We start from the raw sequence: 63,949 nt of genomic DNA, 5'->3' as shown, positions 1-63,949 counted from the left end.
CCCCTACGAACGACCTCTCCTTTGAAACCGAAGAACCCAAACCCACTATATCAACGAAACCAACCCCCAAAACCAGAAAAACAAAGGCTTTACCTTCAGATAGGGGCTAGCTGGGATCAAGGAAGGTCACACGAGATTCACAGCGAGATTCACGTGGTGGTTAGAGAAGGTAAAACTTTCTTTTTTCTCTCTTTTTTTTTTTCTGTTTCGATTTTTCGTCCCTCTTTATTTTTTGTTTCCTTTTTGCTTTCTTTATATTCATTCTGGTGAGATGATGATATCTAGAAAAAATAGGAGGGGTCTTAACTGTCTTTGCATGATTACCTCCCGATTTTTCGGGATTCAATCTGTTTTTTTAAAATGGATTCTAGGATTTAGGCTACTGTTTTTTGACCGGTTACTGTTCAGCAGGAGAACAGTCGGCGACGGGACATCGGCTGGTGGCTCGGTGATTGGCTGGCTCACGCGGCTCAGGCATGACTGGTGAAGATCAACGTGCGGCTGAGGATTGGACTCTGGCTTGAGCGGCGGCTGTGAGTTGGGGATTTAGGGTTTGAAACCCTAAACTGATTAGGGTTTGAAACCCTAGATTTAGGGTTTGAAACCCTAAACTGATTTAGGGTTTGAAACCCTAAACTGATTTTAGGGTTGAAACCCTAAACTGATTTAGGGTTTGAAACCCTAAACTGATTTAGGGTTTTGAAACCCTAATCTGGGTTGTTGGGCTCCGTATTGGGCCAATTGTAATCTGAATTGGGCTTAGGGATTAGGCCTGCAAAAATTGTAATAATAAATAATAATAATATAATATAATGAAAATAATAAAATAATAATAACGGAAAAAAAAATCCCGGACAAAAACGGGTGTTTACAGCTGCCCCTCTTTGCACATTCTTGTGTTAACAAGAATAGGCAAAGACGACAAGAAACACTTTTTTGTCTGGTTCTCTTTTTGGGTTGAAAAGATGGATAATTTTGTTGGTGGGGACGACACTGCTCATACGCAATGAAGAGGTCTGGTCGTCTAAGGGTGACATGGCTCCTACGTGATGAGAATCTGGATTTTTAGGAAGGATAACTCGGTTCCTACGTGATGAGGACGCTGGTTATCCTAATTGACATCTTTGATGAAGAGATCTGGAAGGTGATAACACGGTTCCTACGTGATGAGGACGGCTGGTATCTATGGTTGACACGGCTCTACGTGATGAAGAGATCTGGTCTGGGATGACACGGTTCATACATGATGAAAAACTCTGGCCACCTTTAGGAAGGGTGATAACTCGGTTCCTACGTGATGAGGACGGCTGGTTATCCTAATGTTGACACGGCTCCTACGTAATGAGGAAGTCTGGTCAGTTGATGTTGACTGACTCATTGCTTCAATAAGTCTTGAAGATCCTGTAAAAATGGTCATATGCCATGATTTCATGTTATCAATATGCTCTAAGAATGATCTAAATGCATGTTTAAAGGGTTATGCTCAGTTCGTTCCTGGCATTGAGACTCCCTCATACTCTTTGATCGAAACATGCGAAATTTATGCGTTCATCCGTGCCTGGTTACTTTCTTGACCTCTCATTAAATATTCTTTGACTTGGTCCTTCTGATCTACCCCGAGAGAGTTTATCTTGCATCTTTGATTCATTGATTGATTTTTGACGATTCATTCTACATGCCTTTAAATTGGGACTTCTTTGCTTGGGAAAAGTATGATTATGTTGAAACTGATTTCTTTAATTTACCCTCTTTTCCCTCAATGATTTGTTTAATGACTGATGGGAGCGTGCCTTTGCATGTGTTCTCTGGTGAACACCTGTTTCAAAATCCCCATAATCTGACACTTTTCAGAGTAAAGCATAGTAACTGATGTTGTTATTGATTAGTATTTGGTGAATATATGCGAGGACATTGAATCAAATTCAAAAATTTTACTGAAGACAGATAATGAGAAAGTACAATCTTTTGGGACAAGAAAGCAAGTATATACAAAGAAAAACAATGGACAAATATAGTGAATATCAAATGCTGAGTCCTTCTATTCTTCACCCCAAATCTTTCTCGAAAGTTGACATGTGTTTCGAAGATTCAGATCGTACAAAAGATGTGTGAGCATGAGAGTCTTTCCCTAAACCGTTAGGCTTCCGAGGGAATTTACCCTTTCAATTTCTGATTATTCGAGCCGTCCATTACGGATTTTCAACTCGAATCCTCCTTTGGTTTCAAGATGCCCATTTTAGGTTTTCACCTTGAACCCTCCTTTATTTATTTTCTTCTTTTTCATTTTCTCATTTTTTTTTTTTAGGTGTAATATCGTTTGACCGAATCTGAATTCACGGGATTAGGCAAATCTTCCCCATCCATTTCTGTTAACACCAAAGCTCCTCCTGAGAATGCCTTTTTACAACATAGGGACCTTCCCAGTTCGGCATCCACTTCCCTCGAAAGTCTTTTTGCATAGGTAAGATCTTTTTTAGTACCAAATCGCCTTCACGAAATTCTCGAGGTCTGACTTTCTTGTCATATGCTCGTATCATCCTTCTCTGGTACATTTGGCCATGGCAGATAGCTCTCAGCCTTTTCTCCTCAATCAAATTTAATTGATCAAACCTACTTTGTACCCAATCAGCCTCGTCTAGTTTCAACTCCATCAATACTCTCAAAGAAGGTATTTCCACCTCAATAGGCAAAACTGCTTCCATCCCATATACCAAAGAGAATGGTGTTGCCCCAGTAGATGTACGAACGGACGTGCGATAAGCAAGCAATGCAAAAGGTAATTTCTCATGCCAGTCTCTATATGTTTCAGTTGCTTTTGTGATGATCTTCTTGATGTTTTATTCGCTGCCTCTACTGCCCCATTCATTTTTGGGCGATAAGGAGCCGAATTGTGATGTTTGATCTTTAACTTTGTGCAAACTTCCTTCATTAAATCGTTGTTCAAATTCAATGCATTATCTGTGATGATCCTTTCAGGTGCTCCATATCTACAAATGATTTCTCTTTTTAGAAATCTGCACACTGCTCCTTTTGTGACATTAGCATAAGAGGCAGCTTCAACCCATTTGGTGAAGTAATCTATAGCCACTAAGATAAAACGATGTCCATTTGAGGCCTTCGGTGAAATTGCCCCAATGACATCGATGCCCCACATTGAAAATGGCCAAGGTGCGTTCATTACATGGAGTGGTGAAGGAGGAACATGTATTTGGTTATCATGAATCTGGCATTTATGACATCTTCGAGCAAATCTAATACAATCTCCTTCCATAGTGGACCAATAGTACCCAAACCTCATGATTTTTCTAACCATTGTGAATCCATTAGCATGTGTTCCACAAACTCCTTCATGGACTTCCTCAAGTATTTTCTTGGCCTCAATTCTATCCACACATCTCAAAAGCACCTGATCCTTGCCCTTTTTATACAATATATCTCCATCAAGGACATACCCCATTGCTAATCTTCTTAAGGTCCGTTTATCATTCTCAGCTGCCTCCGCCGGGTAAGCCCGATACTTCACATATTGGAGAATATCATAATACCATGGGAGATTATCATCCTCTTCTTCCTCTATGTTGCAACAATGAGCTGGCATTTCTCTTATACTCATCCGAATAGGCATCATTCGAGATTGATCATCGGCCTTGAACATAGCTGCCAACGTAGCCAAGGCATCTGCCATTTGATTTTCTTCACGAGGAAGATAAGCAAAAGAAATTTCTTCAAACTCTTTGATCAACTCCATCACTAAGTTCTTGTATTCTATCAACTTGGAGTCTCGAGTCATCCATTCCCCGCGAAGCTGATAAATAACCAGAGCAGAATCGCCGAATACTTCCAGGCTTTTAACTTTGCGCTCAATTGCAGCTTGAATACCCAAGATACATGCTTCATACTCTGCCATATTGTTAGTGCATTCAAAGGCGAGCCTACTAGTACAAGGATAATGATCTCCCTCAGGTGAAACTAATATTGCCCCAATTCCATGTCCCACAGCATTAGAAGCGCCATCGAAGTTCATTTTCCATGCTTCATTTTTCGGAGTATCTTCTTCAGTAACAAATATACTCATCAAGTCTTCATTCGGAAAATCAAATTTTACTGGCTCATAGTCTTCTAATGCTCTGCTTGCCAGGAAATCTGCAATAGCACTTCCTTTAACTGATTTCTGGTTCATGTAGACTATATCAAATTCGGACAACAACATTTGCCATCTCGCCATCCTTCCAGTTAGAGCCGTTGATTCCATCAGGTACTTTAACGGATCCAGTCTTGATATCAACCAGGTAGTATGATACAACAAATATTGTCTCAGCCTCTGAGTAGTCCATACTAAAGCACAACACAGCTTTTCAATAGAGGAATATCGAGTCTCACAGTCAGTGAATTTCTTACTGAGATAGTAAATAGCTCGTTCTCTTCTTCCAGTTTCGTCATGTTGGGCCAACACACATCCCATCGACTTCTCAAAGACAGTCAAATATAAAATCAATGGTTTGTTTGGGATTGGTGGCATCAAGACAGGAGCATTAATTAAGTAACTCTTAATTCTATCGAAGCATTCTTGGCAACTATCATCCCATTCTCCTGGGTTTTGCTTTCTCAATAATCGGAATATTGGATCACATTTCTCGGTCAACTGAGAGATGAATCTGGCAATATAATTTAACCTTCCCAGAAAACCTCGTACTTCCTTTTGCGTTCCAGGGGGAGGTAATTCCAAAATTGCTTTGACTTTATCAGGGTCTATTTCTATCCCATTCTCACTGACTACAAATCCCAATAACTTCCCTGAAGTAGCTCCAAATGTGCACTTGGCCGGGTTAAGCTTGAGCTGGTATTTTCTTAATCTTAAAAATAGTTTCCTTAAGACTTTTACATGTTCTTCTCCAGTTTGTGATTTGGCAATCATATCATCCACGTACACTTCTATATCCCTGTGCATCATATCGTGGAACAACGTAACCATGGCTCTTTGATATGTTGCCCCGGCGTTCTTAAGTCCAAAGGGCATCACCTTGTAGCAAAACGTACCCCACATTGTCACAAAAGTTGTCTTTTCCATGTCTTCTGGGTCCATCTTAATTTGATTGTAACCTGAGAAACCATCCATGAAAGAGAAAAGAGCATGACCAGCCGTATTGTCAACCAAAGTATCGATATGTGGGAGTGGAAAATTATCTTTGGGGCTCGCTCGATTGAGATCCCGGTAGTCAACACACATCCGAACCTTGCCATCTTTCTTTGGAACTGGCACTATGTTTGCTACCCATTCAGGGTACTTGGCCACTTGTAAAAATCCAGCATCGAATTGTTTCTTCACTTCTTCCTTGATTTTTAATAGCATATCTGGTCTCATTCTTCGAAGTTTTTGCTGAACAGGCTTGTATTCCGGCTTTATTGGTAGCTTGTGCATCACAATGTCGGTTTCCAACCCCGGCATATCTTGATAAGACCAAGCAAACACATCCCTATATTCCCGAAGAAGGCTTATAAGACCATCTCTTACTTTTGGTGAGAGTGAAGTGCCAATTTTAACTTCCTTTATATCCTCTTCTGTTCCCAAATTTATTGTTTCAGTTGTCTCTTTGTGGGGCAATATTTGTCTATCTTCCTGCTCCATCATTCTAACAAGCTCAGAGTTTAACTCACATTCCTCTTCATCTTTATAACCCTCAGATTCTTCGAGACACATGTCATTTTCAAAATCAATTTGTGGTTCAAAAATATCATTACTCGAACAGTTGATATCTGAAGACCTGCGAATCAAAAGGAGTATATTTGGCTGTGGACAAAAATTTTATATAATATTTATCAAGAGAATAATTATCAATAAAGAATAAAGAATACTCAAGAGATGAATAAAATACTTGCTAAGATTAGAATGAAAGAAGAACACTGTTTCATTAAAGCAATGACAAATAACAATTTGTCCTTTTACAAAAGCCCTATTATATTTGGGTCAAAAGGAGACAGATTTGTTATTATGCATTACTTTGAAAAGTGCTTATAGAACACAGGGAGTTCTTCAACAGTGTAATTGTTCAAAACATAGCCAGGAGGACACGGACGAATTGATGCCAATGAACACTCTCCAGTAGAATCTTCTGTGATAACGTTGATGCTCAGGCTTCCCCATAAATTTTCAACAAATTCTGTATCTTCAATATCTCCTGACTGTTTCAGCGTGCCAATCACAAATCCTCCAGACACAAAAGATTTGGAGAGTGGTGGAATGACCATGGGTCCCCAAACAAGATCTTCTCCCTTTACTCTTGCCTTCCTTCTTTCTTTAAACTTTTGTGCATCCTTGACTTTATCATGGTACGTTGGTTTGTATCCGAGACCAAAATAATTTCTTTTAGGAACTGGAGCCGATCCTTCAGTGATTCCTTGCAATTTCTTTCCCAAGCCTTTCCCTACCTTTGCTCCTCTAGCTAAGGTCTCCTTTAATTGCATCTTTGTATTTTTGAAAGATGAGGAATGGGAATTCTTTTGCCCTCAGAGATAAAAGTAGCATTAACAAATTCCAAGGACTGGAAGGAGGACTCTAGTGCATTTTCATCTACCCCTACATATGGTGCATCTGTAGTGATAGAGGCAATGATGTCTTCTTCCGCTTTGATGGTCACTAGAGTCCCATCAACAATGAATCGGAGCTTTTGGTGAAGGGAGGAAGGAACTGCCCCAGCCATGTGAATCCAGGGTCTCCCTAGCAAGCAACTATAACTCGGATGAATATCCATGACAACAAATCTACTTCAAATGTTGTAGGGCCAATTCTGAGAGGAATAATCATCTTCCCCATTATCTTGCGTTCTGTCCCATCAAATGCCCTTACAGCATTGCCACAAACCCTCATTTGTGATACATCCACAGGAAGTCTATTTAGAGTGGCGAATGGCATAACATTCAAGGCCGATCCGTTGTCAATTAACACTCCTGAGACGATGACTCCTTTGCAATGAGCCGTAATGTGTAAAGCCTTGCCCCTGCCTTTTCCTTCTTCAGGTATTTCGTCATCATAAAAATAAATAAAATTATCTGCATTAATATGATTTACCATCCTGTCCACACGTTCCACTGGTATATCCTTCCCTACAAAAGTTTCATTCAGCACTTTGATCAGAGTATTTCGATGTACTTCCGAATGCAACAGTAGAGACAACATTGAAATCCGCGCTGGGGTCTTATGAAGCTGTTCCACAATATTATACTCGCTGTGTTTCAGAAACTTTAAAAATTCCTGAGCCTCCTCAATCTTAACAGGCTCATTCAATTTATCATCAGGATCTTTAATAACCACATCTCTTGCTTTATCAGCCTTTCCAGGAGCATAGCATCTTCCACTCCTGGTGAAAAATCCAACTTCAGCAACCTCTTCCTCCTTACTCTTAGGAGTATTAATTTGGCATGTATAGTCCCAGGGAACACTCTTGTTACTCTTGTAGGCAAAAGGCGCAGGGGTTTTGATCACCACCCTAGATGTTATACTTCCACTGCTGGCCTCATAATTTGGCTTTGATATGACCAGGACAGGCTTTTTTAAATTCTTTTCAGCTTCCCTTGAATTTTCTTCAGAAGCGCAGATATATCTTTCATTTCCACTCATTCTTTCTTCATAGAACTGCAACTCCTGCTTGTTCATTAATTCTTGGACTATCTGCCTGAATTCTTGACAATCCTGAATCTGATGACCATTTTCACCATGGTATTCACAAAAGTTCTCTGTCTTTCCCGTTGAGCATTCATTTCTAGGGCTTAACAACCCTCTCTCCTTTATTTGAGCATATACCCATTTCAGTGGTGTTCTTATTTCTTCAATTCTCCTCTTAATTCTTTGATTTTCCTCAATAGCGTTCACTCCCTGATTCTGATGATTTGGGAGCGGGTTTGCAGCAACACAGGGTGCTTCAGAATCATTAAAGGACACCACCTTTCTCTTGATCAGATCTTCAACCACTCTTTTAAAAGCGAGACACTTTTCAATGTTATGTCCTCTGAGATTTGCATGATACTCGCATGTCTCATTTTCATTGAACCATTTTGGATAAGGTGGTTTAATTGGATCAATGAATTTTGGTGATACTACGTGAGCTTGGACTAATCCATGGAAGAGCTCACTGTAAGTCATTGGTATGGGAGTGAACGTCATCCTTTCATTGTTATGCTCACGCTTAGTCTCTCCTTGAGATGAAGAAGAGTTTCCCGTCTTCGGCTTACTCACAGAGAAATTTACATTATTCACCTCTCCTTCTTTCCTTTTCACATAGGGTTTCTTTGCAGGAACTTGGCTACCGGCAATCTGCCCCTTCTTTAATGCTCTCTCGATCATCTCTCCACACATCACGATATCAGAGAAGCTCTTAGTTGCCACTCCTAACATATGATCAATATAAGGAGATTTTAACGTATCTATAAACATGGTTATAAACTCCCTCTCAATAAGTGGTGGGTGCACTTGAGCAGCAATATCCCTCCAGCGCTGAGCGTACTGTCGGAAGGTCTCATTATGCTTCATCTCCATATTTTGGAGAGTAACACGATCAGGCATCATATCGGTAACGTGTTGGTATTGTTCTTTAAACGCATTGGCCAAATCCTTCCAAGACCCTATTTTAGCTCGGGTTAATTGGTTATACCATCTGACAGCTGACCCCGTCAAGCTGGCCTGGAAACAGTGAATTAATAGCCCATCATCCTTCACGAATCCTGTCATTCTTCGACAAAACATGGTCAAGTGAGCAACAGGACAAGTTTTTCCATCATACTTTTCAAATTCCGGCATTTTGAACTTAGGTGGTAATACTAGGTCTGGCACAAGACTCAATTCCTCTGCATTCATTCCGTCTTGAGAACCCTGCTTTCCCATTTCTTTAAAAAACCCTTTGCACCAGTCCTTTAAATGCTCCGGTACTTCCGTTTTAGGTTTCTCCATTTCCTCAGGATCTACATCAATATACTCATAAGGACTGTTTTGAGGGTTAGTCGTGGCCATTTGAACCTTTACAGCTGAAGACCCTGCAGGATGTTCCACTAGCTTTTCAGGTGAGATAACTAGTCTCGGAGTAGACTCCTGCCTAGAAACTTCACCAGGGGCAGCGCTTGGTTCTTTAACTGTTTCAGTACGTAACCCAGACATCTTGGTCATCATCTCATTCATCATATTAGCCTGGCTTTGCAGTATTTGATCTATAATTGACTTCTGTGACTGATCCATCTTTGCCTGCCATTCTTGTTGTATTCTTAGTAAATCTTCTTACATTTCTTTCTTTAATTGATCAAGCTTGGCCTCCATGGCTCTACTTCGCGTGTGATAAGGATTGGAGTTCTTACTTGCCAAAATCGTCTGTCACATAACCCTTCGGAAATTAATTTTATTGTTCTTTTAAATTCGAATGCATATTATTGGTAATGTGCTATAAATGATACATTTTATTGGTGATGCATTATAAATGATGAATTTACTTATGCATAATGAATGATGCAAGTATGAAATGCAAATAAAAGGCGTTGACCCAAGCAGTAACCATTCGGAAATACTTTCATTGGATAAAAAGTTTCACTCATTACAAAGGAGTTCTATTACATATAAGGCCTAGCCCTCAGACTCAGCTCTACAATTTCGTTCATAATGGCGATGATCTCCCTTGTATATTCAGAAACCGGATTTGTGCGCAGTTGGATGATCTCCGCTCTATTGGCTAATTCATTCATGTACCGAGCCACTTCACCCATTTGAGCAATAGCTTCCCCCATCATGCGCTCGCGTTCTTCTACTAAGGATCGATAATGCTCGTATGTATTTTCCCATCCCTTATTGATGCGTTTGATCTCTTTTTCTAGATTGGTAATATGAATTCGACATTTCTGGAGTTCACCCTTTAATTCTCTGATTTCCTTCTGGAAGGATTTGTTTTCTTCGAGAGCAACTCTTAGGTCCACTGAAGCGGGAGGAACTTGCACTTGCAGAAGGGATTGCTCAAGGCTCGATACATGACTTTTGAGCTCATCATTCATAGCTCGAGATTGGTTCATCTCATGTTCGAATCTTATCTGTAATTCTCCCATTTCTCCCGTGAGCTCATCTACTTGCTGACTTTTTGTCGAGAATCTCTGCATCCAGGATCCAATCTCTGCCTACTTTCTATCGAGGAATCGATTCCATCCCTGTCTCTCAGACCACATCTCTTCTTTCTTTTGCTTTCTTTCTTCTTCGAGCTCTAAAATTTTTCGATCTTTGTCCTCAAAGTCCTCAATTATACTGTTCATCTCAGTTTTTAACCCTTGGACTTGATTCTTTTCTTCTTCTAATTCTTTCAGGCTGACTTCTTTTTCTTCATGGAGTTTTTGAGCTCTACGAGCCTCAGCTTTATACTGCTTGATCAATTCCTTTTTATCGGCCTCTAGCTCGCATACTTTTGCTTTTCCAGCTTCTATCTTCTTGATCTGACACTTGTTCTCAATTTCCAGACTTTTGATTCGCCGTCTTGCAGCCGCTAATTCTCTGGATCCAAGTTTCTTTCTCATTTGCTGCACCCTTTGATAATCTTTTTTAAGTCTTCTAAATCAGCTTCCACCTCCTCTTTCCGTTCTCTCATCATTATAAACTGTCTGGCATGAAATTCAGCCTCGATAGTCGACATGAAGTTTTCTCTCTCCATCTCTTCTATTTTCTTGGAATCTTTAGCCTTTTCCATTTCAAACTCAATTCTTTGGATTTCCAAATTCGAAGGGATATTTCTGATTTGTTCTTCTATCGACCTTGATCCCTCTCCAGATGTTAAAGGTATCTTATCATTTACCCTCCTGATTCTCCAGGCTTCATAATCAGGCGTCAAGATCACATCCGCTCCAACCACTTTAGTCCTAAAAGTCATCCTCCAGGAATCAGCCGCATCTTTGATTTTCTTTCTATAATTGCCTTCTTTATAATCAAATTCAGCACCAGTCAACCCCTGAGTCACGGGAACAAACTGTCGGGCACCGTACTGTCTCAATATCAACAAAGGAGCATATCCCACTCCTCCCCACAGTCCCAATAATATGATCCAGTCCAAATCTCCGCACTTGAACAAGATTTGTGTATGCATCAGCCACGGTGTTCGCCATGCTATGTTTTGACTTTGTAGATTCCGGAAGAAATCAATCCATTGATCTTTCTGAGATACTTCAGGCCACTCCTTCGTAAGGTACTCAGCAATAGGAGAATAATCTTTCAAAAAACGGTTATAGTTGACCTTTTCTTCCTTCCAGAAATGGCTTCTGATCCACACAGTAAGCAATTGAGCACAACCCATAAAACGACCTCCCCCCAACCTTCTACATATATTCAAAGATCGGAAAGTTTCAGCAAGAATTGCATGGACTGGATTCACCTCTCTTCCTAACTTCTCAACCAAATCGACTACTGCCAGCTCGATCAATCCCAAACATTTTGGAAAGATTACCAAACCATATATACCCAAAGCAAATACATCTCTACGCACGTTTTCATCTACATGTGCTTCAGCTATCTTTTGTAAGTGAGACCACGGCACTCCCTCACTTTCTCCCTTGCGTTGCAAACGATCATTCACCCATTTGTCGCTTGTGCCGGAGATCTTTGCAAGCTTTGATTTAAAAGAAGGCCCTTTTATCGACCGGGAGTAAACTTTGTCCACTTTAACGCTTGTCAAATTCAACAGAAATTGGTATTCCTCGAGGGTTGGAGTCATGTCCTCTCGGTTGAATGTGAAACAACTATAGGCCGGATTCCAAAACTGTATTATGCTTCGTATGAGAACCGGGTCTACCTTCACGTATATCAGATGAAATATATCCCCATAAGTCTGCTGAAAAGCTTGCCTCTCAATAAGATTCCAACTTTCCCAAATGGTTTTCAATCCCTGAAGCTCATTCTGTTTTAAAGAAGCTGGTGTATAATCAGACAGATCCGACACGTAGTCCCCTGATAGACTATCTCCCTGCTCTTTCTGCTTGGCTTCGGACCAGTTCCTTACATCTGCTGGATTCACTTCTCTGTTTAGGAAACTCCTTTCCATCGTGAAAGTCTTTCCACTTTATCGCTACTCACAGATCAATCGCCTTTTCTAATGATATGTCTATGCAGTATGAAAAAAAATAAACAAAACAAACAAAACAGTTAGTCAAAACAATTGCATAAATTTAACATAAAAAGATAAGTAAAACGGGAAATAAATCTATTATATTTATGTATTATCTACCCGAATAATATTCCTCAAAAAGGGTCCTACCCAAACATGCTCTCTACCCTCCTAAATTAATTAAATTCTAACTGCACCTAAATTCTTCACATGCTTTAACAGAATAAATCTATTCTACACACTCAAAATAAATAAATAAAATAAAATAAAGAGGTTAGAGAGTTTCTCCATTGTGTACGCCTATTTTGGGTACCTATTGACGGACAGAGGTTCAGTATGACTCTACCTAGTGTGACCGTGCTATGGTTCACTATATGCATGGTTTCAGCTCTAACAGGAAAAAAGGAACTCGAATTGTCCTTGATGTCGGTGCCCCCTTGGGCTACCAAACCCTCAATCCTCACCCATTACAGGTTTCAAACGGATCGAGTTCAATTCGAGGGGATTCACTGCCTTATACCCATACGAGGAATAAATTCCTACGAAGGTATAAGGTATGTATCCCATGGGTTATTTGCTAAAACTCATACGAAGAATAAATTCTTACGAGAGTAAAGCAATCACCCTAATTAATTTGGATCGAAACTCATGTCTAGAGCTCATGTTATGCTAATGAAAGTGATGTGTGTGAGGAGAAACAAACAAACCTTTGACTCAAAAACAGGGAAAATAAAAATAAATAAAAAAACCCAACGAGAACTAAGAAATATCTGGAAAAAAATGAAAACAATTAAAATGTTAGTATATAAAAATAAAGAAATAAAAATAATACATAAAAATTCAATAAATAGATCATAGCTTTACTAAAGATTCGAACTTATAATTTCCACCATAACGACCATATATAAGCGACCGACAGCCTGACTCTCTAGCCGTCCCCAGCAGAGTCGCCAAGCTGTCATAACCATTTTTTTTGTAAAACAATTCTGTATTATTTTAAAAACGATTACGACTTTATTTTGGAAAAATTGGTGATTTGTAATTAATTTGAATTAAATTGAATAGAGTCGCCATCGACCTTTGGGTTAGGTAGGCCGAATACCTAAAAACGTCTTTTAAAACAATTTTAAGAAAGATCATTTTTAAGACAAAAATAGTCTGCGTTTACCAAAGATTCAATTAAAATGGATTCGGGAGTCGGTTACGTGTGGGGAAGGATAAACACCCCCACAACGCCCAAAATTGGTACTGTGTCGCTTACACATCGTCGTAAATGGTGGAAATTACAATTTGAATATGAAGTAAAAAAAATATGATCTATTTATTGAATATTTGTTAAAATTAAAATAATAGAAATACTTCACTTGGTAAGAAATCTCAAGATTTGCAATCCTCCAACGGGAAAGCTATCTCATCTATTTCTTATCTATAAAGTATGTCCTATCTTTTAATTACCCCTAAATAATATCGTCATAAGTAGAAGATACAATATGCTTAATTTATGTATCGTTAATATTAACATAACAACCATTAATACAATAAAAAATATGAAAATAGAATAATAAATAAATTATGATTTATTTATTGAATATTAGTTATAAATAAATAAAAAAAATCCTTTTCTCGATAAGAAATCCCGAGATTTGCAATCCTCCGCCGGGAAAGCTACCTCGTCTATTTCTTACTTGTAAAGAATATTTCTCTTTAAATAAAAAATGACGAAAATTGACATAATGCATCACACTATACTTTTCCAAAGCATATATCACTCATATTAAGATTCAATGAAGAAATAATAATAAAGATTAAAATTTAAATATTAAACAATATGAACATCAAATAAATTAACAAAAAATAAAATAACAATAAAAATAATTTCTATAAGCTTGTAAAAGGAAGAATTTGCGTTTTTTATTCCGTTTGAACGTCGTATCGGATTGTACCCCTTCGATCAAGCGATACTTTCCACGCCCGTTCTATAAATTCATGTTCTTGAAAAATATTTGAATGAAATTAACAACTAAGGAAATAAAATAGAAACAAATATGATTGCCAATGACAAATAAAATATTTACAATATTAAATAAGAACACTTACTATACATGTATTAAGGATTGAAAAGCAAACGATTAAATATTACAAACCAAACTAAAATACCAAAATACATCATTTAAGGCAATAAAATGTAATTAATGGAAATTAAAAAGAGCTAAAATGACAAAAAATATTAGGGACTAAACTGCAAAAATACAGGAAATTAAAGAACCAAAATAAATATACTCGAAACTTTAGAAACCAAAGTAAATAAAAATGAATTTTGGGAACTAAAACGGTAAAAACAGAATCTTCAAGGGCTAAACAGCAAAAACAGGAATTTAAAATACCAAAATCAATAACAGAAAATTAAAGGACCAAAACGCCAAAAACAGAATCTAAAGGACTAAACACCAATTACAAAACAAACAGAATCCAAATATAAAACATTAAAAATACAAATACTAGAAGCCAAAATAACTCAACAATATTATTAAGGACTAAAATAAAATGAAAGTAAAACAAGCAAGCCATATTCAGCATTTAACCCAATATATAAAAGTAGTGATCAAAATGCATTCAGAATCAAAATACATGGATTATAAACATGAATAAAACATGTATTTCTTTTACATGGTAAATAGTGACTAAAACAGAAGATGCATAAATCTGAGGGCCAAATTCGAACATCAGCTAAAATCCTACAACACATGCAAATAAGGACTAAAACGAATATTATATGAAACAAGCAACCAAAAATCTAAACACTTAGAAAATATAATACTTATCATATAGGATTAAAACGGAACAAGAAATAAATAAAGAGCTCAAAATAGAAAGATGAAATTTCATTTAGGATCATATTACAACCATTACAAAGCTAAAGGGATTTAAAATGTAGTTCACCCATAAATGCTAAGGACACGCGTGCAAGATTACAGAGATAAGAGGACCAAATGGGCTATTAGCCCTTAATCCCAACACTCGGCCTCAAAACGACGCCGTTCGACGTCTGAAAAATAACCCTCTTAAGGGTTATTATGAAACCCTAAAATCATTCCCTCTCCCCTCTCATTCCCTCAGCCGCAGACCCAACCCGTGGGAGAGAACTCTCCCTCGGCCCACCGCCATGGGAGGCGACCAAGCCTCCTGCCACCGTTAATCAGTGGCCACTAAACCGATCAACCCACCCCCTACGAACGACCTCTCCTTTGAAACCCGACCTCTAGAACCCAAACCCACAACTTATATCAATCGAAACCAACCCCCCAAAACCAGAAAAACAAAGGCTTTACCTTCAGATATGGGGCTAGCTGGGATCAAGGAAGGTCACAGCGAGATTCACGGTGGTGGTTAGAGAAGGTAAAACTTTCTTTTTTTCTCTCTTTTTTTTTTCTGTTTCGATTTTTCTCTTCGTCCCATCTGGTATTTTTTTGTTTCCTTTTTGCTTTCTTTATATTCAGTATCTGGTGAGATGATGATATCTAGAAAAAATAGGATATGGGTCTTACTGTCTTTGCATGATTACCTCCCGATTTTTCGGGATTCAATCTGTTTTTTAAATGGATTCTAGGATTTAGGCTACTGTTTTTACAAGAACCGGTTACTGTTCATGCAGGAGAACAGTCGGCGGCGACGGGACACCTCGGCTTGGTGGCTCGGTGATTGGCTCACGGTTGCTCACGCGGCTCAGGCATGACTGGTGAAGATCAACGTGCGGCTGAGGGATTGGACTCTGGCTTGAGCGGCGGCTGTGCAGTTGGGGATTTAGGGTTTGAAACCCTAAACTGATTTAGGGTTTGAAACCCTAAACTGATTTAGGGTTTGAAACCCTAAACTGATTTAGGGTTTGAAACCCTAAACTGATTTAGGGTTTGAAACCCTAAACTGATTTTAGGGTTTGAACCCCTAAACTGATTTTAGGGTTTGAAACCCTAAACTGATTTAGGGTTTGAAACCCTAATCTGGTGGGTTGTTGGGCTCCGGGATTGGGCCAATTGTAATCTGAATTGGGCTTAGGGATTAGGCCTGCAAAAATTGTAATAATAAATAATAATAAAATAATAATATAATGATAATAATAATAATAATAATAAAATAACGGAAAAAAAAAATCCCGGACAAAAACGGGTGTTTACATAAAGATTATGCAAAAGTTATATGGTGATAGAGATAATAATGTGAAATATTGGATATATAGAAAAATTATAAAATATTTGTTATTTAAAAAATACAACAAATTTCTCAATAATCAAAATTAAATTAAATTAAACTTTGAGATCCAAGTTTCCGAAATCAGGTATACTATTTGAGATTTTACTATATTACACACTTTAGCTTTGGGTTCCCCCACTGGAATCCCCGGAAGTTTTGTGCCTACTCGAACTGCCTAGCCGAGACCGCTTGTAAGCATTGGCTCTATTTACTTCTTCAAGCATCTTCCGATCCACGACTATTTCGGAATTAATCACAGTCTCGCCTTCCTCGGTTTTCTTGCCTTTAGGGTCGGGATCCGGAATGTCTATCTGGCTCGCAGTCTGCATGCTGATGTCGGACATGCTCGCCGAGGTTGAATGATGTTGTTTCTTGAAGAACAAGCACACCACGGCACAGTCGTCGACCTTGGAGCCCGGGTACTTCGTTCTCCATGCTTGAACCGCGTAATAAACCAATACCTTTGCTGCTATGGACAGTCTCTTTACAGAGGCAACAATTTGTATCACTTCATTGTTTGAAAGCACATCCCACACCTGCATCAAAATTACATAAAGACATTGCATATATGCCGAATTGGTTAAATTTTGTTATTGATCCCTCTACTATACCCGAATTTGGAATTCAATTCTTATTCTTTTGATGTAAAAACAATTTAGTCCCTCCCAATGTTTGATCCTAATTCTGACCATCAAGATTTGCATTCTTACCCCATCTGTTGCCATCACTACAAATTCATCTTTGGATGCTAGCCTTCTATGAAAAACTTGAGGGGTTGAGATAAGTCCATGATCCTTGAGGCAGAAATCCCCCAAAGCCCTCGACATGGCTAGACCAGGGCAATCTTGGTCTTGCATCCATACTCGAGGTACATTTGGTTCTTCTTCCATCGCAAACACCCTGCCGCCGTTCTTTTGGATTCTTTCGGCTTCACCCGGTATGCTTGGTTTCAAGTCGACCGTGAGTTGGACCGGAAAGAGTTGGTTGTTGTTGTCTCTAGTGCCGAGAATCGCTCGAGAATCCCCTAAATTGGCAATGATCAAGTGATGGTCCTGAAAAGATTTGTCAAGATCATGGTACCAAAAGCTACAACTACAATGAATACATTGCATATATATATATATATATATATATATATATATATTAGTTGGTAAATGCATTAACATACCTGCTTAACAAGGGTTACAGCCGTGGTACCACTGCAGTAACTATCAAGGGAATCGTCCATGCTAAGATCTTGGTCCAGTTCTTTGAAAGATCTCATGAAATCCGCCTCCCATTGTTTGTGACGGTCTTCATTGTCGCTTTCCTTTTTAGTACCGTGTCGAGGCTGAGGTCTGTGCACGGTGGAAAGCTTCAAGGGCAAGGCCTCGCATACGTGGTGTGCAACCTTGTGACCCGAGGGACCGTGGCCGTCAAATACACCGCAGAAGAACACATTTTTCTCGCCCGTGAAGTTCTGGATCATTTAAGGAGATCAACATCAATTTGTGTGCCAAGGCTGGTCTAGGAAAATCATGTGTAGGTGAACTCCAAATTGATATATTAATTCAGCTCCCACCACCAAAGAAGCTGATACTGAAAATATCTAAAAGATCATGACATGATGAAGAACTGAATTCCCTTTGTTGATAGGAAAATATTAGAACAATGTATGATTCATCTTTTAATTTGGACGGAAAATTCCCTTTATATAACGACTTATATATCCATCATATCGATAATAAGTATTGATGTCATAATTAGGATCATTATGATTATTTGTAGAGTAATATGACTTGTAGATACTGTTGCCGTACACACCAAAGGATCCAGAAATATTTTTCAAGAGAATGATAATGACTTGTAGATATTCTAATAGAATGGAGAAACTCAGAATAAAACAAGGTAATGGTGAAGGGGAAGTGACCTCCCAAACGGTCATGGCGTCCTGATTGATACCCTTCTTGCCCTTGCGGGAGTACATAGAGGTGTGGGAAGAGGAGCCCTGCAGCCTGATAATGGCGCCATTATGTCCGATGGAGGTGATATTATTATCATCATCGTGACGACCATGACCATGACCATCCTTTTCGTCCCTCTCCTCCGACTCGTGTTTCCCATGCCGTCTACCTTTGTATGTGCATTCCGTAGAGCAGCACGCACCCATATTCGTGCGGGTGGGTGCGTGGGTGGGTTCGAGGGAAATCTACCTTTTTCCCTTAAGAAAAATCCCCCAATTTTTTTAAAAAAAATTAAAAAAAATATATTCGAGAAACCGATTTGCAGCCCCCACAAAAGAGGCTATGGAAGCGGGGAATTCGAGCCCAAGTTGGGGGGTGGGGGGACGAAAGGGTGGTGGTGGACTGGTGGGTAATACCTTGGCAATGGTAATACAATAACTGAAGTTTACAAATTAATATACATTAATTTTGGATAATCACATAAATTAAATTTACTAAATATATATTATAGTTTGTTATAACGTCGGGATAAAGAAACAGCTAATTTTATTTTATTAGGCACCAGTAGAAAATGACTCGTTCTTGTCTTTCTTTCTTCTATTTTCACATTTTTACGGTTAGAAAATTTTAAAATAGTTAATCTTGATAAGTTTTCAAAAGGATAGATTTAGAGAATTGATTTTTATCTATTTGAACTTGATTCGAGTATTATATCCTTCCAGTTATCATTCGACCCATTTGAACTCGAGTATTCTATCATTCTAAGTTATCATTCAACCCAAAAGGAATAATCATAATGGACTCATATATGGGTCGGGATTCAATTACACAATGTAAAACTCGTTAGTTTTACACAGATTTAAAACTATTGGATGAATAAAAATAGACGACCGAGATTGACTCCTTATTTTTTTTCTAGTGAATATCACATTTCCTATTTTTAATTTCATTCATCTATTTTCACTCATCCAAAGTTCATAAATCTATATAAAACTAAAAAAGATTAACTTTTACCTTGTGTAACATGATCCGATCCATATATATATATATATATTAGATAAAGTAGATATCTAACTAAAGAAAAAATTCTGACCAAGCGTCATCCTTAAAAATTTTGACACAAGCTTAAATTTTCAAAAGTAATTTTAACTTCAGTAATATTATATCTCCGAGTAAATTAGATAATATTAAAATATTTATAATATAACAATGGTTAATATGGAGTAGATCCACCACACCCTACGCCAACACCAACGGGGCAATTAAAACTTTAAATGCATCCCAGGGACTGAACTCAATCTCTAGGAGTGCAGATAGATGCACAAATGTCAGAAATCTAAAAATTAAATCATAAAATATCCAAATCAGCAATTCAAATTCCCATAAACATCTAAATCCCCAATCCAAATTCCCATGAATATGTTGTGAAGTAGATGTATGAATTCCATGATTAATATTTGTATATATAGTTTGCCCTTTACAGGCCTAAATGTGAAACTATGAATACAAGCATGAACGGTGATGCAACCAAGTAAATGGTAAATTTTGATGGACAACAACAACAATAACCCAGAAATGAAAGAAAAAACCACTACGGATGTGAGATTTCATATCATATAAGCCATTACAGAAACAAGGGAAAAGGCTTACTTTCACTTGCCAGTCACCACCATTGATGGACAAGAACTCCGCTGTCTCGGAGCGAAGTGAACAGTTGCAAGCATTGGCCGTAATTCTTCTCGTATTTGGTACTTCTCTGACCGGTACAACACCTTTGCCACCTATTATAATGGCATTCGAGGAAGATCTCGTCGATCAAACAGATTGCACCTGTTTCAAATAGCCGAGGAATCAAGTCGAATTCGGTTCCTTCAACGTCCATTTTCATCACCACGAAGTCACTTTCGGTCACTGTATTCTTCAACCACTCCGCAAAATCAAACCCTTGAATCTCGTCCACCTCGCCTCCGCTCGATCTCACCGGTTGTATTCTGCCCATCCCTCTGCCTTTATCCTTTAGTTCACTCACTTCTTCCTGGCCAGGATCACGATTGATCTCGAACCGCAACGTCTCATTCCTTACCCATGCGGCGTAAGGCAACAATGTAACCATTTTCTTCTTCGAATCATATTGTTGATGAAAATGCTTATCGGCTTCGATTGCATATACATGAAAGGTCTTGTTCTGTTTGGGGTATTGTTTCCGGAACCAGCTTCCGATGCTCGAACCGTAACTCCTAGCACCAACATCGACATATACATATCTACTCTTGAAGCTGATATCAACCATTGATGGCAAATACTTCACATTGTTTATATTTCTTTTCAAGGTGATCCATGGCTTTAAGGGCTCCTCCTCTATAAGTGGCTCTGCCTTCTCGACTAGTTCTCGCTTATGCCCCGGAACGGAGCACTTATTACCAGAATTACCATCTGGAATCTTCTTGCCGCCATGGTTAAGAACTCCAGCTTCTTTTCTCAATACAATTTCTCTAACGAAAGGCATTGATGAATCGAAACCTTTCATATCAAGCATTTTAACTAATTTGAAAGAACTGAACAAATCAAGTAAAGAATTCATGCTATAAGTATCATTAGCCTTGATGTGGACCACTGCAAACCCTTCAGGTTTGAGTGTCCGAGTGATTTCCGACTCAAAATCAGACAGACGCGCAGATACATCAAGGCGGCCACCACCTGTAAATATGAAGTCAAAAGAATCATCATTGAACGGTATCTGATGTCCCTCACCTTTAATCACCAAAGGCTTGGCCGCTTTCTTTGAAATGCCGATGGAATCTTCCACGCCTATATCTTTCAAGGCGAAAACTTCTTGTCCCAGGGGAGTCTCCACGCAGAGAGACTTGGAGTGAGGCGAGAGGTAACCGTCAGAGATCAGATCTTGGAAAACCGAGGAGTAGAAATGGACAGCCCTGATCCACTCCTTGCTGGTGTAGAGTTCACGGCGGGGATCGGACCGTGAGACGGCGTCGTTTCCGACGATGGCGGAGACTCCAGCACCAGGTATGACAAAGTTGAGACTCTGCGGCATGGAGAAGAAGCAAAAGTCACCGCGATTGCAAGACTCGCCCGTGATTGTAACCACGTAAGCGAATCGGACGACCAGGACGAAAACACCGAAAAGAAGAGCTCGGGCCAGAATATTCTTGAAAAGGCTATGCTTCCCTGTAGCAGGTTCCATGACAACAGTAACTATATACAGAAAAAAACAAAAATAAAGCTGTTTTTCGTCGTTTGAGTTATATCCGTTGGACTGTGGATTTTAGTCAACAAAAAATGGAAAAAAATCGTTGAAAATGGAGAACATATTAACGGGAGCAGAAACGAGCAGAGGTATGGTTGGCTCCGACGAGAGATCTGGAAAGTAAAGGAGAAGGAATCGGGAAATAGAAACGGAAAGGAAGGGCAAAACGGGAATGCATGTTTTTTTCTCTCGCTGTTTACGGAGTGAGGGAGACCATAACTATCTGTTAGCTATCGCCGCGGCGGCGAACGTGGACGCTGGCGTTGCGAAATAAAGCGGAAATTGGAAGAGTTGGAGAGAGAGAAATTGAAATGAATGTTCGGATGGAAGAATAGGTGTGGGATAAAGTGAGTTGGTTTTGGTGACCCACCGTTATGTAGAAGGTGGTTTCAACACGGATAAGCCAACTCAGCAGCTGGTTGGAAAAGGGGAAAGTGAATTTACTCGGGTTATAATTCCCGGCCCACTATTACTTACTTCCATATTTGGTGCCGTTGATTCGTCTATTTTCCATTGAAATCCAAAAAAGGGTACAAAATTAATTTCTAACTTTAATTTTTACGAAATAATCGACTTCGGTGATAAGTAAATTATTATTTTTTAAGATTTTAGATTTGAGTATTAGGAATGTCAAAAGTATGAGCGTTCAATATTAAATGATTAAGAGTTATCTTTAAGCATAAACAATCTTGTATTTAACCCAAATTAATAAAAAAAATTATTTAATTCGATCGATTTTATTATTTCAATAATTGATTAATCCGCATGAACCAAATGACCTCCGTGGTAAAGGAAATGTTGCTATTTCTTGATGATATGGGTTCGAATACCATAGATGTCAAGGGTGTGAGTGTTTAATGTCAAAAGATTAAGGATTTATCTTTGAACAGGTGATGTCTTGTAATTACCTCAAATTAATCAAAAAAAAAATTGATTAATCCAAATTTCAATCTATAAGTAAAATGTTATATCAAATTAAAAATTTACAATATTTTTATAAATTAATAGACTATATTTAAAGCACGTGTTATCTTATTATATGTTGTCTTGTAGATATTTCGGTATAATTTTTTTAATTATCATTAGAAATAAATTTATTAATAAAAGTATTTAAAGAATTAATTTGTTAATATTTTATATTATTATAAATTTATTTCGAAGTATTTTTTGATAAAATAAATACTATATTCACGTTTAAGAGGACAAATAAGATAAATGACGATAGTGGACGAAAATGATGATAGTGGACGAAAATGATGATACATGATGACTAATAAGGGAGCCTTTGACGAAATTATTGATTTAGATTGATATTTTATCTAAAATTTAAAATTAAATTAATATTTTATTTAAAATTTATAGTCGAATGATATATTCATTAATTTTTAACATAATATATCATCAAAGAAAAAAATTGACTATATATTTTAATTTCATTTCATTTCGTATTTTATAAAATTTTATATAGTTTTTAAAAAAGTTTATCCTAAGGTAAAAATTCTGCTTTCATTATTAGGTTCATATTACACGTTAGCTCTTCATTTTTCTATTTATTCGGTTGACATTATAATAATTGACATGCCAGTATGTATTTGTTTGGCTTTATTTTGTCTGTAATCAACCACCCATAATATTTATGTAATATAATACATTTTTAAAAATAATTATCAATTTAGTATTAAAAAATAAAACAATATACCAACAACCAATTGGTCTAGTGAGATGAGACATTGATCCCTTAAGCAATGTCAGGGGTTCGAATTCTAGCCTTTGCGAAAGGAGCAAACTGGGTTAGGAGATTCGCCCTCACCTCTGCAGTATCCGATATGGATTAGTCGATTAATAGAAAAATTTATTTTATAATATTTAATTACTTAATATTGACTATTATAAAAAAATAATTTGACACCAAAAGATATATTTTAGTTAAATTTAAACAAAGATGCTTTGCTTTCCTACATACGGATGAATTGCCGCATGTGCAAGGAATTAATGAGTCAGTGAGATGCATGAATACATATTTACTTCTATTTAGGTTAACACAGTTTCTATCAGTAAACGATTACTACTGTGCTTTAAATTTGACTTGTATCGTTTGCGTTACACTTATATTCATTATAATCCAAGTCTTATCATATATAAAATTTGGGTAAACTACATAAATGACCACCCAACTATGGGGCTTGGTCTCGAAATGACCACTATTTTTAAATTTGTGTCAATATGACCACTGAACTATTTAAATAGTTTCAAATAGCCACCTGTCGTTAACACTTAATAGAAGTGTTTACGCGGCAGTTAACAAAACTGGTATAATTAAGGCACGGTTCTTTGTAAAATTAAGTATTAAAGTTAATCTTGATGATCAAATTGATTAATTCTAAAATCTTTGGGATTTAATCTATAAATTTAATACATGATTAGAATAAAAGATTTTAAAGCTAATGCCTAAATTAAGGCAATAGACAAATTAAAAACATAATCAGGATCAAATTACATTAAATGAAAATCCAAGGAAACAAATCATATACAAGTAGTAGCCAAAAATAGAAGAAAAATAACATTTTCACTTTTTTTTATTTAATTTGATGTGAATGAATATAAGGTATTATTCTATAAAAAATCTTCAATTATTTTGTAATGTCCCGAATCCCGGGTTAGTAGTTCGGATTAACCCGAGACCTATAAATAGAGCCCAAAAGACCTATAGAAATAGTGGACTTAGTTAAGTTGGATGTGGGCTTAAGTTGGGCCCAAGTGGTGAAAATTTTGGGATGAGTTTTGGAGAAATATAAAGGAAGAGGATTGAAAGTGTAATTTACCCATTTTTGTAATCTAGAGCTTAAAACCCCTTGTTTTTCTATGATTTTCATGTAACCACTCCCCAAACTCCCAAACCCTCTTCCTCTCCCAAGTGAAGTAAATATTAAAGCTTTAAGGATTTCAAACCTAGTTGGAACTAGATAAGGTAAGAATATTAATCTCCTTTTCAAGAGCTTCATTTCAAGCCCCAAATCTCAAATTTTAACTATAGTCTCAAAAATAGGTTTAGTGGAGGGTTTAAGAATCTAGGGGGGTTCTAGCTCGTTTTGGGAGTAAGATGAAATTTAGAAAGTGTTTTTGGACTCATAAATGTTCCATAAACAAGTTAGTAACACCATTTCCTTGTTATGTCAATGAGAGAAGTTGGAGAAGGTTCCAAAGTTAGAGAAAAAGAGAAGTTAATTATTGGGTGAATTGAAACACTTTTTAGCTACCAAGAATTTAAGGTAACACATTCTAACATTTCTATACCATTTGTAGGCCTTTTAGTACATTGGCTTAATATACATTTAGCTTTTAAAAGGTAAGAGCGTGATTATGATAAATCTTAGCATTATGTGTTTTTATGTTGTATGTTGATTCTTTATGACCCTAATAATCTCAAATAAGACTTTAATAACATTTGGGGATCCGGACCTCATTAGAGCTTTTAAACTAGTTTGGAAGGGTTTTAATATGCCCAAACAAGGCATTTTCGGATATCAATATCAGTACCAGAAGAACAATACTGATATTGTTCTTATGCAGGGCAAAAATATAGGGGATTTTGGGTAGAAGTATCAATGCTAATGCTTTGAGTATCGATACCAAGGGTTCGGTTTGGATACCTAAAGGAGGGGTATCGAAACTGATATTTCAAAATGCAATTTTGACACCGATACTCATGAGAGTATCGATACCAAGGGTTGAGTATCGATACTACCCCTTCTCTCTTAGTTGATATTTTAGTTTTCGGTATCGATACTTAAAGCGAGTATTAATACTCCTGGGCCAGTATCGATACCAATACACTTTTCTAACTAAGAAACTATGGGAATCTGGAGGTAACTTTTTAATATTTTTAATCAATAAACTCTTATCTATGAAATGTTATCTTTAGACAATTAAATTTTGAACAATCGGGTAGTTCTGTTGTGCGATAATTTAACTTAAGATTAAAGAACGAAAAGGAATAAACACAACATAAAATATTAGTTCTTTTCTAACATTTTTATTGAACTGAAAATATTATGAAGAAAATAACACTTTTTATTCAATTGAAAATATTGAAAATTTTAACATTTTGGATTTGCATGTAATTAAAAATGTTAAAAATTAATATTTTCGATTCCAACCATTTTATGCCGTTTCTTAACTTTGAAGAATCATATCTCATTCTATTGAAAAGTCGTCATCGGAAAGCAGTGAAGGGCAGGGTACCTTAGGGTGGGGTCGTGAAAAATGTGAAGAAAGAGATGTACAATTCACAGACCTTGGGTATCCGTGGGCGTAGGGTGTTAGTTCCAACTAAGGACAGGGACAGCCACAGAATAACATAAAACGGTTGAGGATCCACCTGTGCTTAACGCCAATAGCGGCTAAAGCTAAGGCCCTGCTTCATTTTTCCTCTTTCTTTAGATCACGCGGTCACTTTCACCATAATTTGGATGGTGAATTTAGATATTTATAGGTTTTCGATTTATTTTTATGAATTTAAATAATTTATATATTAAAATTATTATTTAGTACGGATTTGAAGTAATTAGAAATATTAGTTTCAAAATATTTATCATTTTAATTAATGAATGATATCTGGTCTATTGATCTATTAATTTAGATTGAACACTGTAAAAGTGAGGACGATCCTCCAATATAGTTTGTTTCGTTCGCAAACAATAAGATTCAAACCCCTGACATTACTTAAAAATATAGTGTCTCATTCCACAAACGATTAAATTATTTTACAGGAATTAAATTTGATTTATTATTTTTTCTAATATATTATTTATTACTATATTCATATATAATTTACTTATAAATTAGGGTTAACTACATGGATGACCACTTATATTCGTTTTTATTTAATTAAGATGTAGTCACCCGAGTTAAATTCTATTAACATCAGTTAAATATTTTGATATAATCACACATTTAGTCTCTGTTATTTACATATTCTCTCAATTTAGTCATATTTTTAATATATTTACATAAAAATTTAATCCTCCAATCAGATGATGCCACATGTCATTCCATGTGTCACCATTCGGTTGGAGAACTAATTTTATTTTAATTTAATATATTTATTTCCAACAATCAAAGAGTGACATGTGTCACCCTCTGGTTGAAAGAAAACAAAGAAAAGCAAATTGTGACAAAAAAAGATTCAAACCTTGATCACTTAATAAATTAAACATATATCTAACAATTGAGCCAAGATCATTGCTTGTTTTAAAGTATACAACATGGTGTATATATTTTGTATCTTAGTGTATAAATACTTAAATTCATAATATTTTATATATATTAACTTAAAAATATTTTTTCTATTAAATTATTAAATATGTTTTATTATTAACTTAATTTTAAAATATTTTATTTTATTTTCATTTAAAAATATATTTTATGTTAAAATTTATTTAAAATATGAATGAATTTAGAGAATATGTAAATCATAAGGACTAAATGTGTTATTATACCAATTATCATGTCACATTTTCTGTTAATGGTTAGAAGCAGTTAATCCATGATGACCATACCTTAATTAAAAAAAATGAATAAGTGACTATATCTTATGTTTTTTTAAAATCTATAATTAAAAGTGGACAAAACACAAACATAAGTGATTATACGTGTAGTTAACCGTATAAATTATATTTAATAATAGACGATACAATTGTGTGTTTGCTGCTTAAAGCAACAACTTAAAGGAAAAGAATAAATTCGAAATTATTCAAATAAATGCATTTTTTTTATAGATCCAGATTGTATATAAAATAATATTTATTTAAAAATTTCAATTATTTGATAATAAATATTCATACTCTTAATACATACAACATTTAAACTTAAGAGTTTAAAAAAAATCCCTTAACTATTATTATCGGTTATTTCATACTTTAAACAATAAAGCCGCACGACCCGTCAAACTTTAACTTTGATATTCCGACAGTTTAAGTTTGAAGATTATGAAAGTATGACACTATGATAGAATGTACTCTAAAAACTATGCACTAACAAAAATTATAAAAAAAAACAGAAAAGGATAACAAATAAAACTCGACGATGATGTCGAGTGAGTAAATATCACAACGTCCAACATTCCATCGGTTTCTCCACCAATACCATTACGGTGTTCTTATAAAATGATAAATACAAAGTTGAATCGCCTGCTGCAACTTACATTCCGTATCATGTGAAACTTCGATCCAGGTGGCACCAATTCGACAAGTCGTTTCTCTCCCCCCCATTATTATTTAAAGGATAAACTATAGATTTTGTCACTTTTGTTTCATTTTTTTTTTAATTTATGGTCACTGATCTAGAAACGTCAATACATGGTCACTTTTGTTTCATTTTAATTAAGACGTAGTCACTGAGACGTTAACTTCCGTGAGTTGAATGATGTGACACGTTAGTAAAAAGGTATAATTTTTATTTTAACCCTTAAACTTGAGATAAATGACTAATTATGGGTCTTTTTGTAAACCCAAAATAATTCAGGGATAAAATATCAATTTACCCATTCTTCTCATATGTTTATCAACAAACCCGAAACCTCCATGCTTCAACCCTTCCACGACGACGCCGGGATGTTCATACCAGTTGGATTTGGTTAGTAAGACGTCAGGAAGTATATGGATTGTCACACTCTAAATTAAGACCTAAAATTTGAAAATGAAAATAAGATTTTTATAGATCTAAATAAGAAATATAAAAAAGAAAAAGAAAAATAACACTAATTCATCACTTAAAACGATGCTTTAAAAATTTTGAAAATCTCATTAAAAAAGAAAATTAGGACAACCCTATGTATCTTTTTAGGTCTTTGTATATATATTATCTTGAATAAATTTTTAATCTAATTTTAATTTTACTCAGAAGAGACGTGAATGAAAATTCTAGAAAAAATTAAAAAAAATACTTTTAATAGGTTTAAAATTTAAGACCTAAAAAATGTTAAAACAAAGATGAATAGCTTGACTAATTCATCAAATATTCTTATAATCCATAAATTTTTCTTTAAAATTTTAAATTTAAATATGTTTTGATATTGTTTATTAATTTGATATAATATAAGTTTAAATGAACATACTTTAATATAATTATATCTTATTTAATATTTTTACATGTTTATTAATATTTAATTAACTAGATAGATATTTTAATTAAAATTAGATCGAATTTTAAAAGATTATAGAGAAGTACAAAATATTTTTTAATTTTATATAAATTTAAGATGAACAAAAATAGATGACTAAGATTAATTTTTTATTTTTTAATAAATATATTTTCATTTAATAAAATGTATTACGTGTAACAGGATCCTATATAACATGTCACAACATGGCGCGACTTCATAAATAATATCAAAAGACGGGCAAAATGAAGGCTGAGTTGTCAGTTTGAGGAACCAACCACCGTTTCTTCTTTTGATTTCCCAGTTTATTCAGGTAACAATAATTCAAAATCTCATTCTCAGATCATATACTAAACTGCGTTCGCATATGTCGAATTCCCACGATACTGAAGCGGCATCGCCGGCGAAGGCGCCCAAAGCCCCAGCTGACGAGGAGAGCACCACTCCGGGGGTTGGATTCAGCGTCTCCTCCATTACCAGGCGTTGGAAGAGGGAGGATTTGTTGAAGAAAGGGTCCTTGATCGCCAGAGGATTCGCTTTCTTCCTCTCTTTGCTCTCTTTCATAATCACGGCTAGCAACAAGCACGGCGACTGGGAAAATTTTGACAATTACGAAGAATACAGGTTGCACTAAACCCCGATCACAGTGAATTCGATCCAAATTAAATATAAAAAAAAGTTTAACTTGATTTCGGGATTGATATACTTGATATTTTTTTCGTCCTTTTTGCAGGTACTTGTTGGCAATTGCAATTCTATCGGCTTTGTACACGGGGGTACAGGCGTTCAGGCATGTGAGCGCGAAGCTGATATTGGATCAACGTCTCTCTGCCATGCTTGACTTTGTTGGGGATCAGGTTGCTTTTTCCAATGCTTTCATCATCTTATATATTGCTTTCGAACTCTTCTGTTTGGTTGCTAAAATAAAAAATTAGCATACGATAACATAGTATGATCATCCATCGTATTATTTTTAAGGTTATCACGATACCGCAATTGCATCTACAATTTAAAGATGTAATTATTTTTAGAAAACAAATCACGGCTCGAACCTCACCGCAATCGCAATTTAATATTATGATATACATTCATTCTCGTTATACTACAAACTCGAGTGTTTCCTTGATCGAAATTTGATGATTAAAAACAGTAATCCATGGAGTTGATTGCATGTGGGACTAGTTTAGGATTGCATTTACAGTTGAAAATTTCTTTTTGGTAAGTATATGTTTCTTGGTTAATGGCAAACAACCCTTTATTTAGTGATACTTTTGCTATCAGAATGTGTTTTTGGATAGTCAAAAGCATGCTAAGCATGCCCTAAAGTCGATTTCCGGTGTTTGTTTCTCTGCCTAACTGTATGTAGGTAGTGTCGTACTTGTTGATATCGTCCGTATCTGCCGCGATTCCGATGACGAACCTGATGAGAGAAGGTCAAGACGACATTTTTACCGATTCCTCGGCTTCGGCTATCAGCTTGTCTTTCTTTGCGTTTATATTGCTGGCAATCTCAGCCATGATTTCTGGGTATAAATTGTCTACTCAAACATACATATGATCAATTGGTTTAGACTTGTTCCCAATACATTTATTTATCGATTTTATTGAATAAATACATTGTCATTATTATTTCAGTTATATATCTGTGTTTAAAATAAACTGAAATATAATAAAGTTCATATAATAATAATAATAATAATAATATTATTATTATTATTATTAAAAGATTCATAGTCAAGTATTATTATGGGCATGAGCAATAATAATACACTTAAGACTAACATGTTTTTGATTGATGACAACGCGTTGTCATTGACATAAAGATGTCAGAATTGATACATGATTATATTATTAGAGAACAATGTATTGGATTGACCCACCATGAGCATATGTCTTGGATTATTATGTAAGGGTCATAACATTACTCATGGTGATGACTATATGTATGATTCTAAGACTTGAGATCAATGTTATCCAAACATATATTGTTGTATGTTTTGATATAGTTAAACATGCTCCGTAACTGGTTGTATTATAAAGACTGTTATTGAATATATTTCGATATATGCAGTGGGTGCGTATGACTAAGATATGATTTGTCCTTTCTACATAATAGGAAATATATCACAAGCTACTTGATTGAGTGAGATTAGAAATGCATAGCCATGCTCGAATAAGTTGATATGAGATATCACAAATTATTCGTTTATTATAGTTTACTCTAGATATCAAGAAACAATAGATGAGCTATACAAGTGTGACTATTTCAAGACTTGTGCCTATTATAGATATAAATGACAAAAGATGTAATACATAAAGAGTTAATCACGAAGATGATATGTCGAATCATAATATTTTGCAACTTATGTGACAATGATATATTACTAGATGTCACTTATTGTATGCAATATTAGAATTGTTCTAATAATTACTACTAACGTTACAAGAACCTACATAGTCACACCCTAGGATTGAAATGAGCAAATATGTACAATTTGTTGTATGTTACTAAAATATATCTAGAGTTAATATATGTATATTTGATATACATATGATTTTAATTATCCCGAATATAACAAGTAAAGATTAAAAAAAATATAATTTTAATTACAACTCTTTTAATAAATATTTAATTCAGAATAAATAAATAAAAATTTAAATAAACGTTAAAGATTATAATTCAGATTATAAGTCTTTAATGAATATTTAATTTGAATGAATTAAATAAGATTTTTTATTAATTCGAAATAACTTAAAATCCTTAAGAGGTTAGGGTAACTGAGATATTTAAAAGTGAGGTAAGGTCTAACAACACTTTTTTCTTCAGCCATTTTTCTCAAAACTAATTTTGGGAGAAGAAATTTTTTCTCTTAATCGGGTGAACTAAGAGAGGCCGAGATGTTTTTCGTGGAGGCTTACGATTCAAACCGTTTGTGATCACCATTAGTCGTTGCTGCTTTTGTTATTTTTTAAGGAACCCATTGTAAGTATTCACATCTTTTCCTCTCAATTTCGATTTTTTTGTACTTGGATCGCCCGTGAGATCGTCAAATTTTATTTCTCTGTGCCATGGGATATGCCAACTGTCCCAATATTTTTGTTTTATGTTCTATGTATTTGTAGTTATGGGAACACACAACAAAAGAAAATGTGAAAAAAGACAACAGTGTTGAAGTTAAAGAGGTTATTTATTAAACAAATGACTAAATGCACTAATTCTGTGTATTGAACATTCAGTATTTCCCTTTTCCAGACAGGAATCTGTCCAGAAATGAATCATCGCCGGGTTCATCCTTGGTGAATACCCCGTTCGAGAATTGTATTTGGCTCATGTAGGAGCCAATCGGCTTTCCCGATCTCGAGAACCCGAAGCCACCATCATTGTGCTGCAGCATGTCCAAGGTAATTCCAGAGTTGGTGTAACTTATACTGTTAGGTTGACTGGGGACAGCTGAAGGCCTAATAGGCATGGCAATGGGAGCATTAACGTTGTTCACGGTTGTGGTTGAAGGCCTGTTCATCGCGTAGCCGCTTCCACGTGCGGCCGGAACATCATGGTTGTGCTTCCCTTCGTAAGTTGTTATCACGGCTCTCAAATCATGGGACGCTCGTTCAACGTGTTTTCTAACCGGACAAACTATCATGGTACATTTGTAGTAGCTCCTGCAAGACATTGATGAACACCAACAATATCAGCTACACATTCAATTTCCTATCAGTACACAATTAGGTGGATAGTAAATGAAATTGCCCTGGATTGGGGTTCCCCTTGACTACTTTCAGCCCATACTTCCTACACCTATACCTATCGTCAAGAATGTCGATATCGCTCTTCGTTTGCACCACTATTTTTGGCTCTTTCACAGCTTTGCTACCGCAACCGACGATACCGTCGATCTCGTCTTCACCTTTCCTGCAAAAGAACATAAAACCATAACCAAGAGCGGACACATCAATGGTGCGAGTCTATTGTTTTCGTCTAGGCCAAGCTTACCATCTTTTGGAATAGGGTTCATTTTCGTTGATGTCATACCATTACTTGTTGTTGAAGTTCTGTCGAACTCGTCTTCATCAACGGAACCGATGTCTCATCCTGCAACAGAAAGGAGCCGACCGATCGATCTGATATCTCGGACGACGAAGTCCGAGGACCTCTAGTCGATCGAGGCTTGGGATGGTTATGGCTACCTTTGTAAACAATCTCGGTTATCTGTCCGTCCAAAGAAGTCTCCATTTTTTTTTCCTCGTGGGACAATTCGGGTACGTGCACTTGTAATAATAACTCCGTGAACTTGAACCCTTTCATTTGCTTTTATCCGTATTTCCTCCTGTTATACCCGTCTTCAACCTTCTTGTTATTCAACTCGGGTTGTTGCTTCACGGTCTCACCGAAACTCCACGCCGGTTGCTCCACCGAGACCATGTCAGTCGACGGTGGCGGCCTCGGCTGCGGTTTGAGTACTTGGATAGAGAAATCAAACGCCTTGTAAACACATAAAAAACAAGAGTTAATTACCATTTATATAACATGAAATAGCGATTCAATTGGAGATGATTAAGAAGCATACATGCGAGTCCAGGAAATCAGTGGGACTAAAAGCAGAACAAGGGGAAACAAGAGCTTGGGAGGTTGGCAACGGAGGAGGAGCAAATGATTTGAAGTTCGGGACTTGAAGCGCCGGCCAGGCAGCGGCGGCTTGGTTAACGGTGTCCATGTGCATGAAATGAGAAGAAGCTGCCATGGAATAGATTGAGAATCAGAAGGGTGTTGGCTTAAATCAAATCGAACTGATTAAACAAAATAAAAACATAATTCAAAATTAAAAATAAAAACACTTCCATTGATAATTGAATTAACAGAAGGGCATAATCAATACTGATGCTTATAGCCTTATACTTTGAGAAACCAGCAAATATATTTTGAAGGTTAGGGACCAAATATAACATAAACAGTAGTTTAGGGATGTTAGGTAGAATTAGCCCTAATTATTTATGAAGGAAAAATCCAAGCCGGTCCTTTTTGCATCCACCTGGTTTTGCTAAGTTAGTCCATCTCCACCACTAGGGTTAGGAATAGGCCAGACCGGCCTACAGAGACCTACGGCCTGACCTACATAAAGTCTGGTTGGTCTGACCTATTTAATAAAAAGGTCAGACTCAGACTTTTTAAAAGCCTATTAATTTAAATAGCTCAGGCTTAGGATTATTATTAAGCCTTATAAGTATGATAGGCCGACCTATTTAGAGTGACTACTTTGTAAAATGCACCTAAATTAGAGTGACTTAATAGACACTTTACTCTAAAATTAGTGACTAAACTAGAAATATTTGGCTAAACTATAGGGTCTAGAAGGTAATTAAGCCTAAATATAATATATAAACATAAAACTAAACAAACTCCATTTCCCCGTTTCTTTCTCTCTTCATCTCTCCCCTCCAATCATCTCTCACGAGCGGGTCCCCCAGCATTTCTTCATTCATTTTTATTATATATTCATTAAAACAAATAGAATATCAACAAATGGAGCATGGAGAGTATGGACGCCTGGGCGGCAACAATTTGATGGTGTGCTAGTGTAGGCGTCGGGAACAACAATGTATGATGTTGATCTTGAGTACTGTGCAGACAGGTATGTGGGACAAAAATTAGTGTTTAAAATACTTATATTATTTTTTTGGGTACCAATATATATGTGTCCAACTAAATTAACGTTAGATTAAAAATTAAATCAAATTATATATTAAGGGTTGTTTAAACTATTATAGGTGTGTTATTTTTTTTAGTAAAAATAACTATCAAATGAATATTAAATGTTTATTGTGAAACAAGCTTTTAAACAGGCCAGACTTTTAAACAGGTCAGACCGAACCAAAATAAAAGCCTTTGACAGGCTACAGGTCAAGCTCAGACCTACAAAATTCATCGTAGGCTAGGCTGAGGCCTATTAAAACCTAATCTGGCCTGGCCTATTTTCATCCCTATCCACCACAAAGCAGGGTTGCTTAGCTCATCTTAATATTATATTATCTTAATTTGTTATATAATCCTTGAATGTTTCCATGTTTTTATTTCAAGGCTCTTTGATAAAATATTATAGGTGAAATATTTTTTTAGAGAAAAAAACGTTTAAATAGTATTTATTTTAGATTTTTTTTAGAGATAATTGTCCTTGAAATTTTAGATTTTCCTGTTCATTTCCAATTGATAGTATGTTTTCGACCCTAAAATTTTATAAGTTCAATCTCTTCTAAATTTTTATTTAACCCCTTGCATAAAATGATACCTTACGAGTTTTGATCTATTTCGATACCTAAACTTTCACATTTTTAAAACCATACATAACATTTAATTTTCATTTCATTTAAATATCTGGCGTTAAAAACAGCACATTTAATACCTTAATTATCAGTTTTGACTATTTTTAGTACTTAAACTTTTTAATTTTTTCAGAACTTAACCTAAATTTAAACGAGTTACTAAAATGGATTTTAAACGAAATACTAAAATGAAACAAAAACTAAAGATTTTAATGGCGGAATACTAAAATGAAACAAAAACTAAACTTTAAATATGATTTTGAAAAAAAATCAAAAGTTTGAGTACTAAAACAGATCAAAACTGATAATTTAGGTATTAAACACGTAATTTACCCAAAATTTTAACAATAGTTTATTTTTTTTCCTTCAAAAAATCATAATCCAACAGCGTCTAAAGACAACATCAACAGATTATCTTACGATTGATAAACACATGCCATGTGTAATTTTTCTTAAACAAACCAAACACCTAAAAAAACACTATTTATGGGGAAAATTAAAAGAAAATATTGTTACAGCACAGGAACATTCAAGGAGACAAAACAGCCACGACAACCCTGCACATAATCACAAAAGGCATTACTTTCCGTACAAAGGACTAAAAGGTTCATCATGCATCAAGTAATTCATGTTGCAGTCAGATGAGATGCAATCAACAACAGCACCGGCAGCGACAACTATGTAAATGCGCCGCTTTTACGTATCGAATGCAAAATGTTAGGACTGATTAAAAGTGATAAACAAGAATCAAAATGAGCTTTCTACCTAGTTTATCAGAAGCTTTGCAAATGTGAACTTAGATTCCGCCCGGAGACCACTTAAGCAAGGGTGGAAATATAAGTGCGAACACATAAAGCAGCTGCATATCTGTTGAGCGTCTCAAAAATGGCTTGAGGGAATAAAATAGGGCTCTTCTTTGTTTTAGCTCAAACATGTTGAGATAGGGATGGCAGTATGACCCGAACCCGACGGGGAAACCCGAAACCCGGTCAAGTTTGGGTCGGGTTGAATGATATCGGGTTCGGTTTCGGGGATTTTTTCGGGGATTTTTTCGGGTCGGGTTCGGGTTCGGGGAAAGGTATCCCCGCCCCGCCCCGATTATATATATATTTTTATATTAATTATATATAATATTTTCGGTTCGGGTATAATATTTCGGGTCGGGTTCGGGGATGGGGCAAAAAAATCCCCGACGGGGCGCCCCGATAAAAAACACGTCGGGGATCGGGTCGGGTCGGGGATTTATTTCGGGGGGACGGGGCGAGCAAAACCCGCCCCGAACCCGACCCGTTGCCATTCCTATGTTGAGATCTCTATAAATGAAGTGAAGCTTGAGATTGTATCGGCTTGTTAGAGAAGTAAACCTACTTGATCAAGCTATTAATGAGCCACCAGTACATGAAGAGCTCGGTTTGACTTATCACAACTAAAACCCAGCATTCCCCTTTAGCTACATTCCTCAAAAGAAATGAGACAGAGCATACGAGTTAGCTCGTAAATGAGTAAGGTAATTGAGGCTCTTCCCATCCATCTTTAGTTGAGTAATCCCACTAAACAATTCCTATTATCAACCTAGTAGAAGTGTCCTATAAGTGGGATAAGGAGAAATATAACACGTAATCCGTGGCTAGTTCAAACACAAGAATAAGTGTCACCAAACCACGTAAAACGAACATCTTCTAACAGAAGAAAAGGAATTTCAGTCTGACCATAGTCCAAACCGAAGATATAAATGGTTTCATCACTCAAATTACAAAATTGTAAGTTTGTGACAGGGAATGCTTGGTCCTTGTGCTGCAACAGTCCAGGAAATTCTATTTCTATTCAAAACCATGCACAGATTTAGGTGAATTTGTAGCAAATAATAATGAAATAACCAAGCATGGAAAGCTCTTGGTTCTATTCTACTACAGAGTAAAGCCAGTTTGGATCGCGCATATCTACTATATAAGGTAGGAGAGAAATGTGCGACTACATGAGAGAGGAAAGGGTAGACGAGAGCGAGCCTTAATTTAAGAGATTCTATGTACAGTTTGTGATAGGACATAAGGTTCAATAAAATGTGTCGAGAAACACATAAATAACCAATTATGCACTTCCCGGGGTATAGGAATTGCTGAATAGGCATAAGAGAATGTTAAAGTTAGATTACAAGCAAGATGTAAATTTGTGGCAGATCCATGCTCAAATACTACATAAAAGGACCAGGTACAAGCCTAAGAATAAAATGTTAAATCTAACATTAAAAGAAAAAAAATGCATCTTCAGCATTCTGAGGTCAAATCCACGCCAGAAGTTAGGGATGGAGAACTGAATTGTGTAACTGAATCGGCGGCAGGAAAACTTAGGACTATTTTTATTCAATGTTCAGTGTAGTGAAAAAATGCGAGTTAAGCAAAAGAAGACCAAAGGAGAATGATAAGGGGCTCTAAAACTGAATTATCGGATTATTATTCTATAATATTCACTACTTGAAGAACACAATTTAATCGAAAGGACAAAGCAGATCACTAAGGCAACTCACAGTTCTAAATGTTATAAACGCAGAGACCAAAGTATGTTAACTCAAGAATCGCCCTTGATTTCATCCGAATCGGAATCGCTTGCATTATAACCTGATAAATACTCAGAGCAAACATCAAAAGCAATCAACTATCAACTAAATTTCAGTCAACAATAACAAGGTGATGAAGATATTGATATTTACAGAGGTGAACCTGGATGCTTGTCGCTGACTTTCCAAACCGAAGGGCGCAGCCTCGATGCCCTTGTCATCCAAATTCTTCCCTTTAATCCCAATATACCAAAGCAATTAAGAATAAGATAAGAAGAATCCAAAACCCTGTTGCTGCTCTAAGTTAATGTCGGAACCCATAAAATAAAGACAAAAGCTTGAAACTTTCTTTATATAATAATGAAATTTAAACATAAAAATGGAAAATTTTCAAAATTCATCAGTAAATTTTGTACATTCTACAAAGCAATCATAACAGAGAAGAATAAACCCTAAATCCCATCCAAAGTGAAACAAAAAGAAGAAAGCTTTAGGAACCTAATAAGAGGGTAAAGGAAAGAAAGAAAAAACCTTTTGGGCATCTCGGGGAATCCCATAGCCGCTATAATACATTTGACTGACGAACCTGCATGTTAACGTCCCCGGCTTTGGCTTCCTTGAGAGTGTCTTTGAACCACCGCTTGACGCAATCGGAGACAACCTCGGAGAGAGGCAGGCGTTGAGTGGCGCTGGAGCTCTCCATCTACTTCTTGGGATTGGGTTTGTCGCTCTCCAGCTACTTCTAGGGATTGGGTTTGTTTTCACTGATAATCCGCCGCTGCGGCTGCGTTGGGGGTTTGGGCTTTATCGCTGCGTTGAAGGAGGTGACTTTTGCGAGACGATGAAGCATGTTAGTTGCGCTGGGCAGCCATTTTCCCATAAATTGAATTTAAACCTATGCAAATAGGAAAAAACAAGTTAGTGAAAATGAGTTGTGTCCTAATAAAGAAGACAAAATCAATCACCTTCCTTTTTTTTTTGGGTAAACTACTTATTTAGTCACCCAGTTATTTATGTAGTTTCATTTTGGCTACCTAATTAATTTTTTAAATCATAATCATTGTTATATTTTACTTTCATTTTGATCACTCGCCGTAAAAAAACTCACGTGGTGCTGACATGTTATCATAAGATAATGACACATCATCATTAAAAAAAATAAAAACATTACATCAATAGTTCTGTTTATTTTTAACGACATATAACTAAAATGAAACTAAAACATAACATGAGGTATAATTTAAAAATAATAATTGACTGACCAAAACAAAATCGTGCGAATAGATAGATGACTAGCTATATAGTTTACCCTCTAATTTACTTTTTACTCTTATAAATTTTAATAAATTATTTGCTATATTAATAGTTTTTTTAATATTTATAAATAAATGAATATTTTAAAAATGAAATAGAGAAAATAAAATAATCTGGACCAACCAGGATCGCACACATGGTCTTGATAAGTGAGTTTCCAAATGAGGATTTTCTGCATACATAAGGATATTGCTTAAACGATATCAAATTGTTTATCACTTAGACCAACCGTTTGTTGCATTCACAATTTTCTTTCCCTCTAATGAACTCGATTTGATTTCGAAGATAGACCGACAGCAACTCGCAAAAGTTGATGGAGTGTGTTTTCCCTTTTTTTTTTTCCAACGAGATGAAAGTGTTTTTTTTTGTTTATAATAAATTATGGGTAAATTATATTGACTATCACCGAACTTTAAAGGTGTTGTTATTTGGTCACTAAATCTAAAAATTTTCATTGAAATCACTACACTTTAAAGAAAATTATTTTGATCACTGGACCGTTAAATCATTTTGGCCATTTTCTTACCAATGCTGCCATCTTAGTAGATGACATTAATTTAATAAATGAAATGAAATGTGGCCAATTATTGACAAAAATATTATGCAGAGCGAACTGACCAAACATTATATTTTCCATTTTATGAAGCTTTATGATATCACAAGATAATTACGAAACGAGAAAAGAAGGAAATAAAAACAAATTTCAGTGCATCATCTACTTATGGCTACATAACAAACTTGGCCATTTAACTTTTCACAATTGCATTTCTCTCCTCATTCTTCAACAGCCAGCACCCAAAGTACTAGGAAGATCCATCCATTGATCGACCGTCGTTGACCACGGCTTTTACTCCGCTCTCTCCGATGCCAAATCGAGTAGTTTACGGAAGAACTGGTGAGGATATACAGGGGGCTGCTCTGCCAGTGCCTGAATATTATATCGTGCCACCGGAACAACTTAGATATGCCAGGAATGACATAGATTGAAGCATAAACAAGGCCTCATTCTCTCAATACCTAGTTGAACATAAATTTAACGCTGATTCGGGCAGCACGCGTTTACCTGATGTATCAACACAGTGGAAGGAGTCATTCCGGGCACTGTATTGACCTCTATGATCAAGACCTGCAACATGATCGATCCGCATCTTAACTTTGTTCGGCTCAGTCAAGCGCACTCTATGGCACGATGGAAGAACTTACCTCTCCAGTGTCAACATTAACAAATGCATCGATTCTTGAAAATCCTTCCAGTTGCAGGGTGTTGGCAATTAGTTCGATACGTTGTTTACATCGCCCCAAAGCCTCGTTACTGATCGAAGAAGAAAACTAATTCAATCGAAAGATCATTCCATGAAAAAGAAAAGGAAATGCATGGCATTGCCTTCAAAAGTATCAGAAATCCAATAATACATTACTGTAAGAGGGAATTAATACACCAATACTGAAGTGAGATGGATCTCATATTGAACTCTCAACAAGGAGGAAACTTGACAAACCTAATAATCGATACCGGGGAGGAGTCAGATTGATTCCAGTTCCACCTGTTAAGCAAAACTTTATCATTATTACAGATAACGCACGCTATATAATACATATACATATATATCCACGAACATTATTCGAAACAAAGTTTGCTCCTGTTGAAAGCTGCAACTTCGTTAATTACACGATAAATATGCAAACTAAGTCGAATGAAACAGCCCGACAAACCTTGGAATTTCTCCTCGAGTGACAGAATGTCACCGGTTTCCTTGACAGTTATGCTAGGACTCAACGAGTGCATTGATCCCCGTTTACCGATAACACCAACCGTTACTTCTACCCAGCGGCTGTGTCCTTTCCATAGAAGGCGTTGCGAATTTTCCGAAACAGTTTTGGATGAAAGAAAAATTTCATCTGTTTCCACAAAAGGTTCAAAGATCAAGAGATCTGGAGGAGGGTTTGGCATCTCAATCATTCCATGTGCCTACGCATTGTTCAAAAAGAAGTCGAATGGTTTTAATAAAAGGTCACAAATAATATTTTTGACATGTAATATGCAAGTGAAATAAGTTTTTACCCAACTTAGCATATTGCTCGAAAAATTTATCACTTGTTGCATATGCTAATCAATTAAGAAAGTATATGCATATATAATATCTGCAACTCATTATGCAGTGAGGAGAAAAAAGCTTTGAGTTTGTGTGACATATTGCCCCAGAATTTTTCACGGTTTCTGGTTAACGTCAGCTTGTAAGTATGGCACTTTCCTAGATCTTTTGCAGTCCGTTTAAAGGTTCTCAATAGTCCCGAAATCTACTGATCTGAGGGCAGATGAATTGAAGCAATGCTTTATACCTTTGAAAAGCTATTCGGAGGAATCCGTAGAAGGCAATCATCCAAGGCTTTTGTATACACTGCAAGGTCCTCTGCACAGCTGCATGTAGGAAATGATTAGAATCAGAATCATAATAATGAATAAAACCAAAGACTCTTGTATCGAATGACGTAGCTCTAGCTGATACGAAGATTATGAAAATTTCATAGTTGAATGGCAAAGGTAAGTCGGCGCTTGGCATTGAACAAGAAAGATAAACCTACCACAATCTTGCAACACCAGTAGAGCATCCGTCCCTCGCTGGTTTAATGCATAATGTTTCACACTGAAGCTTTGAAATTAGTTCATTCCAAGTCTGAAGAATGGGCATTTTCAACAAATCCTCTTTTTTCTTCACATCTTTGTTTATGGTAAGAATTCCCTGGTCTCTCAGCTGTCAATTTCCACGAACTAAGCGGCTTAGTAAATAAAAATCTATTCGAACCGATAATGAAACAAAGAAACGCTGTTTGACTTTCAAATATGTAATATTTGCTTACATACATGATCAAGAGCCAGAGAAGTTGCGACTTTATCCATGCAAATCTTCGAAGCCGTTATGCCAGGACCTTCGCAGGAAAGAGAATTCGAAAGAAATGAAAATCGATTAACCATAAAAAGAACAAATGCAACGTTGATATACAAGAAGCAACAAGGATGAACCTGTATAAGGAATTCCTTCAGCACCAAGCAAAGACTGAAGTGTGCCATCTTCACCGATGCCTCCATGCACTGCAATTAACATTAACTCGGTCATTGAAAACAAGCTGAAATGGATCTACTTTTTTAAAAAAGATAATATATCAGCATAATTTAAGAATTTCCCAAATACCCGAATTAGGCTATTGTTGCAACAAGAAATGGAATACATGGCAAATCATTTAGCATTTCCAACGAAACAGCTAAGAAACAAAACCTGCAATAAAAACTGTTGCATGGACTTCCTTGGCATACTGGATCCACTCCTTCAGTGAATATCTTGTTGGTAGCTCATCAGCTATGTCAAAACCAGTAAACCAACCATGTTTCGTCAAACCTTCTGCGAGTTCGTTCATCACTTGGTTTCTTAAGTGAGATGTCAAGGCAGCTCGAGCTGGCTCAATTGCCTCCATGCATGCATCGAGGACTTCCTCCGTTGTATGCCTCAACACAAGGGAGTAACTGTGTGTGTAACGCCCCAAAAAACCAGGTTAGTGACTAAAATGGAAGTTTTTGAAATTTGGTGATTCAAATTATGAAAATTTGAAAGTTTAAGGACTTAATTGGGAATTTTATTTAAGAGAATTGATTGATAAATTTGAAAAGATTGAAGGGAAAAATGGTCTTTTGACCATCAAGATAATTGTTGAGATGGGATATATATGTTACACGTGGGGATGAGGAAAAGAGAAAAAGAAAAGTTCCAGAGTTCTCTTCATCTTCTTCTTTCTTCCAACCGTGGAACCAAGTGGCTAAGGTGAGTTTTATTGTTAACTAATTATTCAGTGAATTTAAGAGTGGTTTTTGATCCTTAAGTGATACTTAAACTTAAGGAAAGCTTAAGTTAACTTCAAATCAAAGAATGAATGAGTTAGGAGAGATTAAAGATTATGAGTTTTTGAATGAAAACTTGGAATAGAGTTGATAAGTAGAATTGGAAGTTAAATTTGACTTGTCAATGGTCGAATTAAGAGATATGAAGTGATAGAATTGAATTTAGAACAAATAGAAAATTTGGTATGATTTTTAAATTCCATATGGAGGATGAAAGTTTGAGGATCAAGATGTGTTAAATGTCTAGAAATTTGTTTGAGTATGTATCCTTGAGTTAAGGGTATTAAGGGAGCTAAGTTATGAAGGATTTAAGTTGATTTGGAGTGATTTTCGGGCTTAAAAAGGAAAATATGGGCAAGGAGTAAGGGTATCGGTACCTGGAAGGTAGTATCGATACCACAGGTACTGATACCATAAGGGAGGTATCGATACCAGAGAAATATCAAATGTAATTTCGGTACCGATACCCGTCTTGGTATCGATACCCTCAGCTAGGGTAATACCAATAACCTATAGTGGGTACCGATACCTCTTCAAAGGGAAATTAAAAATAGACTTTTCTTTTAGATTAAGAAATTAAGGATTGAATTATAATAATTGGAATATATGATTATGTAGATATCGAGCACAAACAAGTTTCGGAATAACCGAAAGGTTAGAATTGATCAAGAAGAGAAATTAAGCCATAGGAATATTCGATAGCAAGTGAGGCCCAGGTGAGTGCATACTATAGATCTAGTTTAATAGAAACAAGACTTGTGATAAGTCTATTTCCTATATTAGTTTTCATGGTAAGGTAATCATGGACATGCATATGAGATAATTACTATGTACATATACATGCATGAGTTATATGTTTATATGATCTGATATATGCTATTTGATTAAAGTGTATATATGCAAATAAAGTATGTGATATGATATGAGATAGATGTTTACACATACATGTGATTACAAGAGAAATGATAGAAATACATGAATATATGCAACATAACAATAGTACTCATGATATGTGACATGAGAGCTATATGTATAGTTGACATGCCAAGAGTCGAGGGTTGCCTATGTCCTTCGGGACATATAGACAGGATTACCTATGTCCTTCGGGACATATGGACAGTTACCTATGTTCTTCGGAACATATGAATAGGTCCTTTGTGCACAACCTCAAAGTACTCACATACCTTGAGTTCTCAATAATGTACATGGGCTTATAAAAGATGTAACAAGTATATATATATATATGTTTTCATGTTTGCATGTTATTATGATTTATATTGATTCATATATGGCATAGTGGACTTATGATAAGTATAGTTATCATTGGATAGTTAATTGCCTGCTCATATTTATAGAAATTCTTTATTATATGTTATGCCTCACTAAGTCTATGACTTAGCGTGTAAGCGTTTTTACACGTAGATTCAAAGGAGCAGGAGGATCAAGTTTAGGAATTTGCAGAGCAGCGTATCTTCACTCAAAGATCAGATCAGAAGTAAATTCACAGTATGTACTTTGTTGTGTAAAAGTGTTGGCATGTAACAGGTGTAATTTACATATGCTATGATCAGTTTTGTAATATTTTGGTCGTACTTATGTAAATGGTCAGCGTTATATTAATGAAAGTTTAAATTCTTTATTAGTTTTTACAAATGTATAGGTTTGAAAAGTCAACGTGACACCTCAAATTCGTATCCGGGTCGGATACGAGTTGGGGGTGTTACAGTGTGAGAGAGAGATAATTTCATTTGTCAAATTAGATTAACAAGATATGACGAGACCAACCAATAAGTGAAATAATCAGAATTCCAAGATTAGCTTCTACCATGACAGATCAACAAGCAATGAGAAAAAATGAAAATGGAGAGGCCATCAGAAAATATGATGTGGCCAGATATATAAAAGCTATACTTACGGTAACGACCAAACTTCAATGGAGCTCAAATCAGGGTCCAATTTATCTGAATCTGTAGTAGATGAATGGCCAATCGAGCGAGCAAGCAAAAAGGGAGTTACGTCAAGCTGTAGACACCAACATTACATATCTCATACAGTGCCATACCTATAAAATATTTGGATCATAATATAAATGTCACCAACTTACATCGTCAAATCCTTGCAAATTGAGCCAAACATTAGTTCCACTCATAAGGGATACCTGCCGCTCCGATGTGTCTCCTCCAAGAATTACAAAGACTTTACGAAAGCCTTGATGCCCTTTCTTTGAGGGTTTTGAATTTTTCTGCAGCTGACCTGATTTACTACTAAATGTTGCAAGCTCAGGAAACTTCAAGCAAGCTCGATAGATAATGCTTCGCAGAATGTTCGAATGAGAAAATCCAACCTGGAAAAATGTTGCATGTACCAAATCACAAGAACAAGTAATGAATCACAAAATTCTCCTACCTTGACTCTACTCATGCAATATTATCTGCAAATCAGTCAGAACCGATGAACCATAAAGATAGGATAAAAGCTTCCATACTTTTAAATACCATAAGTCATTTCATAATCATACAAAGTAGCCATAAGGGCTCAATAGACCGTAAATTTTGGCTCTATACTACAAAAGATTGCTACCTAAAGAAGTTATTTCTAATTGCACGGTACATTTAAGTGGGGTTACTTCTACAGGCCATTGCCAGACATATGATAGATCTTTTCCATGCCATATAGAAGCTATAATGAATGCTTGCACAAAACACCAGCAAAACTTCTATTTTTATTCAGAAGTACCTTTGAAGCTTGCTGAAACAAGAAACTTGTCTGTTCCATCCCACTAATCTGAAAGATAATAAGGAAAACTCGTTACGAGTTCTAATGAACTTCAAACCAGCAGGTAAAGTAAAAATCAAAGATGATCTTACCAAGTTGATGTCAGTAAATAGAACTGTGCCAAATTCTGTCATTCCAAATTTATCTTCAGAAGCAGCTGATGTTTTTGTGGAAGAGGGCAAAAACCACCCATCAATTCGAGCAAAATGACGCAATCCAAGCCTTTGAAATAACAAAGATGCCCCTTCTCGGATAGTTTTAATTATTTCAATAGGAAAACGAGGAGGAGTGTGATATGCAACCTTGAATTACAGAAATATTTTTGAATTAAGAAGACAATCATATTAATTAATTATCATGTGGGAACTCAAAACCATAAAGATTATACACTCATTCTTAGTCTGGCAAGTGTGACCAGTGTATCTAGATAGAAAATTAGGGATGTAGTAATGAAAGACCTGTTGTGTGGGAAGATACTTCCTTCTATAATTAAAAATTGCATCTTTCTCCTTTAAATCACCACTACCTTGAAATTGAAGCTCCACCTGGGCCACAGATTCCATTGTGTTAAATACCGAATCACCGACCAAGCTGGAGTAAGAATTACTCATTCATCCAAGACTATATATGAAAAAATTGTTCAAGATATTAATCTATGAAGATAAGAAGCATGTGGGGATGAAAAGTATAAGATATTTTTATGACCAAAAACTAAATCCATGGAGATAAAAATTTATATCGAAGGAGTACTTGAATATGTTCTAACCTCCTTTGAAATTCTAACAATTATTTTCACTCTTTATTAGTCAAAGTTTAGCTCCTAACAGTTAAACTTTGAAAAGTAATGGTTCAAAATAAGCCTCTAACGTGATAAGATTACTCATGCCAATTTTCAAGGGACTCCCCCCCTAGAAGGTGGAAACAAAGAATACACGTAATGATAGAAAACTTGTATTTGCGTATAGTCCATCTTATGGTAAGTTCACGTAAGAAACAACAGTATCTAGGCTACCTCAGTTGGCAGTAGCACAACAGGTTGACAATCAAAACCATGGCCCACATCAAGAACAATGGCTGTGAATTCACTCCCTCCTTCAAGAAATAATTCAACGAGCACTCTATCATCGATTCCCTTTCCATGAAAAAGAAAACAGAATTCATTAGTTACAGCAATGTCAGCTTCAAAGGATCATTTCTAAGTCAAGAATTAATCAATCCTGTTTGTCGAAACTTCAGGACAGTTTCAACAGAAAGATTATGTTCAAGTTTTACTTCATTCTTCCAAAAGAAATGAAAATTCTCTCGAATTATCCATTGATAGAAGATAACAGAATACAAAACAATATACCGCACAAAAGTATTTGCATATTTAGAAGAATTTTTCAGGATAATAGGAAGTGAGGCCTTATATAAACCAAACTTACTTGTGCATCCTCATGCATTGGCTGGATCCTAGATTTCAGATGATAACAGCAGATTAATATTGAGTATGAAAACCGGATATACCTGTGAAATAATTTCATTGGCCTTTGTAAGTGAATCTTCAACTCCATATGCAACTGTGACACCAATGCTTGATCCTGCTCTTGCTGGTTTGACCTAGAAAAATATGTTATCATTAAACTTCAAGGCATAAGGTATGTCAAATTAACACACTATGGGTAGAGCAGAAAGTATGACTTACCACAACCTTCCCGGTGTTAGAGTCCAAATGGTTGCTTGCAAACCATTCGGATAATTCATCTCGATTCACTTCATTTCCCTAAAACACCCTCAATATTTCAACAGCGCAAATTACAATAAGATACATTTACTTCCAAAATGCTTATACAAGTTCTACTATTAAAAAGAAATGTTTTCCTCAGTTCTAAACTATACAAGTAAAGAGACGGCTTTTAGATACAGGGATCATATATAACTTTACTGCAGCACATGTATAAAATGTCGCAAACTTAACCAGGTTTTCTGAATATTTGATTTTGGCTTAGAATTTCCTACATTATATACATCTAGATCAAAATTTTCCACCAAAGAAGGCAACTATAGAGCTTTATAAATAAATAGTTCAAGGAAGTATCTTAGCATGTAGGTAAAAGTGAATCAGGTAAAGCACTTCAGAACTTCAATAACCTCCCAAAATCATCTTTAGGAACAATAAGATTGAAGTAAAAATAATTGAGAATCAATATAGCAGGAGCCAAATATGAGCCAATAGAGATGCTATCACCCAATAAACATATATATCAAACATTTGAAAATGTGCACATCTGTGCATAATGCTGTGTTCTGCAGCGATTATACACATGAAAGCCTGAATATGTATCTACGACGAATTAAAAAAAAAGAATCAAGAAATCTTAAGAAAGTTACCTGCACTAAGAAACTTGGTACTGTTACAAATCCATGTTTGCCAAGGCCCACGGAGGCATCATACTGCAATAAATTAAAGAAAAAAGAGAATTAGCATTACAGAATACAGCCAATTAACCCTCATCTGTAAGAGTTATTAGGAATTAGATGAGTCGGGGTATACTTTAAGTTACATATCAATAGCGAATGATAAGATTTATTAGGACCTCCCTTTAATTTATAAACAGGGGATTAAGTAAAGATCATCAAGCAAGTTGCATGTTCTTTTTACCACATGCAGCTAGGCCAACAATACAATACCTTGTCTAGGACTGATCAGGTTATCTAAATTGCAGATGATCAAATGTACATGATAAATTCTTATGTTATAAGTGTCTCGGCATCCCCAGATATAGCAAGTCTAATCAACAAATTACAATATGCAAGACCACTGGTTTCTAACTCCAGTTTACATTAGGTGCTTAGGCTTACACAAGAAGTAGAAACAGATTAATCATGGTGATATGAGAAATAAAGTTCCTGAACCTTGTCAAATGCTTGTCGACACTCCTTGGATCCCGTGCCAACAAATGGAACATTATATTTTTCCAACAGCTCCTGAATAATCAGTCAATAACATGAAGTATACTTGTATTATTTAACATGCTGTGCAATAGAAAACCTGAAAAGTAAAAAAATTGTTCGTCTGCAATTGATAACAAAGAATCATAGTAATGTACCTGTATGCCACCATCTTCACCGAACCGACCATGTATTACAGGGAAAACTATGTCCACCGAGACAGCTAGATGCTCGGCAAATTCAGACAAAGACTGGAAACCTTGGGCAAGACTGCAAAAGATGGAGAAATTCAATAACCTTTCAAGACAACTTCTATATTAGTGTACAATTAGGAACGTAGTAGTAATATGAACTTGCTCACCTTTCGAGCTTAAAATCAAAATCCGAAGGAGTGTTCGAGTATACCTAAAGAAGTAATTTAGTCACAAAATTAAGGGACTAATCAGTGATAAAATTTATCCACTAAAATGTAACAAAAGAATAGAGCTGACATGCATTACCACCATTACTTGAAAGTACAAAGTACAAACCTGAGCAGAGGATATTGCAAAGGCATTGAGATGATCATCAATGTAATAGCAGCTGACATGCAAATCCTCTCCCTGAAATTAAAAACAATAAGCATTATATATGTGTGAACTGACACTCAGTATTATAATGAATTGAAGTGAAGTGGGTTGACCTGTATGTGATCAAGCACTGATCGAGCAGAGTTCAAGGAAATCCCACGCTCCGCCGATGGACCGCCACATATCACACCAACTCTCAACACCCGACTTGTATCCTCTTTACCTCCCAGCACAGCGTCCGCCACCTGAGCGGTGGCGCGTGTGACTCCAACTCCCACAGTTTTTGAAGAAGAAGAAGAAGCAGTAACTAGTTTCCGGGTGAACCCAGAAAGCGAGTTCGAGGAGGGATGAAGAGAGGGTGATGTGGTGTTCCGGCATGGGTTGTTGAGCACCAGTAAGGAGCGACTGGAGCCATAACAGAGGGACGCCATGGGGGAAAGAGGAAGGATTCGTAGATGAAGAGAAAGGAATCTTAAAACATAGTATAAATAACGAAAGAAGTTGGTGGGCAATTTGTTTTGTTCTTCTTTATTTTGATTAAGAATTTGATAACCGGCGGCACAGTGACAGAACTTCGATTCGTTTGTTTCTTCCTGGAATCTCTTCGTTGTGCTTTTATGATTACACTTTTATTTAATTTCTCAACCACCCCAAAAAGTGAAGACCGAGTTGGGCCGCATAATACTTGGGAGTTCACCGTTGCTACAATCAGTCATCAGTTAGTTATCTTGGAGTAACTGCTGTATAAACTCCGGTACTTCTCATAATTCATCTTCGTTGTTATTTTCCCGTTTTCACGTGGTAGGGATAAGTAAAATTTGACTGACAAATATTAAAATTTTAAATGCAATTTGGCATTAAAAAATTTGATTTGATTTGATGACTGGCAATTTTATAAATTTAATTAAATTAAAAAAATATATATTTGAGTCGAGCTATAAAATAAAATTTGAATAATTAATTTTTTTTAAATTAATCACTGGTATCTAATCTATTGATCAAATAATCCAGATCAGATACTACAAAGGTAAGAGCGATCCTCTCAACCTAATTTGTTCTATTAGCAAATATCAAGGTTCGAATCTCTGACTTTACTTAAAGAATCTAATGTCTCATCCCACAAGACCAACTGATTGTTGGTAATAACTCAAAATTTATAATAATTAGTAGATTAAATTTTAAGATTAAGTTGAGTTCTCACAACTTTGTATGATATATGTATATTGCATATGAAAATATATCGAGAAACATATGTACATTGTATATAATTATATAAAATGGTCTAAATTAAAATTAAATAATATCATAATATTATAAATATTTATAATTAAATTTAAATAAAAATCAAAATAATTTAAATTTTATAAATTCGATTAGTAAATATTTATTTCATAGTCTATATTAGATGATGTAGAAATTTATTTATGAGGTGGTTTTAGTAATTTAGTCTATTTTTTTAATCAAGCGAAACCAATCGAATTATATACCAACATCACTGTTTATTTACATTTTTAGGTTAGAAAATTCAAGGGCTGTGTGGCAGGGGAAGGCTGGGCCGACAAGTAGGGATTGACATGGGTCGGGTTTTTGATTCACCCGATGTGATTCGAGAACAAGGAGTCCTCCATCTGAGATTTGATCTGACCAAAATAAGTTTTCACCCAACCTAAAATAATAATAAAAAAATATTTTATTCAATAAAAACAATGACTTAATTGAAAAAAAAATATATAGATGTCGAAACCGTCTTTCGGGGGGTCCGAAATTGAACTTCGACTTGAATAAAACGGATTGGAGTCGTCACCTATCATTTATTTTAAAATAAATGGGTTGATCGGATACCTTATTTCTTACCTGATCTACGTCGTGCCAAAGATGTGTCGGATTCAGGAGTCGATTACAGTTAAGGAAGGGTTGCACCCTTGAACTGCCCTTTCGGTACTACGTAATTTCCAATTGTCTTTAATTAAGAAAATCAAAATTTTAAATTAAAAGGTAAAAACACGATCCCAAATTATTTACATCCGATCGATTTAAAAGTGTACTCTTAAAAAGTCAAGAAACGTGTTAGATGAAAAAGATAATGAAAGTACATAAATAAAAAATAATAAAAGAAAAAAGTAAAATGAGATAAAAAAGAAAATAAAGTAAAGACAAAGAATAATAAAATAATAAAATAAAGATAAGAAAATAAAAAAATAAAAGTAAAAGTAAAAATAAATAAAAAAAATAAGTAAAATAAAGAATATAATAATAATATAATAAATAAATAAAAATAAATAAATAAATAAATAAGAAACAAAATAAATATAAAGGGAATAGAAAATAAGTAAATATAAAAATATAAAACTACAAAAAATAAAGAAAATGAAATAAATAAAAATAAATAAATAAATAAATAAACAAAAATATAATAATGAAAAATTAAAAACAAAAATATATAACTATTATGTAAAATAATAATAATAAATAGTAAAAAATAAAAAAAAATAAAACAATTACTCCACCGAAAAGAAAAGAAAATAAAACAAAAGAAAATATAAGTTTGGTGAACGGGAAGGAAAAAATGATGAGGGAGGGTCTAGCTAATAAATGAGTGTGGGTTATGTATACATATAATATAGTAAAAATAAATAAACAAAAACGTTATGATAAAATATATATAATAACTATAATAATAAAAAAAATAATGAAGAACAATTTAGTAAAGTGAAAATAATAATAATAATAATAAGAAGAAGAAAATATAATATATATATAAATAAATAAATAAAAACAAAAAATAGAAATAAATAAAAATATAATTATATATAATAATAATAAGAAGGGTTAAATAAATAAAATAAAAAAATATATATATAACAAAATAAATAATAAAATATAATAATAATAAAAGGATTAAATTGAAATAAAAAGCAAATTGGGTGGTCAAATTTCAAAGCAATGTTAAGATGTAACTTTAATTTGGGGTTAAAATAACCCTTAAAAACGACAAGGGACCAAAAGGGTATTTTACCCTAATTCTTTATAAAACACGCGGGTTGTGCGTAATATGGGTCGAGTCGGTCGTCCAAAACGGGTTGATATATATGCCAACTCCAATAAAACACTCTCATTTCCCTTATTCCCTCTCACACGATCAAACAGAAAAGAGAGAGAATCTCTCTATTGTTCATAGGTTGTTCTTCAACCGTAGGCAACTCAGATTCCGACGATCTGTCGCCTCGCCGACCGCTGTTAATCGACGTCGACCATCGGTCATCGACTATGAACCCTATATTTTTTGCCTTTTCGAACGCTCTCCATTTTTCTTTCAAAATCCAAACATAGTTTCTTAAAAAGGTGCCTCGGGAGGGCTAGATCTAAGAAAATAGATCTCGAAGAGCCCTCCCCGATCATCAGCGCTTCGAATCAACCAAGAAGAAAGAGAGAAACCACGCAAGCAAAATTAGAAATTCAACGAGGTACAAAAATAATACCTTTTTATTTCACTTTGAAATGGTTACAAGATGCTTGGGTTCACTGTTTTTGCCTTTTCCGAATATTACTTGTGTATTTTGTAGTCTATTTTCCTGTAAACTCATGTGTGATTTTGTGTGTTCGATTATATTTATTTATAGCATATTTACATCCTATTTTTAGAGAATTTGCTCCCGTGTAAAACTTTGGGTTTGTTGCTATTGTTTTTGATTTGTTGTTGACGAGGGAACGTTGGCTTGAAAAATCGGCGGAGAGACATACGACACGAGAGGACTTCGAATGTGGAAGAGGTTGCTGCGCAGAAGAGATGTTGGAAGCAAAGTGTGGGTTAGGGTTTCAAACCCTAACCCGTTCAGATCCGAGCTGCTCCAATGGGTTCTGGTTGGACCTGATTCGCGGGCTTGTTTGTAGTTGGGTTCTCAGGCTGCACTTTGGGTCACTGCTGGGTCGTGTGTGTGTTTGTACTGGTTCTGGGCCTGAAATATGTAATAAAACAATAAAAAATAATATACAATATATATATGTTGTATATTATTATAAGGGGATGAAATGTTGTGTCTACAATAGAAGGGTATTATTGTAATTATTCCTAAATATATAAGGTAAAATTATATATTTTTTTCGAGACGGGTATTTTTCACCCTAAACCCGACCCGACCAGAACATTACATTAAAAAAATTCCGACCCGATCCGACTGATCCCAATTTTTTTATAAAAAAAAATCCGACCCGATCGAGTCGGGTTCGAGTTTCACAAGGGATAGGCGTGAGGCTGGGTTTGAATAGTGAAGTCGGTATATAAGTATTACCAACTTTGAAATTTTAATTAAAAATAAATAAATGATCACTGAAATCGATAAATAATTCGACCGGCTTTATTTTTTTATTATATTAATTTATTTTGGTAGTTCAAAGAATCATTATTGTTTTTAAAAATCATATGTTCGAGCATCAATAATTACAACAAAGTGATTGAGCGTTCATTGTCAAATTATTGAGAATATTTAGAATATCTATTACTTTATAATCACCTTAATTTAATAAAAAAATTTATAAATTTCAAGTATAATATATGGATAATTTCACCTACATTTTCAAGATATATACCTGAACTTGAATCTATATAAAGTGGGATAACATGAACATTTTTTACCACTTTACTAGTTAATGGATCTCATAATACAATATATTTTATTTATGATATTAAAATTTAGAGTAAAGTATATAGATGATTCCCGATTATTGGACGTTATTTTATTGGGTCTTTGACTATTAAAAGTTATAAAATGATCATTCGACTATAAGATGTTGCTTTGTTTAGTCCCTCAACTATTAAAAGTTATAAAATGGTCACTCGACTATTCATATGTTCTAAACTCATCATTTTTCGTTAAAAATTTAATGACAATATGAGTTGGACGTTAACCTGTTGATTGAGATACGATAATCGTTTGAGATTTTTGTATCATATTTTATCATATTACAGTCAATAGATTAACACCCAGTTCAAACTGTCGTTAATTTTTTTAACATAAAATGATGAGCTTAGAACATATGAATAATTGAATGTTTATTTTGTAACTCTTAATAATCGATGAACTTAACAAAAAAAATATACCTTCTAATCAAAGAATTATTTTATAACTTTTAACAATGAAATCACACAACATCAACAAAGGAACATAAATTATTGTGTAGAGATTTCTTTTTAATATTTACTAAATCAACAAAGCCTTCATTTTTAATTGAAATTGAATAATTTAGGAACACAAATACTTGCACAGTAATCCCACCATGAAAAAGTGAAATAAGGAAGGAAATATGGGAAGTCCAATCGAAAAGCAGGTAAAGGGGAAGTGGAAAGGCAAGCAACGAACAAAACCAACAGAACTGGAGAGAAATTGAAATTTTTTGGGTTTAAACCAAATCCTATTGTACCTTTCTTCTTCCTCGTGGTTAACCACATTCGGCCATGAATTGAATGAAGCGAAACCAAACTGTTGATTTTCTTCTTTAATAGATTGGTTTACCTATTGGATGAAGAAGAGCCACAACATGCGCTTCCTCTTGCGCGTTCCATGCCCGTCTCCTCCTCTCTGTGTATTTGATTACACCAAACCCAGACCATATCGTCCGCCGAAGCTCTCCTTCTCCTCTCCCCGCCGTTCTCGCTCTTCCCGTTCCCGTTGGAGCCACAACAACCATGTCGAAAACAGCCAGCGCGTCAGCCTTAAACGGACCATCGACTTCGATTCCTCCGCCGATAACCCCAACCTCAAATTGCTCATCCAGTTCGAGCCAATATCGCCCTTTTCTCACCTCGACCGCTTCGTCTCTTTATCCAACGACGCTTTCCAAGACCTCATACATTCGGTTCACATCGATACCGAAACTCGCACCTTTCGACTCTCCTGCAGCAAGTCGACCCTTAAATTCTTCGCCGCCGTCCTCGTCTGTGTGTTCCTCATCGCTTTCGCTTTCAGGGTTTGCATCAAGCTCGGTTCGGCCATCCGGGCTCGGTTTTTGCCGAAACCCAAGGTTATTGTTCGCCGGGACCGGAGTCTCGGAGGCAGAGAAGTGATTGTTGGGACAAACAGAGACCAGGGTCATCGTCATCCTTCTATTGATTTCAATGCTTTGGACAATCCGTTATCCTTATCCACAACTTCATCTCTTGCCAATATGACCAATTATTCACGCTTCCATGTTAGTGAGAAATTGCCCAAATGGTGGCCTCAACCGGTTTCTGCGCCTAAAACTGCCTCCGTTTTCGATTCTGAGTATTACCAGACTCAGGCCAACAGATTGATTAAAGGTCCATTCTTTGTTGCTAATGCTATGAACTAATTTTTCATTCAATACTAATACTCAACTTTGTTCCCCGTGGATTGCAGGTAAACACTGCTCCTTTAAATAAAATATTATCTTCTTGTTAGACATTTGATACTCATGGTTGACTTCTTTGCTTTCAACTGATGAACTTTATGTTCAGCAATCATCGAAAATAGATTGGCTGGAAAGGACTTTGCTGAGGACGATATAATTCAAGTCAGTGCCTTCTTGACGAATTATTTCTCATCGCGTTATATTTCGAAAATGTTCGAAGTTGTTATGTGTTATGTAGAATAGTTAACGGATTCGTAGGAAGTTGGAATGAATGCAAACATATGATTCTAGATTTTGTTTATGCAACATAATAGGTTCTTACTTTGTTTTACCCTGTATGTTGTTACTATTTCTTCCTTTTTAATTAGAATGGGAAATATTACAGTTCTCTTGAGCTTCGATAAAATTCCCGAGTTGGTTCTAATGGATTTAATGTTCTACTAGTGCAATTTCACTTCGTTTGCTGGATTAGCTGATTCTTGAACAATGTGTTGTCCTTTCTTGTTGGTCTCTATGTGTGAGCAGTTACGTCAAATATGCAGGACATCTGGTGTGCGTGTCTCCATTGACACAACAAACACCCGGGATTCATTGTATCGTGCAGCGGTTGAGTTGGTTTTAAATGTTTGCTGCAGGTATGAAGTTATATATATATATATGGTACATGTTTAGATGTTTGATACATTGTCTTCTAACTTTCTTGAATTGGACTTTCTTGTGCTCCTACTGTTTCGGTTAACCAATAACATGCTTAGACATTATGCAGGGGCAGGGCATCGAGTCAGTCTACTGATGTTCAGATCGATGGTGAGGAAGCTCGACAATTCCTTGCCGGGCTAGCTGAAAATATTGGACTTGACAATATCCGTGCTTCTAGAATGGCATCCGCTGGTGTTGCTGCAAGAACACGTTATTGTTTTTTGCAGGCTTGGGTAATTTTTCATACTCTTGTTCTTACACGTGCTAGCTTTTGCACCTGTTGATGATTTTGTATCATACTTCAATCGGAATTTTCCGAGCATCAATAGTGTAGATGCAGAGTGGACCTTGGGAAACCAATAGGATCTTACCTACATACTACCTAGATAACCTCGTAAACAGAGAAGAAAGAATCACTGGCAACTTTATTGATGACATTTATCGGTTAGCACAAATTTACCATCATGTTTTCTGGAAGACTTTTGTATAATCTATCATCTGACTTACGGGAACCAGGCCCTGGGAAAATATGATATTTAAGTTGCAATAACACTATCAATTTTGTCTTAAACTTGTATCAAGTGATGATATTACAGCTTCGTACAGGGTTCCTACCACTCGTTCTCATGTTTATATAACTTCAAAGAAGGTATTTCGGCTGGTATATTGATCTTCATTGTGCCATTTGGTTGCAGGCTTTTGAAATGCAAGGCAAACGTACCAACGCAGTGTCGGAACTGTCCAAGATATGTCTCATGCACTGCATTTTTCCTCCCGGAGAGTCCTCTGTATGTAGTTTGCTATTTTCATTTTGTTTGCACTATCTTTTTCGCGTTTAACTTTGTTAATTTTATCTCCATTGCCAACAGCCTGAGATGGAGATGGTTGCACGAGGATTGGAGAAAATTTTGAAGGTGGAGCAGAGGGAATTATTGATGACTATGGTGGTAGCGATTTGTAACTGTAGCGACGAAACCCGTATAAGTACATCCGAGGCTCTAGGTTTGATTTATTGACACTCGTATGGCTTTTTTTCTTTGAAATTTATATGGAAATAATAATCAACCCATCGATGTCGATTACTTGCATTGTATCTTAGAGATAGAAATATTATCAATTCATTCATTCATAGATCCTCAAGGTGTCCATGAATCAATTGTTAAGAACTCAAGCCCATCTGGGTTGAATCTCCTACACTACTACATCATGCTCATTGCAAGGCCAGGCTCCAATGTAGCTCAATGGAGCTAACAGCGCCACAGACTCGGGCAAGGCAACTTAATACTTTAACACATAGTATTATATTATAAGATCATTATATCTTCTGGGCTGGGCATTTCTACAAACAGCTTGTAGGCTGAACAACCCCAAGCGAAGTTCCACCAGCGTGCTTACATGAAGCTGCAGCAACCGCATTCTTGTACGTAAGAGTCACCCCTTCCATTCGTATCCAACTGCACGGATGCTTAGAACTGCAATTGAAGTTTACGGCAACCTCTGTCTCCAATGTTCCGTGTATGTCTTGGTATGTCACATCGCTGACTTTAACTCCCGGAACCTGTACAAAGTATGTCAATGTGTTATTCTTTTGTTGATCGACAAAGTACAAATAAGGTCGACGATGAACCTGATCAGGACAGTTTTTGTTGCCAGGGAAGTAATTCTGGTCAACGACGATGGGATTTTTGAAGTTCTTCATCGTAACATGTTGGAAAACAATGTAAATCATTGCTGGGTCTTGCCCAAGACTTGATCCTCACACCATTATGGGTACCTATGAACGTGGCTGTTTTTACTGTCACATTCTGAACACCAGCCTCATTCTGGTCCTTCCCCAAGCTTCCAACGCTATATGAGCACAATGTTATATCAGGATGATGTTTACGAATACGTAACGGTTTTTATGTTGATGTTGATGGTGGTTTTTTTTTTACCTGATACCATGACCGGGGCTGCATGTGATTTTCTCCATCAAGAGATTAGTTGCACCAGGTCCGATCGAGACACAGTCATCGTCTGTTTGAATCCTGGAGTTGAGGATGGTGACACCACATGATAGTTGTACATGAATACCGTCGGTGTTGGGGCTGTTACCGGAGGCAATGATAGACACTCCTTACAGTTTTATGTTCTGGCAACCGTTGTTTACGACGTGGAACATCTGACCGTTTAGCGACGTTAATCCGACAATGTTGATGTTCTTCGATTTGCTAAAGCTTAGTGTCTGCATTGACAAGTAATATAGAATGTAACCAAAAACGAAATAAAAAAAAAGGAAGGGACCGTTAACGTAATATTAAAGCGGGTGACTAAGAAAAAACATTAGTTTATTAATAAACCCAACTTAAGTTGGTCAAAACGTAACGCTAATAAACACTTGGTCAAATTATGGTTTTTACACTTTACTATGGTCAAATTTTGAATTTAGTCTCTTTAGTTCAATCTGGTGTAATTTGATCCACTTGCTAGTTTTATAATGTTATTAGTTCAAATAACCAACATTGTTAACTATTTCATTAAAATGCTAACACGAATGATTAATGATCTTGTTTTAAGCCAAATAAAAGAAAAAGGATCAAATCCAAAACTTTTAGTATGGAAGAGGGACCAAAACACTAAAAGTAACAAACAGTACTCAGTTAGGAATGTCAGAAAACTTGTCGCGACAATACTCCTTAAACGGCTCAGTGTACTAACATGCGACTAGAAAATCTCCGAACGCTGAACTTACAAAGACCAGTAGTATAATAGCTAATCTAGAGCAGTATGGAAATCTTATAACATAAGAATGGTATAAATTAAGGAATTAAGCAGTAAGTGCATGCATGATCATAATCAAGTGCTACCTACTTAGGGTTCGATCATTCTATTGATATAGCTTGAGTCTCATGCTTCGCTTAGTCTTCTACTAAGAGCCTCACCAAGAGTATACAAACATTGGGTCTCTATTCGCAATACCACTCAATTACATAATGCAATAAGCATGATACGTGACCAAACTTCAAATATATATAAATATATATTGGCATTGCCACCAATTCACGGAAGTGTCTTGGCACTGGTGTCAAAGTGCCTCAGCACTAATACGGAAGTGCATTTACACTGATACTAAAGTTTCTTAACACTGCTGGTACATATCTGGATATTTCACATATATATACTTTAGACGGTCGTCATGCAAACAAGTAGCTCGAGTGTCCTTATCGTTTTTCGAGAAGCAAACAAAGGCAAGTCCTATAGAATCTTACCCCATAAGGTTCTTATGGTTATCACACATATATTATTATTATCTATTCTTATCTTGTCATTGTTATCATTTACAATAGAAGTAGTTGAGATCGCTCCCTCCCTCCCTAGTATCTCGATCGTCCTCTCTCTTAGAATGTTATGCAAAAGCTTAATAATATTTTAATGTTTTATGCCCTCAAGGAAATTGATAATCATTGTTACCTATTCCGTATATTATAACTACCCAGCTCTCAATTAGAGGATGGTTCGTTAACAACAACTCCCATGTCGTTCTCGTCACACTTCCCATTGGTTCACCCTTGAACCGGTAGGGCAACTTACACATATTTGAGTACAAGTGTTCGCGTATGACTCGTTTTCCTTTATCATGTTAATCAAGTCGTTCATCGTTTTATTTGCTGACATATCTTTCGGAATAATCCTTTGTTCACGATTACCTAATACGTGTTCGATTGAAGATACTCGGAAGCATTTCACTTAGTATGGTTACTTCAGTTGCAACCCACTCCTATGAGTGTTTCTAGGCCCTCTTGGCCCCTTCGTGTCTCTCACGGACTAAGTTCTACCATTACTGATCGTCCTTAGCTCTAACGGGCCTTAAATAGGTCAAATCTAACCATCCAAAAAAAGTAGTATCGATACTCTACTTGCAATATCGATACCCTTGGGTCAAGTATCGATACCCCTATGAGTATCAATACCAAAAATGCATTATGTTTCTGAAAAATAGGCCCAATATCGATACTGTCACCCTAAGTATCGATATTGTAGGGGTAGTATCGATATTCCCTAGAAGTATCGATACTCTATGCCTAAATCCCTAATTTTTGCCCCAATTCATCTAGTATCGATATTGTTCATCCCAATATCGACACTCGAACCATGAAATGGTTTATTTAGACTCAAAAAACACCGAAATAAATCCTAAATGACTTAGTTTTGGTCCTAATCTTGTACTGAAGCTTTAAAAGGTTATTTAGGGTCTTAAGGTATATTAAAAACACAAGCTTTACACCTAAAACGTGATTTGATCATAAAATAAAGATAAATACTAAAATGCTTAAATAACCAAATCTTAGCAAATTCTTTAAATTATGAAAGATTAACACTCAAAAGGAATAGAAATACACTAATTTGGTTAGAGAATCCGGAAAAGAAAGTTCCTTTAGCCAACTACCACACTTTTTTAAGACTTGAATGAGAAACCATCATTTTTTCTTACAAACAAATAACCCAAGGTTTGAATCATTAAAACAAGTTTCCTTGGGGGATTGAGTACGAAAATAAAGCTTAAAAAAAGTGAAAAAGGTTCTCAAGCACTTATCTTTGAGCTAGGTACTTAGAGAAGAAAATGGAGGAAGAAATTTTAAATAAGAATGAAATAAAAAGAATGAGATGAAGGATATAAAACCGTCATCTTTTCTCAAATGGGAGAATCACACTTTTGGTCATTCTCATTTTATCTTATATCCAAAAATCCCTTTTATGGCTAATTGGGCCCAAGTTTGACATAATCAAGCCCAAAAACTTAAATTATACAATTCACATGGTTCATATGTCCCTCGGGTAAACCTGAAACTACTAGCCCAAAATTTAGGGTGTAAAGATTGTGTTTGTTGTTAACCGAGTGTGTCAGTTCATGCAAGCTCCATGTGATGTTCATTTTCAAGAAGTGAAAAGAATCTTGTGTTATTTGAAGGGAACATGTAACACCCCATACCTGGTCTAGAAGACTAAGGCAGATACTTAAGCATACATTCGGTTCCAATTATATTGGATAAACAAAACCCTAAATCATACGAACTATACAAAAGCATACAAACTTAAATCAAATCAGATTATGACACATGGCAACATGAAATATTCGATAACATGAAATCATGCATCAAAAGTAACGAAACATAAATATTACAACACACAATCAAGGGTAAAAAGACCATTTAAACACACTAGGAATTCAAACTTAATTAGTTATATTGAGTTTACCATTCCTTATTATTACTCCTTAATTAACAACATGCAAATTTGCAGGTCATTCAGACATCGAACGAGTATTTAATTTAACATACGAGTTTAGGGACTAAAACATAAATAATCAAAACTTAAGTATGAATATAAAACATACAATAAATGTTTCCGTTATGAAATTAAATATATTTTAAAAGTGATAAAACAAGTCCTATCCAATTTCGAGTTACCATCCATAATTAATTAACAGTTCATTTTCTGGACCATTTTGAACTCACACAAACATTCAGGGGACATTCTAGAACCAAAGAACAATTTAGACCTTTAATGAATGCAATTTCACCCTTTTCCACTGAGCTCAAAATTGAAGGGATCGATCTTTTTTTAGAGGAATCGATCCTATGCTGGACAGAAAGTTTAGGATCGATCCTTTTGCTGGAAAAGTGCAGAATCCTCAAGAACATGCATTTTTAAGTTGTCAAACATCCACATTATATATAGATTTTCAGAAATGTTTTCAACAGTCTATGCATCATTTTCTACACATCACATTCACATTTCACATTCACATTTCCGATTTATGTTGCATCACACACAATGTAGCACAATCCACATTATCATTAGCATTATTAGACAAGTCACAAAATCATAATAAAGATCAAGTATCAAATCAAGCTATACTTTCCTTAACCTTGAACAAATCCATTCTCAAAGAATGAAAGTCACTCACCTTGTTGACCAGTAACTGAAAACACTTCCAAACGTTAACCAAACGCTCACCGAAACACAAAGCACAACCTCTCCTCAATATCTAACACATCAAACTCTCCTCAATATCTAACACATCAAACTCCTTGAAAAGAAAAATACCACGTCAAAACTAATACTAAAACATAGCATAATTTCTTGTTTCTAAAACAGAGCAAAAATGACGAAATTACCGAAATTTTTACCGAAACTACTCTCTGAAACCTCCAATCCGATTTGCATCACTTCTCCTCAACAAAAGTTGATCAACAACAACTACAATCAACATCTAATCCAACTAAAACCACACTAATGATCCTCTACAACTCTTAGTTCCCGAATTTCCAAAAAATGCCGAAATCAAACTTGTTTTCAAGAAATCGACGTCCAAATCAAAAGCAATTAAAAAATTATTTTAACATAATAATAATAATCCCAAAAATATCTCAATTTCTTTAAGAAAACGTCAAGAAAATTAGCTCAATAATTAACTCCATAAATCAATTTCAACTCATAAAATCCTTTTCAATAGATTGATTAATCAAAATAATCATTAAACAAATCACTTTCCCTCAAAGCATGAAAGAAAACCAAGGAAAATAACATTATCTTGCTGAAAATGATTGAAAAGAGAAGAAGAAAATCAGCAATGGCTCTCCAAGGAGAAATTGGCAAATGAATAAGAAAAGAGAATCAATTTTGATTAAAATCAAGCTAAAGGAGATGAAATTTAGAAACCAAAAGAGAAGAAAAGAGGAAGATTCAACCATTAGAGAGGATTTGGGAGAATTTGGGAGAAGTTATAAAACGGTTAAATAAAAGAAAATGAAAACCACCTGAATTGAAAATCAAGGAACGAAAACGAATTTAGAGTAACAAATGAATCTAGATGGAGTTTTGGTAAAAAAAAAAGGAAGATTAAAATACAGTTAGTTTAGGAAGGAGAAACTTTAAACACGAGCCTTGGTAAAATAAGCATCATAGACTTTGAATTTGTGATAATTTGTAAATTAGTCACTAAAATCATAGTTTCCAAATAATTCAATTTAATCAAAAATTTAAAACTCAAATTAAATTCCAAAATAAAATTCAATAGCCAAAAATCATTCAAAACCCTTCAAAAAATATTTTCCAAGTCAAAATTCAAAATTTTAATATTAATTTCATTTATTAAAAATCCGGAAACAGACCCGTATATCGACCCAAACTACCGACCTGGACTTCGAAATGTTACATAATAGCTGATTTTGGGTTACCTTTCACAGCTTCTTCCAGACTCTTTGATTTGTTTTGCTGATGCAAACTGGGGGTCTAACTCGAATAATAGGCGTTCCGCTTCGGGGTTTTGCATCTATTTTGGTGGTAACTTAGTTTGATGGAGTTCTCGAAAACAACAGGTGATTGATCGTTCAACTGCGAAAGATGAATATTAGAGTGTTGCGTGTGCAGCTGCAGATATAATATGGCTCGAATCGTTGCTCAAGGAGTTGCATGTTGTTCCACATGGTATCCCTAACTTGTGGTGTGACAATTCGAGTATGGTGGTTGTTTGTGGTAATCCCGTTCTTCATTCGAAATTCAAGCATGTGGAGCTTGATTTGTTATTTGTTCGTGAAATTGTTGCAGTTGGAAGATTACAAGTTCAATACATTCCTGCTTTTGAACAGGTTGCTGATATTCTGACGAAACCGTTGTCCTCACCATTATTTCTCAAGCACAGGCAGCGGTTGTTGGTCACGCAATTAAAAGGGAAAGCTGTTGAGAAGCCAGGTGAATGTTGAAGGTTTTGAATGCAAGGTGAATGTTAAGAATTTGGTACATTGTATGAGTTGTGCATGGTAT

The 63,949-nt window shown here is 35.7% G+C and overlaps 5 protein-coding genes and 3 pseudogenes across 7 annotated transcripts; 2 read left to right on the top strand and 6 right to left on the bottom strand.

Moving 5' to 3' along the window:
- Positions 1–16,462: 16,462 nt before the first annotated feature.
- On the bottom strand, positions 16,463–18,522 carry LOC120137269 (probable protein phosphatase 2C 65). The gene is made up of 4 exons (XM_039153066.1): positions 18,268–18,522; positions 17,527–17,817; positions 17,069–17,410; positions 16,463–16,894 (listed from the first exon to the last, which is right to left on the bottom strand). The coding sequence occupies exons 1-4, from the start codon at positions 18,505–18,507 to the stop codon at positions 16,478–16,480; spliced, it is 1,290 nt and encodes a 429-aa protein (XP_039008997.1). The 5' UTR covers positions 18,508–18,522; the 3' UTR covers positions 16,463–16,477.
- A 1,187-nt stretch (positions 18,523–19,709) lies between these two features.
- LOC120137268 lies at positions 19,710–21,890 on the bottom strand. The gene has a single exon (XM_039153065.1). The coding sequence runs from the start codon at positions 21,501–21,503 to the stop codon at positions 19,965–19,967; it is 1,539 nt and encodes a 512-aa protein (XP_039008996.1). The 5' UTR covers positions 21,504–21,890; the 3' UTR covers positions 19,710–19,964.
- Positions 21,891–29,005: 7,115 nt separating this feature from the next.
- On the top strand, positions 29,006–30,288 carry LOC120137270 (CASP-like protein 4B1). The gene is made up of 3 exons (XM_039153067.1): positions 29,006–29,349; positions 29,459–29,582; positions 30,092–30,288. The coding sequence occupies exons 1-3, from the start codon at positions 29,093–29,095 to the stop codon at positions 30,281–30,283; spliced, it is 573 nt and encodes a 190-aa protein (XP_039008998.1). The 5' UTR covers positions 29,006–29,092; the 3' UTR covers positions 30,284–30,288.
- A 1,670-nt stretch (positions 30,289–31,958) lies between these two features.
- LOC120137265 lies at positions 31,959–33,467 on the bottom strand (annotated as a pseudogene).
- A 2,028-nt stretch (positions 33,468–35,495) lies between these two features.
- LOC120137258 lies at positions 35,496–38,546 on the bottom strand (annotated as a pseudogene).
- Positions 38,547–39,594: 1,048 nt separating this feature from the next.
- On the bottom strand, positions 39,595–49,683 carry LOC120137252. Of its 2 annotated transcripts, XM_039153053.1 has the most exons (24): positions 49,192–49,681; positions 49,040–49,111; positions 48,871–48,914; positions 48,668–48,779; positions 48,474–48,545; positions 47,949–48,011; positions 47,263–47,340; positions 47,085–47,177; positions 46,591–46,710; positions 46,037–46,123; positions 45,671–45,880; positions 45,540–45,587; positions 44,908–45,147; positions 44,719–44,825; positions 42,187–42,431; positions 41,934–42,002; positions 41,775–41,839; positions 41,495–41,664; positions 41,252–41,330; positions 40,625–40,880; positions 40,407–40,455; positions 40,115–40,223; positions 39,975–40,037; positions 39,595–39,839 (listed from the first exon to the last, which is right to left on the bottom strand). In XM_039153053.1, exons 1-24 carry the CDS (start codon positions 49,507–49,509, stop codon positions 39,759–39,761), a joined length of 2,850 nt encoding a protein of 949 aa, XP_039008984.1. In that variant the 5' UTR covers positions 49,510–49,681; the 3' UTR covers positions 39,595–39,758. The 2 variants fall into 2 exon arrangements, 1 of the variants encoding a protein (XP_039008984.1); XR_005517421.1 differs by lacking the exon at positions 39,595–39,839 and having other exon boundaries at positions 39,972–40,037; positions 40,411–40,455; positions 49,192–49,683.
- A 4,753-nt stretch (positions 49,684–54,436) lies between these two features.
- LOC120137253 lies at positions 54,437–57,174 on the top strand. Of its 2 annotated transcripts, none has more exons than XM_039153054.1 (6): positions 54,437–55,373; positions 55,551–55,606; positions 55,970–56,079; positions 56,211–56,376; positions 56,839–56,931; positions 57,013–57,174. In XM_039153054.1, the coding sequence occupies exons 1-6, from the start codon at positions 54,596–54,598 to the stop codon at positions 57,157–57,159; spliced, it is 1,350 nt and encodes a 449-aa protein (XP_039008985.1). In that variant the 5' UTR covers positions 54,437–54,595; the 3' UTR covers positions 57,160–57,174. The 2 variants fall into 2 exon arrangements, with proteins under 2 accessions (XP_039008985.1, XP_039008986.1); XM_039153055.1 differs by having other exon boundaries at positions 54,438–55,373; positions 56,217–56,376.
- Positions 57,175–57,337: 163 nt separating this feature from the next.
- Positions 57,338–59,717, bottom strand: LOC120137264 (annotated as a pseudogene).
- Between the last annotated feature and the right edge of the window lie 4,232 nt (positions 59,718–63,949).

Source organism: Hibiscus syriacus, unplaced genomic scaffold (assembly GCF_006381635.1).
Source record: "Hibiscus syriacus cultivar Baekdansim isolate YM2019G1 unplaced genomic scaffold, ASM638163v2 tig00110655_pilon, whole genome shotgun sequence".
Classification (NCBI taxonomy): Eukaryota; Viridiplantae; Streptophyta; class Magnoliopsida; order Malvales; family Malvaceae; genus Hibiscus; species Hibiscus syriacus.
This window is presented reverse-complemented; position numbering and strand designations above follow the sequence as displayed.

Coding starts and splice junctions, on each gene's coding strand:
- LOC120137269 (XM_039153066.1), bottom strand. CDS start 18,507: ATGGGTGCGTGCTGCTCTACGGAATGCACATACAAAGGTAGACGGCAT. Junction 17,411..17,526: donor CTGTAACCCTTGTTAAGCAG/GTATGTTAATGC, acceptor AAATCTTTTCAG/GACCATCACTTGATCATTGC. Junction 16,895..17,068: donor TAGTGATGGCAACAGATGGG/GTAAGAATGCAA, acceptor ATTTTGATGCAG/GTGTGGGATGTGCTTTCAAA.
- LOC120137268 (XM_039153065.1), bottom strand. CDS start 21,503: ATGGAACCTGCTACAGGGAAGCATAGCCTTTTCAAGAATATTCTGGCC.
- LOC120137270 (XM_039153067.1), top strand. CDS start 29,093: ATGTCGAATTCCCACGATACTGAAGCGGCATCGCCGGCGAAGGCGCCC. Junction 29,350..29,458: donor GACAATTACGAAGAATACAG/GTTGCACTAAAC, acceptor TCCTTTTTGCAG/GTACTTGTTGGCAATTGCAA. Junction 29,583..30,091: donor TTGACTTTGTTGGGGATCAG/GTTGCTTTTTCC, acceptor AACTGTATGTAG/GTAGTGTCGTACTTGTTGAT.
- LOC120137252 (XM_039153053.1), bottom strand. CDS start 49,509: ATGGCGTCCCTCTGTTATGGCTCCAGTCGCTCCTTACTGGTGCTCAAC. Junction 46,711..47,084: donor CCAATGAAATTATTTCACAG/GTATATCCGGTT, acceptor TTTCATGGAAAG/GGAATCGATGATAGAGTGCT. Junction 40,038..40,114: donor TTAATGTTGACACTGGAGAG/GTAAGTTCTTCC, acceptor ATCATGTTGCAG/GTCTTGATCATAGAGGTCAA.
- LOC120137253 (XM_039153054.1), top strand. CDS start 54,596: ATGAAGAAGAGCCACAACATGCGCTTCCTCTTGCGCGTTCCATGCCCG. Junction 55,374..55,550: donor GGCCAACAGATTGATTAAAG/GTCCATTCTTTG, acceptor CTTTATGTTCAG/CAATCATCGAAAATAGATTG. Junction 56,377..56,838: donor ATTGTTTTTTGCAGGCTTGG/GTAATTTTTCAT, acceptor ATTTGGTTGCAG/GCTTTTGAAATGCAAGGCAA.